Genomic DNA, 72,089 nt, shown 5'->3' with positions numbered 1-72,089 from the left:
TTTAGTTTCGAAGCTCTGATGAGCAAGGACTTTTCTCATAAGGTCTCATTGTTTATTTTTATTATGTCAACAAAAATACATACAGCTGCACAACACTAACATTGAATAAGGGAACTCTGGTATTGCATTACTGCTATAGGAATATTTGAAATGAGATACTTAGCTTATGTATTGACAAATGCATGTGAGCCCAATAACCAATGACAAGGTGATCTCTTATATACTAAGACCCTAACTTGAAATGCCTCTATCTGGGTTAAAAATCTACATGTCTGGGCAGAAAGGATCCAGCTATAAAGGAAGGTGGACACAGCCTAGTTATAGGGTGGAGTGTCATGTTAGAAAAAAACGCACTACAAATATATCAAATAGACTGACCCGCACATCCAACAGGTGTGAACAGGTACTAGCTGAAAACACAAAATAGCTACAAAAATACATACAGCTGCACTCTAGAATGCTAACAATGAATAAGGGAACTCTGGTATTGCATTATTGCTATAGGAATATTTCAAAAAAGAGATGCTTAGCTTACCTTAATTATAAAGCGTTGCAGAATTTGATGGTGCAATATAAAGATTAAATTTATTATTAATTGCTTTGGATGCAGAGGCTGCAGTTTACTTACAATGAGTCAATTACAGTAATATGTGGTATATCTAAATGTTAATTGTCCGTCACACTACCCGTGTCAAGCACTGCATCATGTCTGGTCCAGTGTGTGGTACTGCTCTGATGAAAGCTCACTGCTGGGCTGCCTCCTAAGTATACAGCTAGTTACTGTTCCTCACAGAAAGTCACTATTCCAATTCTGCTTCTTCAGCTCTGCCACATCCAAGACTCCACTATTCTGGTTCCGCTGATCAGATCTGCTATTTCCAAATCCCAGTCTTCTTGTTACACTGCTCATGTCTGCTGCCATGTTTTTTCAAAAATAAGACAGTGTCTTACATTTTTTTTGCCCCAAAAAAAAAGCGCTAGGGCTTACTCTCGGTTAGGGGTAAGTTTACCCCTCCAAAAAAGCAGACCTACTTCCTAAGAGAATAATACCGTCTGCATGGCTCCCAGGTCATCCTGCAATCTTTGGCGGGCACTCCCAGGAGGTATTCTCCATGTTCTCTCCTCTGCTTCTGGCCGACAAAGATCGCACACACACACACACACACACTCATACTCATATACACATCAGATCGCACACACAATCACACATCAGATCACATAGAACACATACAACATCTGGCGATACTGATTGCTTCCGGCCGGCAGGGAAAGATGGAATACAGTACTGTGGCGCACGAGGACCTGAATGGAACACATAGAGGACCTGCAGTGAAAGGCATTGATGCATTCCACTGCAGGCACCACAGGTCCTCACGCTCCTACTGCATCTCAGGTTTCTCTGCTGGCCAGAAGCAATCAGTATCGCTGGAAATGGTGAGGGGGTGTGTGCAATTTGTTGTGTGATTGTGTGTGCGATATGATGTGTAATTGTGTGTGATCTGATGTGTGTATGTGATCTGATGTGTGTGAGTTTGCAATCTAATTGTGTGCGCAATCCGATGTGGGTGAGTGTGTGTTCCAATGCAGGTCCACCCGCTCGGTGTCTGTTGAATATGATTTGGGAGTCTTTTGTCTTCTTCCTTCTCTCTTTTGGGGGGTATCTGCATTCTATAATGAAGTGTCCTGCAGTATTCTCTAACTTTTTTAGCTGCACAGACACTTCATTATTGAACTGCAACTAAGGCTTATTTACAGGCACATTTCTGGTGCACAAGAAGACACCCTTAGACTAAGGGTATCTTTGTGTACCAGAAATGTGTCAGATGTTATCATGCTGCAGTTTTTTCAGTGTTTTGAACATGCTTTTAATAAAAGTTTTTTTTATTTTACTTATCGCTCCTTGGAAGATGCCATTTCTTCACTTCTTCATTTCTAGATCTATTATGTAGTCACTTTTTCCATTTAGCCTTCCGCAAGTTGAGTTATGAGTCAAAGTGGATTCATTCTATATCCAATGATCTCTTTCACTTGAGATAAGGCTGACAGATGGATTTGAAATGGTCTTGGCAATTCAAAACTGGCCCCAACTTGTTGTCCTCAAAAGGTTTGTCCAGGCAAAAGCTGCTTGTTACTTGGGGGGTTGGATTACATACAAATAACAAAATAATTATACTCACCTGTTGTCAACTTCCTGAGTCCAGCAAAGCTACTCAAGTTTAGGCCACTATGTGGTCTCTACCTGCACCAGAAATTATCACATCACCATTCAGTGGTTACAGAACCAGTACAGTTTGTGATAGGCTGCAGTGGTCAGGCGACTTTGACTGCATGCCATTAGATGTTTTTCTGATGAAGTTGAGTCACTTGACTTCTGCTGCCTATCAAAAGCCAAATCGGTCTTGGGGCTGTTTGAATGGTGCATTCTATGCCAGCGCAGACAGATTGATGACCTGTGCAAGATCTAGGAGGGTGACTTCAGGTGAGTATGTTTTATTTTGTTGTTTTTAGAGACTCCAACCCCAAGGTAATGAGCACATTTTGACTAGACAGTCCCTTAAATGCCAGAGATTTTCTGCATTTAACATTATTACCAGCAGTTCATGAAAAATAACTATCAAATAGTGTCTCCTATGATAGATCTTATTCAAAAAGGGTTTAATTCACAGAACTGGTTGGATTCTGCAGTACAAGCCTATAGTCCATTAATCAAAGTTCTGCATCATCCTGAGGTTGAGAAGTCATTCATTGCAGAGATGCATGCTTTCTCTGACGAAATTAAAAACCATCTTTGCTGCTTCTTTAAAAAAAAAAAAAAAAATTACTCCAAAATAGAACTATACCATCATTGACTTTGGACTTAGGCTATTAAATTAACCCTGTCAGCATCTCCTAAAGATAGTTTCAGGGAATTTACCTATTTAAGTTGACCACAAAATACTTGATTATTTGAATCTGGAAGAATATTGAATCCTCACCAAATATGTGGGGCTCTCATCTTCTCCCTTTTCAGTTTTAGTACCTTTAGTTCTGCTGGAAAAAGAATAGAGCTGAAGCACTTTCCAGATTTATTGATCCGTTAGACACCTCCAACAAAACACCCAATACTAATATTTTTCTAAAGAAATGATCCTTTGTTTCCATAAAATAGTACTCCATTCTCACTTTTACTGGTGGCCCAGGTGGAGTCAAGACAAGAAAGAGTTTGTTGCCTTCTGTACTTAATGCACCAAGTTGAAAAACTGTTGACATGATTCTGTCCGAGTTATCCATAGACTTCATCAAGGATCTTCCAGCTGCTCAAAGATTCCCCACTATCTGGGTACAGGTGGACTGATTCTCCAACATGGCGCACTTTGTTTATTGTTTGATCTGCATTCCGACCCACAGTGGGTTCACGTCTTTTCAAGGAGATTTATTGATTCAATGTTTTTCCTGCATAAATGGTCTTTATTAAGTATCACAATCTGTCTCCATATTCTGGAGAGTATTGTGCAAAGTACTGAAAATTTCCCTGGACTTCACTTCCATTTACCAACTTCAGAGTAATGGTCAGACTACTCTATCACGACAACTGGCCTAACCTTCTTTATTGGATTGAAGTTCACCATAACAACTTGGTTGTGGGTGCCACTGGTAAATCTTTTTTCTACACTCTATTTGGAAGAGAACTTCATCTTTCATTGTCCATCCTCCCTCAAAGCCGGCTTCCTTATGAGGAAAGGGTTTAGCTAGACATTTGTGACATCTGTACTGAAGTCCAAGCCACTCTGTCTGCTTTAGCAGCAAAATTAAAAAAATATGGACATAAATATAGCTGTCCCAGACCAAATATGTCCTTGGGGATGAGGTGTGGCTTTTTAATAGAAACATCTGCCTCAAAACCTTTTTCCAAAATGCCTTCACATAAATGTATTGGCCAATGTAAGTTAATTAATAATATGCAGTCACCTATTGTTTCAAATTGCCTCTTCCTCTTAAAAGAGATGGACATTTTTTCATTAGTGCATCTCACAAACTGACTAGCTCTTTTGTCTATAAAATGACTGCTTATGGAAGAACACATGACTCGATCAATCCATCATTGGAAAGCTACTATACTTTTGGAGCAAGAAGATGGATTAGCCCGGTTACATGTTTTGCCATTAGCATCTTAATCATGGACCGAAGTGCTGGTCAGTTTGTTACGAAAGCTGCACTAATCAGAGAAAGTCGCGAACCCTTTTAAGATTCCTATCTCACAAACCCTTTTAAGATCACTATGTGATCGGTACGATCCCCGATCTTTACAGTTTTGGATTGCCCATCCCTAATTTGAAGGAGATGGGACAAGAAGTGTGATATTCTACAATCAAATGGTTGAATCTATATCTATTTCATAAGAATGCACTTTTTTGTGAGGTTACGTAAACTGCAAAGATATTTTAACATGCAGGACACATTTAGGACATTTGGCAAAATCTGTTTTCTGGCAAATTATACTCTATCATGGCTTTCCCCTCTCTGTAACCATAAAACAAACAAGTGCACAATACACTGTTGTTCAAAAAGCCAGCGCTTATGTAAATTCTGTAAGTTGAGACAAGTTCACACATATGCCAATAAGTGAGATCACTATAAGTATGTTTATAATATTACCATAACACTGATTGTAAACAGAGACGTCACAATGAAAAAAAATCTAAATAAATCCATAAAGCTATTGCATAGATTTTATATCATTGAAACTATTTTACTATACAATTACTTTATACTGTATAATTTCAAAACATACAAAAAGTACTGGACTACAAGGCCATATAACATTTCACCCTGGATTGTTATATGTCACTTATAAGTATTACACAAAGTCCATAGGGCCTGATACATCAAAGCTTTTATGACAGTATTCGGATTTAAAATGCTTTGAAAAGATACATAACTTGAGACTGCACTATAATTTTGCGACTTTCAGTATTCTCACACACACTGTTATTTTCAAACTCCAACAAACTGGGACGAGCTAGGATGAAAGGCGGACGTTGCAACCACCTCTAGTCAAATTCATGATTCGCAGCAGTGTATTCTATGCCAAAAATCTTACTCCAGCAGGGGCTAGAGTAGGATTTGTGGCAAGGTGCTCACAAGGGTGTTAGCCACTCATTTGACTTCTGGTGCTTCTGCACTTCAGTTTTTTACAGACTGATGCACTCACAAAGGAGACTGAAAGGGTATGGGATTTCCCACTATAACATACGTTTGTCAGCAGTTGTTACCTGGCTCCATGATCAAAATGACATAAATAAGGGTGGCTTTACAGACTACGTGATCGCTAAAGCGATCTCGTTGGGGTCACGGAATTTGTGACGCACATCCAGCCGCTTTAGCGATGTTGTGTGTGTCACCTATGAGCGATTTTGAATCGTCGAAAAAACGTTCAAAATCACTAATCGGTGACATCCCCCCTTATTCCCAATTATCGTTGCTGTTGCAGGTACGATGTTGGTTTTCATTCCTGCGGCAGCACACATCGCTATGTGTGACACTGCTGGAACGACAAACATCTCCTTACCTGCGTCCACCGGAAAAGGAGGAAGGCAGGAGGTGGGCGGCATGTTCCGGCCGCTCATCTCCTCCCTTCCTTTTCTATTGGGCGGTGGTTCAGTGACGCTGCTGTGACGTCGCTGTGACGCTGAGCGAATCGCCCCCTTAGAAAGGAGGCGGTTCGGCGGTCACAGCGACGTCGCTGCACAGGTATCTGCGTGTGACGCTGCCGTAGCGATAATGTTTGCTACGGCAGCGATCACCACATATCGTGCCACTGTCAGTGGCGGGTGCTATCGCACGCGACATCGCTAGCCGATGCTAGCGATGTCGCAGAGTGTAAAGCACCCCTAAGTCCATTTTTTATATTTCCACAGAAGGTGAAGAAATGAGAGGGTGCCAAACCAAAAGTGGGCAGGATTTTCTTGTTTTATATGAATTTACTTAATCTGCCCCCAAAAAAAGTTCAAATGGGGGTCCCAAGAACCCAGCACATTTTATAAGAACAATTTTTGTCTCAATATACTTTCTAGTTTTATAGAATACTTAATATTTCCTCCAAGTTACAAAAGATTAAAGAGGACCTTTCGCCAGTTTTAGCATGTTAAACTGAACACAACATCATGGGGTTGCTACTAAGCTATCAAAAGCATAGCTTTTAAAAAAAAAAAAAATTCTCCTCTCCATTGTAGAAATATTTGCTTGCAAAGTTTAGATTATAATTTATAAGCCCATCTGGGCATTACCAGAAATTTTTCACTAGTGGCGTGTACATTTTCCCTTTCATGACATTGATCAATCATAAGCACACAGAAACTCAGGGTTTAGAAAAGGGAAGTAAAGCAGAGCTGAGCTTTTTCTCATTATAAAAAGCTTTGCAGCTGCAGCTCTAATCTCCCAAAGAGGTCAGCTCTGCTGTTTTCCTCTCTCCCTATACTGACTGCTATGACATGAAAGCCGAAAGGTCTCTGTAACTACAGTCATCTCTGCTCACTCCAAACATTTTGCAATCACGCAGAGCTCTGCAGCGAGATCTGATTGTCTGTCATTACATGCGTCAGGCAGGAGAAAACCTACTCTACTGTGGTGGTGTGTTCTTTTTTCCCCTGACTGTTGCTGCCTGCTTTTACTTGGTCAGTGTCATGAAGGGAAAGAACATGTCCTCAGACAAGGATTCCTGGTAATGCCCGTTGGGTTTATCATAAATTATAATCTAAACTTTACAAGTTATGGTAACATCTCCGCAATACAGAGGATAAATTAAAAAATTAAATCTAACTTTTATTTCAACTCTGCAGCCACTATTCTATGATGTGACCAGTTTAAAGGGTTTGTCCACTACTTGGGCAACCCCTTCTCATTCCCCTTGTTTGCCCCCATAAAAATAAATAAATTCCCACCTCTCCTGCGGCTGCAATTTCAACAATGTCTGAAGCTGCATTCTCGGGGACTATGTGATATTGTTATGACACGCGAACCTTGTGACCAATCAGCGGTAGCTTCCTTCTCCCCACCTTAGGACATTTGAGCAGTAAGTCAGGGCAGTGCTCACATCCAGCTCAAATGTCCGAAGGCAGGGAGACAGAAGCCAATCACTGGTTGGTCGCAGGGCTCATCATTACAATGTGGTGAATATCGGCTTATTTCTTTTAATGGGGGTGAACAAGGGGAATGAGTAAGGGTTGTCCATGTAGTGGACATCTCCTTTAACATACCTAAAATGGTGAAATGACCTCTTTAAAGCCTTGTTCAGATGAGTGTAAATTCGGTCAGTTTACTGTCTGTATGCAAATCTGTTAGCATACTGATAGTACACTTACCGTACCCATGCAAATAAATGGTTTTATACATGGACAGAGGGTGTGTGTGTAAAAATCAAAGCATGCACTACTTTAATTTGTATTCTGGGCAAGACTCACCCATTATAACTCAATTGGTCCAAACAAAAAGGTTTCATATGGGTTATTAACCATATGCCATGTTTTTTTTTTTTTACGGAACCATAACAATTAATATTTATAGTTCATGTAAACGTTAGATGCCATACTAATGTACAAAACTGTCATATGTATTGTAAAAAACCAAACACATAGATGCATACTGATTGCAAATGGATGACAGCATGGATGAAACCGTCCTTTTTTTCTGGATTGAATCCAGATGATTTTGCATACACTAATCTGAACTCAGCCTTTAAGGGAGAATACTTGCATGTAAACGGTATACAAAAGGAGCTTGCCATTTTTCCTGTATCTGTCATAAAGAGACATAGGGAGGCCCCATGCACTCAAAGAAATCCCTATTAAAGGTTCTTTCAAATTTCTTCAGCCAAGAGGCTTTTCCTGTACATAAATAATTTCATACATGCTATTAATGAAAAATCTAAAAAAAAATGAGGGAAAAAACAGAGTTACTCACTCTTCACTGCTCCAGGGCTAGCTCTAGGCCAGGTGTCTCAAACATGTGGCCCGTGGGCCGCATGAGGGCCCCCAGGCTGCTTCTTGCAGCCCGCAGGCCCGTGGACACAGTAATGATTGCGGCCAATGCAGGGGCTGCAGCCGTCAGTGCTTTATTTCAGATGAACCTTTTTCCGGCGCTGCACAACTATTACAATAGCAGCCACCAGCCAATCAGCTGACGTGTATGACGTCACTTGCTTGCCTCTGATTGGCCAGTGGCTGCCCTTTGAATAGTTCTCCAGAGAGAGTTTGACTGTGCAGCGCCGGCAAAACAATCATCTGAATTTCAAAAGATGCGCCGACAGATGTGGCCCCTACACTGTCAGTGATCGTTACCTGGTCCACGTGCCTGAGGCCCACAAGAAGCAGGCCAAAGGATGCCAAGGGAACGGACGACAGGTGAGATGTTGTTGTGTTTTTTTTCCGTGTTCGTGTGTTTATGTATGTATGTGAAGAATGGCAAAATAGGGACCAGGATGGGACATTACTACAAGAAGAGGATCAGCAGGGGCACATTAGTAAAAGGGGACAATGATGGGCACATTACTATAGTATGAGCACATGACTACAAGATGGAGACAAAGATTGGCACATTACTACAAGGGGACAAAGATATTACTGCAGGATGGGGAGAAGGATGGGCACATTACTACAGGATGGGGAGAAGGATGGGGCACATTACTACAGGATTGAGACAAGGTTGGGCACAGCACTACAAGGAGACAAAAATGGGCACATTACTTCAGAATGGGGAGCAAGATGGGCACATTACTACAGAATGGGAACCATGATGGTGCACATTACTATAAGAAGGGGAACAGGATAGGGGAAATTCTAAAAGAGGAGGACTAGCATGGGAACATTACTACAAGATGTTGCCTAAAATTACTATATGGTGCTAATTGTAAAACTGTATTACTTACTAAAAGGGGATAAAATATAAAAAAAATCAAAATAAAGCATGACATTTAAATGTTAAAAAACAGTGACCCAAAGGTGTATAGAAAAAAAATAGGGTACCAATAAAAATATCACTTTGTCCTGAAAAGAATGTGGCCCTCAAAATTATTTTTTTTTTTCTATGTGCGGCCCTTAAACCCAGCCGAGTTTGAAAACCCCTGCTCTAGGCTGCTGCTCTCATTTATTGTTTACAGGCTGCAGTGGTGACATCACACATCACAGTGACAGATCACATGACTGCTGCAGCCAATAACTGAGTTCAAAAACAGCTGACAACGTCATCCTCAGATGCTAATCTCAGTGATTGGATGGACACCAAATGTAGAGGGGATGTTTTGTTTGCTTTGTTTTCATGCAAGACAAACTGATACCAGAGGTGTCTTGAGATAGCATCTTGCCCTTACACATCTGGAAAAACATGCCCACTAGGCTATGTCTATATGTTCATATTGACTCCAAATGGACTGCTATGATGTACTGTATGGCCATATTTAGGATGTCTAAAAATATACAGATATTTTAACCATTTCTATAAAATCAGATAAATATACCGTATCAATGTTTGATTGAAATCCCCCTCATCACGAATCATGTAACTAAGTAGGGAAGTAAGTAGCTAGAATCCCCCCAAAATGGCCGATATGGCTTCTCCTCTCATGTAATGTATATATATATATATATATATATATATATATATATATATATATGCCTCGAGCATCCCCTGTGGTGTACAGATCCCAGCATTTCCTATGTGATGTACAGTACAGACCAAAAGTTTGGACACACCTTCTCATCTCTAGAACAACTATTAAGAGGAGACTTTGTGCAGCAGGCCTTCATGGTAAAATAGCTTCTAGGAAACCATTGCTAAGGACAGACAACAATCAGGAGATACTTGTTTGGGCTAAAGAACACAAGGAATGGACATTAGACCAGTGGAAATCTGTGCTTTGATCTGATGAGTCCAAATTTGAGATCTTTGGATCCAACCACCGTGTCTTTGTAGAAAAGGTGAACGGATGGACATTACATGGCTGGTTCCCACCGTGAAGCATGGAGGAGGAGGTGTGAGGGTGTGGGGGTGCTTTGCTGGTGACACTGTTGGGGATTTATTCAAAATTGAAGGCATACAGAACCAGCATGCCTATCACAGCATCTTGCAGCAGTGTGCTATTCTATCCGGTTTGCGTTTAGTTGGACCATCATTTATTTTTCAACAAAACATTGAGCCCAAACACACCTCCAGGCTGTGTAAGGGCTATTTGACTAAGAAGGAGAGTGATGGAGTGCTACGCCAGATGACCTGGTTTCCACAGTCACCAGACCTGAACCCAATTGAGATGGGTTGGAGTGAGCTGGACCGCAGAGTGAAGGCAAAAGGTCCAACAAGTGCTAAGCATCTCTGGGACCTCCTTCAAGACTGTTGGAAAACCATTTACGGTGACTACCTCTTGAAGCTCATCAAGAGAATGCCAAGAGTGTGCAAAGTAGTAATGACGGTTTGACGGTTTTTGCAACTGCACTTGGGGACACTTTCAAAGTTTTCCCAATTTTTCGGACTGACTGACCTTCATTTCTTAAAGTAATGATGGCCAGTTGTTTTTCTTTACTTAGTTGCTTTTTTCTTGCCAAGAGTGTGCAAAGCAGTAATCAATGCAAAAGCTGGCTACTTTGAAGAACCTAGAATGTAAGACATATTTTCAGTTGTTTCACACTTTAAGTATTTCATTCCACATGTTTTAATTCATAGTTTTGATGCCTTCAATGTGAATCTACAATTTTTAGAGTCATGAAAAGAAAGAAAACTCTTTGAATGAGGAGGTGTGTCCAAACTTTTGGTCTGTACTGTATATGCTGTAGCCCCAGTGTGTCCTATGTGATGTATGTACAGGAGCCTGTGTATCCTATTTGATAGATACAATATATAATATTAATACCCTTATATAGCACTATTAATTTCATAACATTTTACATAGATAGATCAGTAATAGTGTTCCCATTGGGGCTCACAATCTAAAGTCCCTATCAACATGTCTTGAGAGGAAACTAGAGAACCTGGAGGAAACCCACACAAACAAGGAGAGAACATTCTTTCTTCTTTGCAGATGCTGTCCTTGGTGGGATTTGACCACTGAGCCACAGTGCCACCCAATATAGTCTCAATGTATCCTGTGTGATGTATATACAGCAGTCTCTATGCCTCCTTTGTGTTGTATATACAGCAGTCTTGGTGTCTCCTATGTCATGTATATACAGCAGTTTTTGTGTCTACTATGTCATGTATATAGAGCAGTCTCATTCTCTAGTACGCATTGTAAACAGCAGTTTCTACGTCTCCTTTGTTATGTATATTGTCACAAAGGTCTTTAATCCTTGGGAGACATGTGACAAGTTTGGGATCTTAAGGTGGTGTCACACATAGCGATGACGACAATGACGTCACTGCTAAGTCACCATTTTCTGTGACGTAGCAGCGACGTCCCGTCGCTGTCGTTGTGTGTGACATCCAGCAACGACCTGGCCCCTGCTGTGAGGTCGCCGGTCGTTGCTGAATGTCCTGCTTCATTTGTTGGACGTTGCTCTCACTCTGTGAAGCACACATCACTGTGTGTGACAGCGAGACAGCGACAAACTGAAGCGAGCAGGGAGCAGGGGTCTGTCAGCCTGCGGTAAGCTGTAACCACGGCAAACATTGGGTAACCAAGGGAAGCCCTTTCCTTGGTTACCCGATATTTACATTAGGTACTAGCACCGCCGCTCTCAGGCTGCCAGTGCCGGCTCCCTGCACACCTAGCTGGAGTACACATCGGGTAATTAACCCGATGTGTACTCTGGCTAGGAGTGCAGGGAACAGGGAGCCAGCACTGGCAGCATGAGAGCAGCGGACGCTAGTAACTAAGGTAAATATCGGGTAACCAAGAGAAGTGCTTTCCTTGGTTACCCGATATTTACCTTACTTACGCTTCCACGCGTCGCTGCTGGCTGGGGGCTGGTCACTGGTCGCTGGTGAGATCTGCCTGTTTGACAGCTCACCAGCGACCATGTAACGACGCAGCAGCGATCCTGATAAGGTCAGATCGCTGGTCGTGATCGCTGCTGCATCGCTATGTGTGACACCACCTTTAGTCTCACATTGACTCTGGATATTATTATTTGTGCTTTCTTATAATGCAGTAATGGTTAAGGACTCTTTCCTTGCTGGTAGTTGCTTGTTAGTTCATCTCAGGTGCAGCTGGTTTGTGACTACTTCCCTTCCCTTTAAATAGTCAAATGTTCAATCACCTGATGCTAGTTAGAGAAAGCATTCTGAAGGAAACCATTAAAGGAGAAAGTCTGAGAAAGCTGTTCCACCTGCAGCCCTGGTTCTTGGCTTCAGCAGTTAAGTTGCTGACCTCTAGCCTCTTGCAGCTGCACACTTGTGTCCAGAGGGTGTCAGGTAATGCCGGGTGATGCAATGCGAGAATCATGAGAGTCACAAGGCTCGTGTGAGCGCACTCTGCAGCAGGAGCATACTTGCGACGGACTCGCACAAGACTCACATCGTATCATCTGGCACAGCCTGATGCTCTTTGAACACGAGCGTGCAGCTGCATAGAAATACATGCACCCGACCCGCTCCTTTCAGGAGAGTGTGCGACCCTGCCGGGTGATGCAATATGAGACTCCTGTGAGTCCCTCGCAAGTGTGACTCCAGCCTAAGAGGAACCGCATGCAGCTTTTCTTTTTTTTTTAATTATTTAACTGAATAATTAAAAAAATGATGTGCGGTCCCCCCAATTTTAATACCCTGCGAAGATAAAGCCCGACAGCTAGGGCTGGCATTTTCAGGCTGGGCAGGTCCAGCCTCTAGCCGTCCGGAATTGTCGCATCCATTAGATGCGACAAGCCCGGCTCTTTACCTCCCTCTTCCTGATTGCCCTGGTGCAGTGGCAATTGGGGTAATAAGGAGTTAATGGAAGACTATAGCAGCAACTAAGTCCTGGATTAGTGATGGCAGCATCTGTGACACCCCATAATTAATCTGTAAATACACATAGACACCAAAAAAAATCCTTTATTTCGAATAAAATACAAAAAAGCATCCTCTTTCACCATTTAATTAACCCCAACACACCCCTGCGGGTCCGACATAATCCTCACGAGGTCCCACGATGATTCCAGATCTGCTACATCTCAGTCACAGCGAGCAGCCATAGAACATGACTGCTCGTTGTGACTGCAGAGAATGAATGAGCCGCGATAAGCGATAACTGATTGCAGTGAGACATGGTCCCACAGGCTGGGGGCTCGTCTGACTGCAACCCACCACAGAGGCTAGGCCGGCCGGTGGGCGGGAAAAGCAGGGAAAACAGTACATATGTATGAGCAATGATGAGCGGCTCGGAGGCTGCAGGAGCAGTGTACAGCTATGACGGAGCCTTGGTAAGTATGAAGCGCTCACTTCATTCTTATTTTATTTTTCCTTTATATTTGTTTTAATTTTTCGAATGCCAGATCCAGATCAAACAGCCAGAATCCTGGGCCCGGCACCCGGGCAATTTTGAAACAGCGTGGATCTGGAATTTTACTGTCCGGGTCAGCCCATCTCTACTCCTGACACTAACCTGTGTCTGAATCCTAAGTTCCTCCAACATCCCTAGTCCTTCTCCTCATAGTCATCACGTGCCTAGTCCATATCTGTTCCTCCACTCATCCTGGCTAGTGCGAAGGCCAGTGAGTCCACCAGATTACACCTAAACTGTAATAAAACACTGGGAAAGGAAGACAGACAGAGGGACATAGACAAAAGGATATGCACCAACTATTGCAGCCAAACACCAGTGCTGTATAAATATACATGCTGCCGACCCGCTCCCATCAGGAGAGTGTGCGCCTGTGTCGAGTGATGCGATCGGATACTTGTGCAAGTTATATAGCTTGTGTGAGCACACCCTTATCTTGATACACAGCCAAGATACAGCCTGACAGCTGGCAGTTGCAGCTGTGGGCTTTGTGTTGGTATCGGAATACGAGGGCCCCTACATGTTTTATTTATTCATTTATTTTTATACCACGATACTGACCCGCAGACATTTGCACTGCTTTTCCTGCTCACCGGCCATCTCAGCGCCTGTGATTGGTTTTAGTCAGCTGACATACTGCCACTCAGGGTGGGGACGCATCTAACTTCAACCAATTACATGCAACGGTGGGCAGGGAAAGAAGTGAATATTCAATGAGGGTTAATTGTCGAGAATGCGTGACCTGGAAGCAGCTTGCAGCCATGACGGATCTTTGGTGAGTACACCACGTGTGCTCCTAACCCCATATCCCTTCTACTAACATTTTTCAACTCCGGATTCTGGTTCCCATAGACTCATATGGGTTCCAGATTCTGGATCGGATCCAGGATTTTCAAAAAATTTAGCAGTAACTCGCCGGTCCCGGTTATCTGGGAGTCCGCCTAGCTCTAGTCAGGAGGTGTCCCAACCCTGCTCCATATTGTAGGGTCCTTCCTCTCCCTTCCAATCGCCATTGAAACCGCTGTGTTGCGCCTTGCACTGGATATTCCCTTGTTCAAGTGTAACATAAATACAGAAGCCTTAGTGTGTCCTATATGATGTATACACAGAAATCTCCGTTTCTCCTGTGTGATGTTTTTGAAGCAAAATCTCAGTGTCTCTCATTTGATGTGCATACAGCATTCTGGGTGTCTCATACCTGATGTAAACAGCAGTCTAGATGTCGTCTTTGTGCTGTATATACAGTAGTCTCATTATTTTCTATATAGCAGTCTCACTGTTTCTTATATGATGTATATTCAGTAGTCTCTGTGCCCCCTATGTGAGCTGTATATACAGCAGAACTTCAGTGTCCCCCATGTGATGGATATAATGCTGCCTCGGTGTCTCCTTTCCGATGTATATACAGCAGTCTCAGTGTCTCCTATGTGATGTGTATACAGCAGAATATCAGTGTTTCCTATATACACTGTGTGCAGAATTATTAGGCAAATGAGTATTTTGATCACATGATCATTTTTATACATGTTGTCCTACTCTAAGCTGTATAGGCTTGAGAGCCAACTACCAATTAAGTAAACCAGGTGATGTGCATCTCTGTAATGAGGAGGGGTGTGGTGTAATGACATCAACACCCTATATAAGGTGTGCTTAATTATTAGGCAATTTCCTTTCCTTTGGCAAAATCGGTCAGAAGAGAGATTTTACGGGCTCTGAAAAGTCCAAAATTGTGAGATGTCTTGCAGAGGGATGCTGCAGTCTTAAAATTGCCAAACTTTTGAAGCGTGATCACCGAACAATTAAGCGTTTCATGGCAAATAGCCAACAGGGTTGCAAGAAGCGTGTTATTCAAAAAAGGTGCAAAATAACTGCCCATGAATTGAGGAAAATCAAGCGTGAAGCTGCCAAGATGCCATTTGCCACCAGTTTGGCCATATTTCAGAGCTGCAACGTTACTGGAGTATCAAAAAGCACAAGGTGCGCCATACTCAGGGACTTGGCCAAGGTAAGGAAGGCTGAAAAACGACCACCTTTGAACAAGAAACATAAGATAAAATGTCAAGACTGGGCCAAGAAATATCTTAAGACTGATTTTTCAAAGGTTTTAAGGATTGATGAAATGAGTGACTCTTGATGGGCCACATGGATGGGCCAGAGGCTGGATCAGTAAAGAGCAGAAAGCTCCACTCCGACACTAGCAAGGTGTAGGTGGGGTACTAGTATGGGCTCATATCTTCAAAGATGTACTTGTGGGACCTTTTCGAGTTGAGGATGGAGTGAAGCTCAACTCCCAGACCTACTGCCAGTTTCTTGAAGACAACTTCTTCAAGCAGTGGTACAGGAAGAAGTCAGTATCGTTCAAGAAAAACATGATTATCATGCAGGACAATGCTGCATCACATGCATCCAACTACTCCACAGCATGGCTGGCCAGTAAAGGTCTAAAAGATGAAAAAATAATGACATGGCCCCCTTGTTCACCTGATCTGAGCTCCATAGAGAACCTGTGGTCCCTCATAAAATGTAAGATCTACAGGGAGGGAAAACAGTACACCTCTCCGAACAGTGTCTGGGAGGCTGTGGTGGCTGCTGTACGCAATGTTGATCGTAAACAGATCAAGGAACTGACAGAATCTATGGATGGTAGGCTGTTGAGTGTCATCATAAAGAAAGGTGGCTATATTGGTCACGAATTTTGGGGGGTTTTGTTTTTGCATGTCAGAAATGTTTATTTCTAAATTTTGTGCAGTTATATTGGTTTACCTGGTGAAAATAAACAAGTGAGATGGGAATATATTTGGTTTTTATTAAGTTGCCTAATAATTCTGCACAGTAATAGTTACCTGCACAAACAGATATCCTCCTAAGATAGCTAAATCTAAATAAAAAAACACTCCAACTTCCAAAAATATTAACCTTTGATATCTATGAGTCTTTTGGGTTGAATGAGAACATAGTTGTTGATCAATAATAAAAAAAATCCTCTAAAATGCAACTTGCCTAATAATTCTGCACACGGTGTACATCAGTCTCGGTGTCCTCTATGTGATCTGTACAGTGCTGGCCAAAAGTATTGGCACCCTTGCAATTCTGTCAGATAATACTCAGTTTCTTCTTGAAAATGATTGCAATCACAAATTCTTTGGTATTATTATCTTCATTTATTTTGCTTGCAATGAAAAAACACAAAAAAGAATGAAACAAAAATCAAATCATTGATCATTTCACACAAAACTCCAAAAATGGGCCAGACAAAAGTATTGACACCATTAGCCTAAAGCGTGCTTTACACGTTGTGACATCGCTAGCGATTGCTAGCGATGTCGCGTGCGATAGCACCCACCCCCGTCGGTGGCACGATATTATTATTTATTATAGCGCCATTTATTCCATGGCGCTTTACAAGTGAGAGAGGGTATACGTACAAGTCATTAACAGTACAAGACACACTGGTATAGGAGGAGAGAGGACCCTGCCCGCGAGGGCTCACAGTCTACAGGGAATGGGTGATGGTACAATAGGTGAGGACAGAGCTGGTTGCGCAGTGGTCTACTGGACTGAGGGCTATTGTAGGTTGTAGGCTTGTTGATATGTGGTGATCGCTGCCATAGCGAACATTATCGCTACGGCAGCATCACACGCACATACTTGTGCAGCGACGTCGCTGTGACGGCCAAACAATCCCTCCCTCAAGGGGGAGGTGCGTTCGGCGTCACAGCGACGTCTCCGCGATGTCACTAAGCGTCCGGCCAATAGAAGCGGAGGGGCAGAGATGAGCGGGACATAACATCCCGCCCACCTCCTTCCTTCCGCATTGCCGGTGGAGGCAGGTAAGGAGATGTTCGTCGTTCTTGCGGTGTCACACACAGCGATGTGTGGTGCCGCAGGAGCGACGAACAACATCGTACCTGCTGCAGCAACGATATTAAGGAAATGAGTGACGTGTCAACGAGCAACGATTTTTCACGTTTTTGTGCTTGTTGATCGTCGCTCATTTGTGTTACCCGCTGCGATGTCGGTAACGGCGCCTGATGTGCGTCACTACCGATGTGACCCCGACGATATATCGTTACCAATATTGCAGCGTGTAAAGCCCCCTTTATACTTGGTTGCACAACCTTTAGCCAAAATAACTGCGAACAACCGCTTCCGGTAACCATCAATGAGTTTCTTACAATGCTCTGCTGGAATTTTAGACCATTCTTCTTTGGCAAACTGCTCCAGGTCCCCGAGATTTGAAGGGTGCCTTCTCCAAACTGCCATTTTGAGATCTCTCCACAGGTGTTCTATGGGATTCAGGTCTGGACTCATTGCTGGCCACTTTAGTAGTCCAGTGCTTTCTATCAAACCATTTTCTAATGCTTTTTGAAGAGTGTTTTGGGTCATTGTTCTGCTGGAAGATCCATGACCTCGGAGGAAGACCCAGCTTTCTCACACTGGGTCCTACATTATGCTGCAAAATTTGTTGGTAGTCTTCAGACTTCATAATGCCATGCACACGATCAAGCAGTCCAGTGCCAGAGGCAGCAAAGCAACCCCAAAACATCAGGGAACCTCCGCCATGTTTGACTGTAGGGACCGTGTTCTTTTCTTTGAATGCCTCTTTTTTTTCTGTAAACTCCATGTTGATGACTTTTCCCAAAAAGCTCTACTTTTGTATCATCTGACCAGAGAACATTCTTCCAAAATGTTTTAGGCTTTCTCAGGTAAGTTTTGGCAAACTCCAGCCTGGCTTTTTTATGTCTCGGAGTAAGAAGTGGGGCTTTCCTGGGTATCCTACCATACAGTCCCTTTTCATTCAGATACCGATGGATAGTACTGGTTGACACTGTTGTACTCTTGGACTGCAGGGCAGCTTGAACTTGTTTGGATGTTAGTCGAGGTTCTTTATCCACCATCCGCACAATCGTGCGTTGAAATCTCTCGTCAATTTTTCTTTTCCTTCCACATCTAGGGAGGTTAGCCACCGTGTCATGGGCTTTAAACGTGTTGATGACACTGCGCACCGTAGACCCAGGAACTTTCAGGTCTTTGGAGATGGACTTGTAGCCTTGAGATTGCTCATGCTTCCTCATAATTTGGATTCTCAAGTCCTCAGGCAGTTCTTTGGTCTTCTTTCTTTTCTCCATGCTCAATGTGGTACACACAAGGACACAGGACAGAGGTTGAGTCAACTTTAATCCATGTCGACTGGCTGCAAGTGTGATTTAGTTATTGCCAACACCTGTTAGGTGTCACAGGTAAGTTACAGGTGCTGTTAATTACACAAATTAGAGAAGCATCACGATTTTTCAAACAGTGCCAATACTTTTGTCCACCCCCTTTTTTATGTTTGGTGTGGAATTATATCCAATTTGGCTTTATGACAATTTTTTTTTTTTTTCATTGAAGACAAATTAAATGAAGATAATAATACCAAAGAATTTGTGATTGCAATCATTTTCAAGAAGAAACTGAGTATTATCTGACAAAATTGCAGGGGTGCCAATACTTTTGGCCAGCACTGTAAATACAGCAGAATCTCAAGTGTCTCTCATGCGATGTATATACAGCTGTCTTGGTGTAACCTATGTGATATGCATACATCGGTCCCAGTATATCTTATGTGATGTATATGTACCAGCCCCAGTGTCTTCTATTTGATGTATGTTCACCTGCCACAGCATGTCCTATGTGATGTATACAGCAGTCTCAGTGTCTCCTACGTGATGTATACTTCAGACCTCCCACTGCTTGAGTTCTATAAACATCACGTGACAAGTGATGAATTTCTTACTGTAAGGAATCATGTAGTGTAATATACATCCGTGTTCGCTACAACTCACTGCTGCAAGTTATTTTCAAAATTCATCGCAAAGTGTCGACTATGCTCCAGGCTGATGCAAATCTAGAAAAGCAGTATTATCAATACCATCTAACATCACTCAGTGGTTAGCACTGCAGTCTTGCAGTGCTGGGGTCCTGGGTTCAAATCCCACCAAGGACACTATCTGCAAGGAGTCTGTATGTTCTCCCCGTGTTTGCGTGGGTTTCCTCCGGTGTACTACAGTTTCCTCCCATACTCCAAAGACATACAGATAGGGACTCTAGATTGTGAGCCCCAATGGGGACAGTGTTGCCATTGTATGTAAAGCGCTGTGGAATTAATAGCGCTATATAAATGAATAAAATTATTTTCATTATTATTATTATTAAGTGACACCAAAGAGAAGGCAGCTTGAGCCATCACATTAGGGGTAATTTAATTAAAGGGAACCTGTCATCAGTTTTTTTTTAGCTAAAAACTAAAACAAAGACCTTAAGGAGCGCCTGTACTGCATTTTATAAAGGTGCACTTTATCCCCTGATTCCCCCTGTACACCCTACAAATACCTTTTGAAAACCTCCAGTGCTGTATGGTTATCCTTGCGTCTGATGGCTGTCCTTGGTTGCAGCTCCTGTTCCTGTTTTCCACGCTGATTGCCCTCCTCTGCTGCGTCATCCACATACCTAGGATAAATCTTGCACCTGTACAGAGACAGTGCCAGGTCGTGCAGGCACACTTCACTCTGCCCTACTGCAAACAGTGCTGAATACATAGGTGTGCATATGTGAAAATGCGAAGATTTAGCCTAGGCATGTGGATGACGCAGGAGATGTTATCCACACCGCAGGGCAAAATCTCGAGCCTATGCAGAGACTTCACTAGTTCGTGCATGCTCACCTATGTGTTCGGTTCTGCCCACAGTAGGAAACAAGTGAAGTGCGCTTGCGCAAGGCGGCAACAGATCTGTGCAGGCGCAAAACCTAGCCCGGGTAAGCAGATGACGCAGGAGACGTTATCTACATCAATCATCAGCAAAGGACGACGATCAACGCAGAAAGAAAGAACAGGAGCCACAACCTAGGATGCTCATCGGACTGGACCCAAGACTTACGATACAGCGTGGGAGATTTTCAAAAGGTATTTGTGGGGTATACAGGGGGAGTCAGGGGATAATATGAACCTTTATAGAATGCAGCACAGGCGCTGCTTAAGGTGCTAGTTTTAGTGTATATCTCAAAAAACTGGATGAATTTCAAGTTGATAATTTTGTACAACCCCCGAATGATAATACAAATATTCAAATGCACCCTGGCAGAAAAAAGCTTCCCCACCCGTTTTATATCTTCACTTTATGATAAATGAGCATTGTGTATTGAGTTGATTAGGTCTCATTCAGATGTTCATGAATTTTCTCATACGTAAAAACATTATCAGTCTTTTGGATTTAATTTCCATCAGCATTTGGTCAATTTGTAAGTATTTACTATGATGTAGTGCTAGAACCACAACCAGTACGAATGCAGCACCAGAACCACTGTCAGTACATAAATGCATAGTCAGAACCACCGTCAGTACATGAATGCAGCTCAAGAACCACTGTCAGTACAAGAATGCAATTCCAGAACCAACGTCAATGCATGAATGCAGCGCCAGAACCAGTCATTACATGAATACAGCACCAGAAACACCATTAGTACGTTAATGCAGTGCCAGAAAAACCATCAGCACATGAATGCAGCACCAGAACAACTGACAATATATCAATACAGTGCCAGAACCACCATCAGTACATGTATACAGCACCAAGCATAGTGCAGTGATCAAATGTAATGTCAGGTTTACTCTATATATAATTGTATTGCTTAAACCTACAATTTCCAGTATGTCCTTAACAATAAGCAGACACTGGGAGTTGTTGTTAAGAGCCATCACCAGACTAAAAATCATACAGGTACCACAGTACTGATGAGACGTAGTCAGTATCACAAATAAATACAACCAGGTACTGTATAAACGACAGGTTCTCTGTAGTCATACCCAACCCTTTTATTTCTACATGGTACAGACACGATGAGATTTCATGCCCACAGCTCATCTCAGCAAACAACCCTCTTCTCCATCTTCAGCAATACTTCCCGACATGGTGCTCTAAAAAATAAAAGTATAATTTTACTGCCCCATAAATTTACATATCTCCTATGCTGTGTCCCCTGAAAAAATAATTACCCCTCAATGTGCTTCCTGCACAAAATATCCTCCCACATTGCCCCTCTCCATAATATCCATCACACACTGAACCTCTCTTTAACCCCTTTAGGACGAAGCCAGTTTTGTACTTAATGCCCAGGCCATTTTTTGCAATTCTGACCAGTGTCACTTTATGAGGTCATAACTCTGGAACGCTTCAACGGATCCCAATGATTCTGACATTGTTTTTTCGTGACATATTGTACTTCATGATAGTTATAAATTTAGAACGATATTTTTTGCTTTTATTTGTGAAAAAATCGGAAATTTGATGAAAATTTTGAAAATTTTGCAATTTTCAAACTTTTAATTTTTATGCCCTTAACCCAGAGAGTTATGTCACACAAAACAGTTAATAAATAACATTTCCCACATGTCTACTTTACATTAGCGCAATTTCTGAAACAAAATGTTTTGGGGTTAGGAAGTTAGAAGGGGTCAAAGTTCATCTGCAATTTCCCATTTTTTCAACAAAATTCACAAAACCATTTTTTTAGGGACCACATCACATTTGAAGTGACTTTGAGAGGCCTAAGTGACAGAAAATACCTAAAAGTGACACCATTCTCAAAACAGCACCCCTCAAAGTACTCAAAACCACATCCAAGAAGTTTATTAACCCTTCAGGTGCTTCACAGGAACTAAAGCAAAGTGGAATGAAAAAAAGCAAAAAATAAAATTTTACCTAAAATGTTGCTCTACCCCAAATTTATTCACTTTTAGAAGAAATAACACAACAAAATGAACCCCAAAACTTGTTACCCACTTTCTTATGAACGTGCCAATACCCCACATGTGGTCAGAAACCTTTGTTTGGACAAATGGGAGGGCTCGGAACAGAAGGAGCAATATTTGAATTTTGGAAAGCAAATTTGGCTGAAATAGATTGCGGGCACCATGTTGCAATTACAGGTCCGCTAAGGTACCTAAACAGCAGAAACCCCTTACAAGTGACACCATTTTGGAAACTAGACCCCTTAAGGCTTCTATCTAGGGGTATAGTGAGCATTTTGGATCCACAGGTACTTCACAGATTTTGATAACGTTACGTTGTCACATTGAAAATTTTCATTTTTTTCTCAAAAATGTTGCTTTAGCATCAATTTTTTCACTTTTTCAAGAGGTAATTCCAAAAATTTGACCCCAATGTTTGTTACCCACTTTTGTATGAGCGCGGTGATACCTCACTTGTGGTCTGAAACCTTTGTTTGGAGAAATGGGAGGGCTTGGAACGGAAGGAGCAATATTTGAATTTTGGAAAGGAAATTTGGCTGAAAAAGATTGCGGGCACCATGTCGCATTTGGAGGACCCCTAAGGTACGTAAACAGCAAAAAAACACCACAAGTGACCCCATATTGGAAACTAGGCCCCTCAAGGAATTTATCTTGATGTTTGGTGAGTACTCTGAACCCCCAGGTGCTTTACAGAAGTTTATAACGTTGAGCCATGAAAATAAAAAAATAAAATTTTACCACAAAATTGTTACTTCAACCAGGTAGCTTTTTTTTTCACAAGGGTAACAGGAAAAAAATCACCATGAAATTTATTGCGCAATTTCTCCTGAGTTTGTTGATATCTTGTATGTGGTGGAAATCAACTGTTTGGGCGCATGACAGGGCTCGGAAGGGAAGGAGTGTAATTTGACTGCAAAATTGGCTGGAATCAATAGCGGACGCCATGTTGCATTAGGAGAACCCCTGAGGTGCCTAAGCAGTGGAGGTCCCCCACAAGTGACCCCATTCTGGAAATAAGACCCCTCAAGGCTTTAATCTAGGTGTATATTGAGCATTTTGAATCCACGAATACTTCACAGAATTTGATAAGCTTAGGTTGCCATATTGAAATTTTCATTTTTTTCACAAAAATGTTGATTTAGCGACACATTTTTCACTTTTTCAAGAGGCAACAACAAAACGTGTACCCCACAGGTTGTTATCTAATTTCTTGTGAGCGCAGGGATACCCCACATGTGGCCAAAAACCTTTGTTTGGATAAATGGGAGGGCTTGGAATGGAAGGAGCACCATTTGAATTTTGGAAAAGTTGAAGTAAATTGCGCGCACCATGTCACATTAGCAGGGCCCCTTGGGCACCTATACATCAGAAACCCCCCACAAGTGACCTCATTTTGGAAACTGGACCCCTCAAGGATTTTATTCAGGAGTATAGTAAACATTTTGAATCCACAGGTACTTCACAAAACTGTTGCTGTAGCAACAAATTTCTCACTGTTAAGGGGGCTTTACACGCTGCGACATCGCTAATGCGGAGTCGTTAGGGTCACGGAATTGGTGACGCACATCCGGCCGCATTAGCGATGTTGCTGCGTGTGACACCGATGAGCGATTTTGCATCGTTGCAAAAACGTGCAAAATCGCTCATCGGTGACATGGGGGTCCATTCTCGATTATCGTTACAGCAGCAGTAACAATGTAGTTCGTCGCTCCTGCGGCAGCACACATCGCTATGTGTGACGCCGCAGGAACGAGGAACCTCTCCTTACCTGCCTCCCGGCCGCTATGAGGAAGGAAGGAGGTGGGCGGGATGTTCCGGCCACTCATCTCCGCCCCTCCGCTTCTATTGGGCGGCCGCTCAGTGACGTCACTGTGACGCCACACGGACCGCCCCCTTAGCAAGGAGGCGGTTCGCCGGTCACAGCGATGTCGCCGGGCAGGTAAGTATGTGTGACGCATCTGCGCGATGTTGTGCGGCACGGGCAGCGATTTGCCCATGTCGCACAACAGATGGGGGCGGGTACCCACGCTAGCGATATCGGGACCGATATCGCAGTGTGCAAAGCGGCCTTTAGGCTATGTGGCCATGATCCAGCGACACGGCGTCTAGTACACAGTGTCAGCCTCCTGCAGAAATGTGAGTGTTGTCCACGGGAGAACGCAGCTGCCCATGCCCACGATTTGGGTTCAGGCTGCTGTGGACTTTAGTTCTATTCTACCTGCAGAAAGCACTCATCTCCGCAGCATAAATTGACATCCTGAGGCTCGGGAAGCTGCGCCACAGGTCGATTTATGCTGCGGAGAAAAGAAACACAGTGGGCACGGGATTTCTAAAAATCCTGCCACTGTGCTTCTAATGCACAACGCAGCGTTATGGACGCAGGGAAAACACTCTGCGTCCAAAATGTTGCAAACCCTGATTGTGGGCACACAGCGTAAAATGCTACAATGGATGAATGGATAGATGTCAAACATATATAACGTCCCACCCCCCTGCATATTCTAAGCTGGCGCCCTTTAGTGCCTTTCATGTGACACTAAAGGATGCCTAGCCTTGTATTTAGCCCAAAAAAAAAAAAAAAGAATTAAAATAAATGACGTGGGGTCCCCCCTATTTTTGATAGCCAGCTAGGGTAAAGCAGACAGCTGTAGCCTGCAAACCACAGCTGACAGCTTCATCTTGTCTGGTGATCAATTTGGAGGGCTCCCCAAGCTGTTTTTTTTTTTTAATTATTTATAAATAAATAATTAAAAAAAAAAAAAAAACGTGGGGTCCCCCCAAATTAGATCACCAGCCAAGGTGAAGCTGACAGCTGGGGTCTGGTATTTTCAGGTTGGGAAGAGCCACGGTTATTGGACTCTTCCCAGCCTAAAAATAGCAGGCCGCAGCCGCCCCAGAAGTGGCGCATCCATTAGATGCGCCAATTCTGGCGCTTCGCCCCAGCTCATCCCGCGCCCTGGTGCGTTGGCTAACGGGGTAATGAATGGGGTTGATACCAGGTGTGTAATGTCACCTGGCATCAAGCCCAGCAATTAGTTATGTCACGGCGTCTATCAGATACCCGACATAACTAATTGACAGTAATAAAAAAAAATTGACAACAAAAAAAAATTTATTTGAAAAAACACTCCCCCAAACATTCCCTGATTGACCAATTTATTGAAAAGAAAAAAAAAAAATCCACAATAATCCATTTGGATGTCCCACGTCGCCTCTGGACCTTCTAGAATATGGGGGGCACGTTCAGGGAACGTATCCCCCATTTTCTAGGAGGGCAGACCCTCCATTTGAGGAGAGTGGGTGCAAAGAATCTGCACCCACCCTCCCCGGGTCACAGCTGCAGAGTGCGAGCAGCCAGCGTCCTGAACACAGGAAGCTGTCATCTGCTCGGCACATGTGACCGGAGTCTGCAGAGAAGGAGCCGGAGGAGGGGGCCGCGGGGGATCAGAGCTGCGACAGATATGTATGACACCGGGGAACACCGGGGGGGTAGGGGGGGGACCCGGCAGGGCCTAGGGAGCAGGTTTCTGTCGTATGTGTTATGGCACATACGACAGAAACCATAGGAACAGTGGAAATGCGGCCGGCGCGCTGCTGTGATCGCCGGTGCGCGCGGCCATCTTGGATTTTCGGGAGGGGGTTGGGGGTCGGGGGGGGCACTTTGGGGACACCGGGGGACCGGAGGGAACCGGGAAAAAGATTTATCTCCCATCTGGCATGTTTGATCATGCCAGATGGGAGATAAATCATTTTTTACCGGCGCGGTCATTTACTATAACTTGATCATCGGTGTACGGTGTATACCAGTCATCACGTGACTGGGGACCGGAAAAACCGGCCCGAATCATGATCTCCAGGGTCTCAGCTACCCCCGGCAGCTGAGACCCCGGAAATTTTCTGACTCTGGGGGGCGCTAGACCCTTTTTTCCGACCGCCGTTAAAAAGCGGCGGATCGGAAAAAGTACCCTTATTTACCGCCGTTAAAAGGCGTATCGGCGGTCGTAAAGGGGTTAATATAACCCTCTCTATAATTTCCCCCAACACAGTCATTTTTCATAATACTCCCTCCCACACTGCCCCTCACCATACAGCCCCCACACACATTGCGCCTCTCCATACTGTACCCCCACACTAAGACACATAATTCCGCCACACAGGAACTGAGCATCTCCATAATATACCCACCTCCCACAGCTACCCTCTTCATAATGTCCCCCACACACAGCGCCTCTCCATAATATACCACCCCACACTTTATCCAAAATATTGCCCCAAACTGCTCCTGTCCATAATATTCCACCCACACTCCTCCTCTGCATAAAATTCCCCCACCCTAACGCCCCTCACTATTCTGAGCCCCATTTCAAAATCCTCCCCATAATTAGCCTTGTTAGTAACCCAAATTATCCCCTCATGTAAAATAATTAATAATAATTTTATTCATTTATATAGCGGTATTAATTCCACAGCGCTTTACATACATTGGCAATACTGTCCCCATTGGGGCTCACAATCTAGGGTCCCTATCTATATGTCTTTGGAGTGTGGGAGGAAACCCACACAAACACGGGGAGAACATACAAACTCCTTGCAGATAGTGTCCTTGGTGGGATTTGAACCCAGGATCCTAGCGCTGCAAGACTGCAGTGCTAACCCCTGAGCCACCGTGCCGCCCACAAAATGATTACACATTTCATCTCCTCCATGCAGAACTTACCTGGGCTCATTATCTCCAAAGCCTCTGCAGTGCCTACACCAGTGTGATGATGTCAGCAGTGTCACGGTTGTGGATGACAAGTGCTCCTCTACTCTGCACTCCTGTGCTCCAGTCCCAGCTCCCAAGAGTACAAATGTATTTGTGTCTGAAACACGCAAATATACTTAAACATATTAAGAAGAGAGCAGGACGGGTCTGCTGGCAGTATGTTGTGCACGGCTGCCTTATGCTATGCATGTCCTCTCCTGCTGGGTACATTGCCTTTTACCTGTTTTGTCCATTCCTTGGACCTGTACATATTTTAATAATACAGTTTTTTATTTTCTCTATTTTATTTTCTCATTTCCTGTGGCCCCTGAAAAAATAATTGCCCCTCACTGTGCTTCTTGCACAAAATATCCTCCACACTGCCCCTCTCCATAATATACCCCCACACTGAACCTCTCCTTAATATAACTCTCTCCATAATGTCCCCCCATAGCCCTTCTCCATAATATTCCCCGCACACTTCCCTCTCCATACAGCCCCAGCACACTCTGCTCATCTACGTAATGTACCCCTCACATTAAGGCTCTCTATAATTCCCCCACATACACTGAGCATCTCCATAATGCACCCTCCTTCCACTGTGCCCCTATCCATAATATATGATTTCCCTGGACAGTGCCCCACTCCATAATGCGACCCCCCACTACACGTACACAAACAGCCCCTCTCAATTTATAAGGCTGAATACTATTCCTTTCTACTTTGGATATGCTTTTCGTTTCTGGTTTGCCTCACCTTACTATATAATCTCCCGAGCAGTCATATTTTACTGCACAGACACACCTCTGTGTGTTGTCAAGGAGTCTATATCAGTGAGCTTTTTATTTAATTCATGGTTTTATTTATGAATTGTAACAAGTAGATTTTTAACAAAAATATAGGAGGTTTCTACCTGTTACCATAATTGTAGCATGTCACAAGTATTTCAGAAATTTCAATATAATAGGATGGTGTGTTTAAACAGGTAAATGCAGAATCAGAAACCTGCATGTTTTCTGTTCAACATCTATTCCATCAGACTTACAGATGCATTACAATATTTGTATGTGCAAACAAGTGAAACAGACTTATTTTCTAGATATTGAAATTGAATTAACTGAGTAAAAGCAGCCTAAAGGGTTATTCCACAGGAAATTACATAAATATTTGATAGATGTGGGTCACACATCTGGGAAATGCAGTGTAGACAACCGGGGTCATCTGATCCAAGTAGGACAGCCATACATCCAGATGAAGAATGAATGGAGAGATGACTGCATAGTTCTCTCCATTCTTTCCATTCACTTCTATAGGAGTTGTGGTAGCAGCTGAGCAAGTTTAAAAAATGCTAGTTACGTACATATACTGTATATTAAGCCTCAGTAAATGGACGTATGGCAAGCTTTCTAGTTTGTACAAGGTACATGTATTTCTACTAATCACATTTGGCATAAAAAAGCTTTTAATCAATGAGAATATACTGCTAGAATAAGATCACATAACAATGTGAGCTATGTAAATGATGAGTGTCCCTGGGTAACGCTGTTCGGCTAAGCTTCAAACACACATTTTTGGCAGCCAGCAGACACCACTGCCTCTTGTGGTTAATGCCCGAGTTGCTGTGGATTTTAATGTGGCCTTACAAGTTTAAGAAAAGCAAATATATTCCTGGCCTCTTGTACCACAAGACCACATTATCATTTTTTTACAGCAATGCACTCCTACAAGGACAGTTCACTGTAATGCTGTTTTAGGTGGGCATATAACAGAGGAACAATCTTTCCAAGTAACCCTCATTCCTGATTATTAGGCTTTCTAAACAAGTGGGCAATTACCCTGCTAAAACAGCAAAATGCTCATTCATCCGATACAGTGATATTTTAATGGTATTCTTTACATACTGCTCAGACAGGATTACAGCTTACAAATGATCAAGTGAAAAGACAGTTACATAGTGCTAATGTGACGTCCTGGCCTATCAGGTCGTCACAGGGTATTGTGCAATCTGCCCTTCTGTGCAATATCCACCTCCACCTTGGTTACGGGTCCCTGACAAGTAGTGTTGCCAAAACCAGCTAATAAAAATCCTAGGAACACTCTGCACCACACCCACCAGTGGACAGCCTGAGTGGAATAGGGTCGCCCACTTGGGGGGTTGGTTAAGGGGAGATCAGGAGCGTCATTCAAGTTGGAGTCAGAGAGAGGGAGAGTAGAGTGTTGGAGGTGAACGTGAGAGGAGGTCAGGAACTGGGCTCCGTGAAGTACTAGGTAGCAGACGTTGGTCTGGGCCTGGTAGGAGGTGAACCCCCGGTCACAGGGGATCGTGACAATGGGCACGGCATTGTCGTGGAGGACAGCCGGCGGCCTTGTACCATCACTGGGCTGGGACCAGGCCCGACGGGGTACGTGGACCCTAGGTGAGGGAGTAGCTTCAAGCAACCTGATAATTCATCCTACGAGAATGTAACCTTCAAGATCCGCTCTCCACTCGCTCCAAAATCGGGGTATTAGCGCAATGAGAGGGATAGGACTTTCCACAAATACGGTCCAAGAAATCCCAAGCATGAACCCTGAGAGCAAGCTCCCTCAGTTAGCCATACTGGGGAGCGAGACCTGACTAGTTTTATGATACAGGGACCAACCAGAAAGAAATAAGGTGCCACGGCAAAAGGTCACAGATCAACAGGCAACACCAACAGAAACGGGACCCAAACATGCTCCCCCTCAGCGGCAGCGGTGTCCAGAACTTTGGTTTACTAAAGTTGTCGGTGTCAGCGTTATTGGACTGAGTGAGTACACAAGTGACCCTTACCTCCCCAACGGCACCTCCCTGTCACCATCACCGAGTCCCGGGGCATCCCCCCTACCCGTGGAGGGGTTAAACACCTGGCTGCCCACTCTATTGCCACCGGGTACTACCAGCTGCAGCGGTGGTACTCCATCTTACCACACACCACGGGTGGCGTCACAAACTCTCAATATTCCATACCCTCTGTAAATACCCCCCTTCATTCGAGTGGCCGCGAGACCCCCGGGTCTGGACGCCCCTCGAGCCACCGCGGATCCGAGCAGCTCGACTGCTGACATGGGGCGGCACACCTCCAATGGTAGGCTCTCTTGCTTATCTACAGAAAGAGTTGGCATAATAAAAGTTAGATTTTTAGTAGCCAGTGTTGTGGCAATGGACTGATGAGTGGCTGTTAAAATGTGCTAATGGCTATTACAACCGATGTGATCAATAAGGGAATAATGGTTTCTGATGGGACACGTATAAATCTTGCTTTGCAGCTAAGGATCCGGCGGTCGAAGGTCATTTAAAGTAATGTATACACTAATGAAAGTAAACGATGCACACTAAAGCTGGTGTCACACTAAGCGACAGCGACAACGACGTCGCTGTTACGTCACCATTTTCGGTGACGTAACAGCGACCTTGTAAGTCGCTGTTATGATCGCTGCTTAGCTGTCAAACACAGCAGAAGCAGCGATCATAACGTCGCTGTGCTACATGTGCAGAGAGCAGGGAGCCGCGCTTAGCGCTGGCTCCTTGCTCTCCTAGGTACAGTACACATCGGGTTAATTAACCCGATGTGTGCTGCAGCTACATGTCACAGTGCAGAGAGCAAGGAGCCGCGCGCACTGCTTAGAAGCTTAGAAGAGAACAACCGGGTCCCTCTTGTAGTCACCTACAATCCACATCTGGAGGTGTTTAGAGGAGCTGCACGGAAACTACAACCATTACTGCAAAAAGATGCCCGGTTAAAATCTATTTTTCCAGACCCCCCACTTCTGTGTTTTAGACAGCCCCCAAATCTAAGAAGCATCATTGTCAGAAGCTCCCTGTCCTCTCCAACATGAACAGGAACATTTCCCTGCAACCAGAAAAAATGCAAGACCTGTCCATTAATATTGACAACGGACAAGATAAAGATTCCCAGATCACATCAGGACTACAAGATCCCAGGTACCTTCAGCTGCACCACAACCAATGTGGTGTACTTAATTATATGTACCAAATGTCCAACTGGGGGTCTGTATGTAGGGGAGACCGGACAACAGCTCAGGACAAGGATGAATTCTCACCGCCACACAATTAGAGAAAAAAGGATGGATCTACCTGTGGCCAAACATTTTTGTAACCCAGACCACAGCATCATGGACATGAAATTGCTGGTATTGAAAGGAAACTTCAAGTCCCAGAGAGATAGGAGACTATGGGAGTACAAACTTATGATGACCTTTGACACATTCAGAGAAGGAATGAATGTGTCTCATGGATTCATGTCTTTTTACATCAGTTAAAAGATGTGCTCCTCTGACCATCCGAGCGTGTCCCAGCCCTGGACCAGACCCTTATCAAAGGACAATAAAACTTTCACACTGAACTGCAGCAGTATTTATGGCCCCACAACAGTTTGCCCCCTGCCATAGAGATAGTTCTGTTTCATATAACTTGTTCTTTTTTTTTTTTTTTTTTTTTACTGCACTATTCTAAGTCCTGTTGTGTATAAATATGTGACTCTTCAGATTTTGTGTTATACCATGCCTGATGAAGAGACCTGAGTAGTCTCGAAAGCTTGCAATTATTACCATCTTTTCAGTTAGCCATTAAAAGGTATCAACCACTGAGGACTCTCTGTTCTTTTAAACAATTTTTTTTACAAAACAATCCTTAATTTGCACGTGACTTGTCCAGGCTGCTCCAGTCCCAGATTAGGCAGCATTGCTGTCATAGAGAATCATGACAGTCCACCATGCCCCTGTCATCTATTGTAAATTGTAAATCAGAGTGTCCTTATAACACAGTGAGTGACTGATTTGTGCTAGAGTATATGCAAAACTATCCATTATTCTTCTAGAAAGAACAATTTGTCACCCGTATTGTCATCCATATGGCATATGGTACTTACATGAACATATTGATAAATAATAAAGGGTCAAAATGAAAAAAAAAAAGCTTGTCCTATACATTGCAATCTTAATCACAGACAGCACATGGATGCTGTTTGTGATTTTCACAGACCCATAAACTTGTATGAGTAATTTTCATCCATGACTCCAATCAAAAACAGCCACTTGTCCATGATTTTTTTGAAGACACATGGACATGTCAATAGTACCTTAGACCATAATGGGTACTTGTTCTAGCTGTGGAAAACCACAGATAGAAGATGTACATAAAAAATGGATGTCTGAATGAGGGTCTAGGGAGGAAACTAGTATGTTATATCACACATTCATAAGGGCTGCTTCAGACGTGTATGCAAATTGGTCTGAGCACAGAGCGCAATGCAGACTGGTAACAGGTTTACTGACCCGAGCATGACAGCTTCATATATGTTTATGAGTTTAATACTCGAGTGAGCCAGTATGTGCATTGTGGTCCATGCTTGGACGGATTTGCACGGATGTCTGAAGCAGCCCTTAGGGAACCAGATAATCATAGCTAAATTGCTGTTCAGCAATTTGACTTGTCTGTACTGAATGCAGACGATGGATCCACTATGACAAGACACTTATTTTTTTTGAATATGGAGTCTGGATGGCTGCCTTCCTCATGCTTGAACTACAATAGCTGTTCATCGCATACAGAAAAAATGTAGTCAGTACATTTGAGTGGAGATATACTGCCTCAGGCATTTAGCCTTGCCCTACAAGAATCCAAACTTTCACTTCAATTCACTGAGCTTTTCTTCATGTATTAAAGCTATACAAGTTGGGGGGGGGTAACAGTTATTAAATATTAGCATTTTGTTGATTCAATCTTCAAAATACTTCTATATTAGATTTACAAAAATGAAATTTCTGCACTACAAAATTTTATTGAAGTTACTTAGGCCATGTTCCTACGTATCATAGTGGTGTTTTTTTCTTCTGACAATTATTTGCAGAGAATTTGCTGGCTTTTACATTTCCGCAAAGTGCATCTCATTTAAAACTCTTGCCCAATGAGCATTTAAAGATGGTAAGGAACTGTGCATTTTTGGTGTTTTTTTCTGCATAGACTTCTTTGAGGAGCCTCAAAACAAAGCATGTAAAATAACAATTGCAGTAAAAAAGGCTGTGTCAAATCCGCCCCAAAAACACATAAAAAAGCGCAACACAAAACACAATAATAAGACCAAATTGCTATTATGTGTTTTAGTTTGAACACCTGCAAAAACACTCAAAAAAACATAGCGGAAAAAAACACAGCAGAAGAAAAACAATGTTTCCACATTTGGGAGCATGTCCTTAATGTTCCATCCAAGCCAAAAACAACAAGCTCTTATTTTTTCTTGCAGCTTGGATGGAACTGCTGACTTACTACAGAAGTCACATAAAGTTGCCAACTGGAAGATGACTGTCAGGGGACTAAGGCTGCGATGTAGAGGAATGGTGAGTGTCCAATATACGAGTATATTTTTTCATATTAAGTCCATCATTTGGCCAATTGTACAGTACAATATCATAGATGACGATCCCTTTAATGAAATATTCACAAGCATATTTTTTTCAGGAATTTCTGCAGTTGCTTCCACAAATCTTACACAGAATCTTTCTGCAGGATTTCACACCCCAAACTGTATAAATACATTTATGTGGCCAGTCCATTCCTCCATTACAGAGAAACAAGTGATTATAGTACATTAATATGCAAATAAGGCTGTAGATCTGAAGCCTCCGTCACTCCAGCTCTGTTCTCCGCCCAGCTCTACCTTATCCAGCTTGACTGACGGCTCCTTTGCCTGAAGTTATATAACATGGATGCTGTAAATCAAGCAGGAAGAGACGGTGCTGAGAGCATAATAGAGCTGGAGTGACAGAGGCTTCAGATCTTCATCCTCATTTACATAGCAATCCAAACACTGATTTCACAGTAACAAATGAACAGACTGCTTTTCCATACAATATATAATTTAAAGGAGGGTATACATATTACTAAGAACAAAAGTGAACTTATCAATAAGACTATGTTCAGACGGAGTTTTCTACGGTAGGAAATATGTTACGTTTTACAAGCAGAAACGCACCTTTATAAAGTATGTGCACACAACGAGTCCGATTAATCAAAACTTTAACATGTAAAAAACATTCACAACGCCAAATTCAGGAGCAACTGGAGGCCGTGCTAAAAAAAATTAGCGTTTCTCATGCCAATTTTACCCAGCTCCAATAAGTTGAGCGGAACTGGTGCAAGACAAAAGTGCGGCAACCAACGCTGGTCAAATTTATGACAATCAGAGGTGTCCCTAACACCACAAATTTTACTCAAGTTTCTGGTGTATGATTTGTGGCAAGGCACACACAAAGGCGCACTCCACTTTTCAGATGGGCCAAATTCAGTTGTTTGAGCTTTACCATTGTTTTGTATTGAAAAGTATACAGCATCTTCGGAGCAGAAAATGCCTGAATAAGGGCACGTTGTGTAATTGCATGCAGTTACGCTGCGTTCTGCACTGCAGTGTAAATGCATGCGTCCTGCGTCCCCTGCACAATCTATGAAGATTGTGCATGATACATGCGCACGATGCTTTTATGAACACGATTTGGGTGCTAAAATTTTGACCCAAATCCGTGCGTTCATAAAATGAGCATGTCAATTAATTTGTGCGCTATGGATGCAGCTCCCACTCTGTCTATGGGAGCCATAGCACATGAATCGGCTTTTTTTGTACAGAAAAACTTACTTCTTATAACTTTTTAACTACTTGGCCTTTTTAGAAACCAAAAGTGATTAAAGGACGTTCAAAAGACTGAACATATGGAAAAGTAAGTTGTTTTCACATACAGTGCGTTGTAAAAGTATTCAACCCCTTGACATTTTTCGTGTTTGCTACCTTGCAACCTGGAGTCAAACAACAAATAGGTCAAAGTAAAAGCTGCTTTACACGTAGCGACATCGCTAGCAATGTCGCTCGTGTAAGCACCCGTCCCCGTCGTTTCTGCGTCATGGGCAAATCGCTGCCCGTGGCGCACAATATCGCTAGGACGCGTCACACTACTTACCTTACACACGTTGCTGTGACCGCCGAACAACCTCTTTTTTAAGGGGGCGGTTCGTTCGGCGTCACAGCGATGTCACCATGCAGGACAATAGCAGCGGAGGGGCGGAGAGGAGGCGCTGGATCGTCACTCCCATCTCGTTGGCGGAGGACACAGGAATGTTGTTGTTCGTCGTTCCTTGGGTGTCACATGTAGCGATGTGTGCTGCCTCAGGAACGACGAACAACCTGGGTCCTGAACAAGCAACGATATTATGGAAATGAACGACATGTCAATGATATGGTGAGTATTTTTGATCGTTAACGGTCACTCGTAAGTGTCACACGCAACGACGTCGCTAACGAGGCTGGATGTGCGTCACGAATTTTGTGACCTCAACGATATCTTGTTAGCGATGTCGTTGTGTGTAAAGCGGCCTTAACTGAAAACTTCAGTGTGCATAACTATTCACCCCCTAAAGTCAGTACTTTGTGGAGCCTCCTTTTGCTGCAATTACAGCAGCAAGTCGCTTTGGATAAGTCTCTATGAGCTTTCCACATCTAGCCACTCGGATTTTTGCCCATTCCTTGAAGCAAAACTACTCCGGTTCCTTCAAGTTAGATGGTTTCCTTTGGTGAATAGCAATCTCTATTTCTGAACACAGATTCTCAATTGGATTACGATCTGGGCTTTGATTAGGCCACTCCAATACATTAAGGCCTTGTGCACATGCTGCATTTTTTGCCGCGTTTTTGTGCGTTTTTTGGGAGCAGTTTTGATCCCAAAACTACATGCATTTCCTTCCTCAGCAAAGTCTACAAGATTTCATTTTTGCTGTCCACACGTTGCAGATTTTTTTTGGTGACCACAAAGATGCAAAATGTCAATTCTTTCTGCATTTTTGTCAGCGTTTTTGAGCCCTTCCAGTCAAGAGATTTGACTAAAAAAATGCACTGGGCAAAAACGCTGTAAAAAAACGCAGTAAAACAAGGCAAGAAATGCCTGCCAAGGGAGCTTTTTTTGGGACCAAAAACGTGCATCTTTGTGGTCACCACAAACATACAGCGTGCGCACATAGCCTTAAACATTTCCCTTTAAACCACTCAAATGTTGCTTTAGCAGTATGCTTTGGGTCATTATCTTTTTGGAAGGTGAACCTCCGCCCCAGTTTCAAATCAGTGTCAGACTAAAACAGGTTTTTATGAAGATTATGTCACGCAGTGTCGTCCGCCAGCCCTTTAAATCACAATGTGTGATGTGAGGACGCGCACACAGTGTTCACTGTGTATGCATACCATTAGGTCCTCAGCACGCGGGCCTGTGCCAGAGTGCTGAGGACATACTTTGTGGGTGCGGTAAGCACGAGGTGCGCTCCTGTCCCACAGAAGAGGAACAGCAAGTTTACCGGCCTCCCTGCTGTACATGCCTCCCGTCGCTGTGACTCCTGCCTCCTGGTGCTGTATAACTCCTCCTTCCCCAGTGCTGTGAGCCCTCCACCCAGTGCTGTTAGCCCTCCACCCTGTGCTGTGAGCCCTCCACTCTGTGCTGTGAGCCCTCCACCCTGTGCAGTGAGCCCTCCACCCAGTGATGTGAGCCCTCCACCCAGTGCAGTCCGTGCCCCCTTGGTAATGTCTGTGCTCCCCCAGTCCTGTCCGTGGCCTTCTAGTATTGCCCGTGACACCCGGTGCTGTCCGTACCCAGCAGTTATGTCTGTGCCCCATCCCCTCCTGTGATGTATATACCTCCAACGTCTCCTGTACTTTATGTGCCCCAGCCCCTCCAGTGATGCATAGATACCTCAGCTCCTCTTGTGATTTATATGCCCCAGCCCCTCCTGTGATGTATGCGCCCCCTAATGTCTCCTGTAATGTATATGAACCAGCCTCTCTTGTGATGTATATGCCCCCATGTATCTTGTAATGTATATACCTCCAGCCCCTCCTGTGATGCATATATGCCTTCAGTACCTCCTGTGATATATATGGCCCTAGGGTCTCCTGTAAGTTATGCGCCCAAGCCCCTCCTGTGATGTATATGTCCTCAGCCCCTCCTGTGATGTATATATTCTCAGAGCCCCTCCTGTGATGTATATATGCCCTTAGTCTCTTCTGTGATGTATATGCCCTCAACATCTCATGTAATTTATGCACCCCAATGTCTCCTGTGATTTGTATGCTCCAGCATCTCCTGTGATGTGTATACCCAGTCTCTCTAGTGATGTGTCTCCACCCTCTCTAGTGATGTATATGTCCTCAACCTCTCATATGATGTATATGTCCCCAGCCCCTTCTGTGATGTATATATGCCCCATCCCCTCCTGTGATGTATATGATGTATATATGCCCCCAGCCCCTCCTTTGATGTATATACTCCCCGCGTCTCCTATGTCATGTATATGATTTACCAATCTGTTGACTTCGCTGCAGACGAGACAAACCTGGAAAAGCAGTTGTGAGAAGCAACATTATCAATCTCACCGAACATCACAGCCGCACCCAAGAGAAGCAGTTCTAGCCACCACAGTAGGGGTGAGTTAATATATTGTTTGACCAAAGATATTAGGGCAATTTTCAAGCTGATAATTATTTGTGGCCCTCAAAACTTGGTAGAAATTTCCAAATGGCTTCCCGCGGAATAAAGGTTCCCCACCCCTGATATAACTCAAGGAAAGGGAGACAGATGGGGAAAATAAACAAAAGGAAAACACTCAAAGCTCCTCCAATGCAGCTAAACACCACAGCTGCAACTGTCAAGACTCTTAAGCTTCTTCCAGAGATTAGCTCACTCCAAAGTGGTCAGCATAAGAATGAAGATTCAATAACTGGGGTCAGATGGTAAGACACGTGACTTTTTATAGTGAAGGGGAGCAATCACAAAAGAGCTGCACCTGGGATTAAGACTATAAAGGACACCCAGCTAGGAAAGAGAAAGCAAGTAGATTTAACTCAAATACAAGTATTGGATCTGTGAGCAATAAGGCATTGTGACCTTCTGATCCAAGATTTGCCAGAGGTCTCCCCAGAGTGGGACATACACGACAGAATATTCCTGCATTTCACACCATCCATCTTCCCTTTGACTTGGACCATTTTCCCTGCACCTGCTGACGAAAAACATCCCACAGCATGATGCAGCCACCACTATGTTTCACTGTTGGTGATCTTGGGGTGATGAGCTGTGTTGGTTTGGTGCCAGACATAGCCTTTACCTTAATGGCCAAAAAATTCAATTTTGGTCTTATCTAACGACAGCACTTTCATCTGTACATTTGAGAAGTCTCCTACATGTCTTTTGGCAACATCAAAACAAATCTTCCAATTTTAGGCTGCAAGTCAAGGTTTTTTTTCTGGCCACTCTTCCATAAAGGCCAGCTCTATGGAGTATACGGCTTATTATGGTCATATGAACAGATATTCGTCTCTACTTGGGAACTCTGCAGCTACTTCTGTGCTGCCTCTTTGTTTGATGGCTTCCTTGTCCGGGCTAAGAGTTTTGATGGGCGCTGCGCTCTTAGCAGGTTTGTTGTGGTACCTTGTTCTATCAATTCTCCATCTCTCTTGTCGGTCCCTGGTGATTTGCAATCTGCTGGCAGCTCCAGTGTTTCATGGAGCATGCCAGAGGTCATAACTTCCATACAAGTCTATGAGAGCCTCCTTCTGGGTCTCATAGACTTGTATTGAGTGCTTGTGATGTAACATCTGACTTCTGGACAGTCAGAAGTTACAGTCACAAGATGATGCCACAGGATTGGAGCGGTGCGGGAAAAGCATGAAAACGCTGGAAGTATATGACCGGGGCCAGGGGGACTTAGAGTTATAGTGCTGCTCCTGTGGTTAAAAAAAAAAAAAAACGCCCGAGTGATGCTTTAAGACATTTGTCAGGCGCTTTCCACAAGAAAAGATGCTTCATATTTATAATATAAGTGAATGTGAAAGCTAAAAAAATGCTGGTTGTGATTTTGCTTGTTTTTTTTTTTGCTTTTTCTGGGTTTATGTGAGCGTGTTATTCACTGCTTAATGGACTTCAAAAATGGCAATAAAAAGACGCCCAAAAAACGCTAAGCAAAAAAGGAAGAAAACTTTAAGGAAGCGCTTCTGGGAACTACGAAATAACGCAGGAAAGACGCGATTCCTGAGGTGTATTCACTGAAAAGCGTGCGGTTCTGACTGAGGTAGAAAGGAGCAGTGAAGCTCTCCTGAGGAGGATGGAGGCTGCAGGAATGGCAGCACTTTCTGTCATCCCCTCATATCCCCCACCCTGACTCCCTCCATCACCATCCCCCTACACCACATCTCACGCACAAAAAAAAAAAGTTCAACAACAAGCGGCAGGGCCAATGGCAGGAGGGAGACCCGGGAAAGGGGCCGAGCAAAGGGCGAGGAGATGAGGAGAAAAGCAGACGAGCCTGGCTGAGAGGAAAAGCCGCTGCACCGGGCATGGCTGTGCAGTAGGATGAGGGCACCGTGCGCACACACAGCCTGGCAGACATTTCCCGCACTTTACAGGAGCGGCCCCCTCCCCTGAGGCAGCACTGAATGGGACCACACTGCCCGGAGCGGGAGGACCGCGCAGCCCAGTGATGCCCTCCGGGCACCGGACGGTGTGAGGGGAGCCCGCTAGGACTGGACGCTGCTCGGCATGGCCGCTGGGTGCGCGCTGCCCTACGCGCTGCTGCTGCTGGCCTCCCTGCTGGCTCCGTGCTGGGGCCGGATGATCTGCTGGCAGGCATTGTTAACGTGCAACATAGAGACGGAGTGTAACTTCGCCTACCGCCAGTACACTCAGGCGTGCGCCTCGGTGTTCGCCAGGGACGACGTGAACGAGCCCAGCCAGCGCCGCTGCCCCAGCCACTGCATCAATGCCCTGATCCAGCTGAACCGCACCAAGGCCGGCCCGGCGCTGGAGGACTGCGACTGCGGCACTGATGGCGAGTGCCGGGCCACCAAGCAGACCATCGAGCCGTGCGTGCCCCGCACCAACCCGGGGGGAGCCAGGCGCGTGATCGGCTGCACGGCCGCACGGAAACTGTGCGAGAAGGACCGCAACTGCTCGCAATCCATGGCCAGCTACCTGCGCCACTGCGGACCGCTCTTCAATGGCCTGAGCTGCCCGGTCAGCTGCATGACCGTCATCATGGATATGATGAAGATCCCCCGAGCCGTGCAGCTCAGTGACTGCGTGTGTGACGGCATGGAGCGGCCGATCTGCGAGTCTCTGAAGGACAGCATGGGCCGGCTGTGCTTCGGGGCCGATGGCTACGGGGGGCCCGGCAGCAGCGGGGAGTCGGACGATGACCCTGACGAGGAGTACGATTACTCTGTGGGGCCCACCAGAGCTGCGGAGAATGGAGCCCCCCGAGCTGCCCCTACCCTCACCCTGTGGGCATGTGTTCTGTGGCTGCTGGTAAAGGGATACGAGTGACTGCTGCCCTTAGCCACCTGATGATGTCCCCACTGAGCGGTGACCCCACTAGCCCACTCCGCCGCTACACGGGGCACTAGCCTGCTCCGCCGCTACACGGGGCACTAGCCTGCTCCGCCGCTACATAGGACCCTAGCCCGCTCTGCCGCTACACGGGGCACTAGCCTGCTCCGCCGCTACAGGGACCCTAGCCCGCTCTGCCGCTACACAGGGCGCTAGCCTGCTCCGCCGCTACATGGGGCACTACACCGCCTTGCCTCTACACGGGGCACTACACCGCCTTGCCTCTACACGGGACCCTAGCCCGCTCTGCCGCTACATGGGCACTAGCCTGCTCCTCCGCTACATGGGGCACTAGACTGCCTTGCCTCTACACGGGACCCTAGCCCGCTCTGCCGCTACATGGGCACTAGCCTGCTCCTCCGCTACATGGGGCACTAGACTGCCTTGCCTCTACACGGGGCCCTAGCCCGCTCTGCCGCTACACAGGGCAATAGCCCGCTCCGCCGCTACACGGGGCACTACACCGCCTTGCCTCTACACGGGGCCCTAGCCCGCTCTGCCGCTACACAGGGCAATAGCCCACTCTGCCGCTACATGGGCACTAGCTCGCTCTGCCGCTACATGGGCACTAGCTCGCTCTGCTGTTACATGAGTCTACGTTTCCTAAAGTACGCCTTAGCCAATGGTCTTCACTAGAGCTGGGCATAGATGTAATTGTTGGCTGATTGGCATGGATGAGTTATTATTTATGGTCATTGTGACTAGTCAGCATTGATGGTTGCCTGTGAGATGCATAGGTAGGAAGATGGGCTACTAGATATTGGTTCCTTGTCAGTCTGACATCCATGGATTGAGTACAGACCGCCATGTCCGGGCCGGACCCAACTTGGGCACATCAGACTCAAGTTCGGGGCTGGAGAGTTGTGGCCGGTCCGGTCATCTCGGCCCGTCCTCGGACCATGAGTGTTGGCCTTATCTAATGGCATTTTCACACTGCGTTTCTGTGATTCGCTCTCACCTGGATGGGGTTTGCAGATTTGACATGACACATCCCCATCCGGATGGGACAGATTGTTACCACACTATCGGGTGCCTGTGGATGAGAATAGTCCTAGATACTATGCAGCAATGGTCCCTTAGGACTAGCTATGCAACGTGCATCTAACCAGCAGATCAGTGCCACCTCTCACCAGCCTTAGGGGTGCCAATGATAGATAGTAGTAAAGAAAAGGGATAGCCAACCCAACTTTGCAATCCCAGTGCATCTGACACAAAAGTGGAGCGTCTTTTCATTTAGTCTTGCTTTTAGACGTCCTGCCATTCAGTGTGTGTAGCTTTCATACAGAAGTGAGCCTGTATGGTCTAGTCCTGCGCCATACTGTCATCTCTGGAGTATTGGCAATGAGGCAGAAGAGAGTGTCGCTGCAGAATCCCTCTCCACGGGGTTTGTTTATGGTGTGTTGCCATAGAAACATTACAGTTGAGTTGGATATTGGTAATGAAGACTTTGAAAATTGCTCAACTTTTGTTTTATTTGGATACATTTGAGGAATAAAAACACGTTTGTAAAATTAGACATAATTTTAAAGGAGCTTTCCAGGAGTTGGGAGCTCTTATTTTCTGCACAGTATTGACGGTGCCCACTCTGCGTATTTATAGCCCCTGTAGAGTCTCTGGATGTAGTAGGCCCATACATTCTCTATATAAATTGATTATTTTCTCTCCAAGGTTCTGAAATGTGGTTGCTATGGGCAACGCCATGTTTGTGTTCTACCCTTCCAAATCCGGGTGGGGGGTGATTTATAGCAGGTTGTACACACTGTGCTCACTGTCCATGCAGTAACTGATAGCTACGGCTGACACCTCCTGGAGAACCCCTTTAAGAAACAACTGCCAATAATTGTCTACTGTCTGTATGGTAGAGTAACGTCCAGAAATGCCTTCAGCTACCACAAATGCCTTTTCCTTGGATAATGGCCATGTGACACAATGGTGACAGTGTTGTCATCAGGTACTGCCGCAGTGTCTGCCTTTATAGTGTTAAAGCACAATGTGCACCCTCAGATATTGATGTCTATGCTGCCTTATCAGTTATCACACACAAGGCAGATTTGCTATGGTTTATGTTACATGAAGACCGGCATCACTATTATTGTACACTATATTCTACCATATGGTCCATGTAACATACCATCCTGATGCTGCTGTGCCATTGTGGAAAGTATGGGCACCTGGGCACTGTACATTGAAAGCCCACAGAGGTGCCACCTGTTCATAGCTCTGCACTGCCGTCATAGACCTGTAAATAACCCATTCAGAATAGCGTTACTGGAAATACTGCAAAGAACTATAAATAGTGTATTTAAATGGGAAGAATGTGTCAGTGGCTTTATATCTGTACAGAATTTTATATGAATTGTATTCCAGGAATAATTTATTTAGCACTGTAGTCTCTAACCTGTGACTTTCCAGCACTTGCAGAACTACCACCCCCAGCATAATGAGAGTCGTAGTTCCGGGATCGGCTGTGGAGCCCCAGGGGGGAGACCACTGGCGTAGGATATAGAGATGAAATCTATATGTTGGCAAACAATGTGTTTATCGCTCTGTCCTTCAAATGTACAGTTTATTTTATAGATTTTACTGCTATGAAAAGAGAATTTTATCAACTTTGTACAAAATATGTAAAAATTACTTCTTTTTTTTTTTTTGTTCCATGACTGCCTTACACTTTTGTATTTTTATAAATGAAATAACAGGAATATTTGAAAACACACAAGACTGTTGGTGTCATTTGTTCTAAAGAAAGGTACATTGTTACATTTACATGAATAATTGTGAAACTCGCCTAAATATATATTTATTTTACTCCCTGTTATAGACGTTATCTGTTGTGGTATTGCATTCTACTACATTAATAACATGGATCAAAAATTAAGGCTCGGCCCTCGATATCTCTAACTTTATTAGGGATGTATATTGTTTAGCACTTCATATTAATTTCTATTTTACAATATTTGTACTCGGTATTTTATGAAAAACTTCAATCCATAATCCCTTTTTTTCATTACTGGCTTATATGAATGTGATTTTATGAATTTAACCTTTTTATACTTCAGTATTAATCACTAACATTATAAAATACGATTAAGACAGGTTATTATTATTATAGCGCCATTTATTCCATCGCACTTTACAAGTGAAAGAGGGTATGCGTACAACAATCATTAACAGTACAAAACAGACTGGTATAGGAGGAGAGAGGACCCTGCCCGCGAGGGCTCACAGTCTACAGGGAATGGGTGATGGTACAATAGGTGAGGACAGAGCTGGTTGCGCATTGGTCTACTGGACCAGGTTTCACACATCTAACATTATCATTCTAAATGCAGACTCTGCCGGGCATCTTCTGACCCTAACATAACAGCCTTCTTCTGTATGTCTATAAAGCTGTTGAGATTGGGTCAGGAGTCCCCAAGTGTGTTGGTACTTGGACCGTGAAACCAGCTGGCTAAGTTCACACAGGGCATCTTTTGATGCATCTTTGGTGTGTTTTTTACATCACAAAGGTGCTCCTAAATGCATGCATTTCCTTCCTCCAGCAAAGTCTATGAGATTTCTATGTTGCTGTCCGCACTGGGCATCATTTGTTGGCCTCATCTTGGCTGCGTTTTTGAAGATGCACCCAAGATGCAGCATGTCAATTATTTCTGTGTTTTTGCAGCCTTTTGGAGCCCTTCCAGTCAATAGATTTGACTTAAAAAAGCATTGGGCAATATGTGGTAAAAACGCAGTGTGTTTTTGCCGCGGTGCATTTTTGATGCACCCAATGTGCACTCAAGATGCATTGGCAAAAAGATGCCACGTGTGAACATAGCCTTAGTTTATTCATATTTTGGTTCATTGCCTCATTTTGCGTATAAATATATTCACTATTGATGAGCGGGCACTACCATGCTCGGGTGCTCGGTACTGGTAACGAACAGTTGGATGCGCAGATGGACACGACTCGAGTATTGAGTATAATGGAAGTCAATGGGAAATTCAAGTATTTTTGTAAAAATGCTTGAGTTCCCCATTGACTTGCATTATACTCGATACTTGAGTCGCACCCATCCGCACGTCCGACTGCTCGTTACCAGTACCGAGCACCCAAGCATGGTAGTGCCCGCTCATCACTAATTGTCACTTATCCCATCAGCTCTAATAATCTTTTATATCTTCTGGGGGATCGTGAACATTTTCTATAATCAGATCCAATCTGTCAGGCAAATGTGGCAGTATCAGTGTCGTGTAATCCATAAACCCGGTAAACAGATGATCAGACAATTAGAAGTTGTCATATTGTTTGCCGGGAGTCGTTGGTTCGCTGCCAGTACTACTGATTTCCTCACAAACGCCCTTAGATAAATAATTACGCTCCTAAGCTGTGTGGAGTGCTGCTCATACACTTGACCTTGTAAATAGCAATGTTTGCTGGAGGAATAAACTGGGCCATTCGAGAAGCGTTCAAACATTTGACACAAAAGAAAGTGGGAGACCAAGTCTCGTGGGGATTTCAGCTTTACCAGCGCCAAGTTAGGCACAGAGGACGTTTATTTATCCTCTCCAGCGAATGTTTTTCTAACCCTACTTGAGAAAGCAGACAGATCTACCAAGCCACCATGCCAGCTTTTCTAATAACTATTGCCCTCTTTGTAGGAATAGTGGCATCAAGAGTTAAATGTAACCTTTTGTTTCAAAGCGACTTTTGATATGTCCCTCCTACTTGAGAAGTTAAAAAGACATTAGCAGCAGAAAGGGGAACATGCTGGCAGCTGGACTGATAATTAACTCCTACAATAAACCCAACACTTGATTCTACAGGCTCCCGTCAAAAGCATCTGCCCAGTATAAATCAACAGAGCTGCACTGGTGGGGGGAGGGGGGCGCAGGGTGAATGCCTTCACTAAGAAATCTATACCAAGTGGTTATGAGAGCTGGAAGGGATGGTTAAAGCATGTTTTTGTTAACTAATGCTGCGTGTAATCTTGTTTAAGTGACTTGTATTTCAGTATCACTTTTCACCAAGGTGCCCAGGCCATGGGCAATTACTGGGTATCGATGTAAATGTAAATATTTTTAGGTGGAATCTCACATGAATATTTATTGGCTGCTTAGGTTTCTCCCATGGATATGTTGTGGGCCTTGCTGATTCTCATTCAGGTTGAAAAGTCATGGGGTCTGTTTAACTTAATGTAAAATTATCTAATGTGTCTTTTTTCCGCGCTCTTGCATTCTGCGTGACAGTTTATTTGTCTTGAGAAGCACTTCAGTGACAAATGTTTAAGCGAGTGGAGGACAATAGTGGAGAACAAGGAGGCAGTTCATTGAACTGACAGTGACCATACAGTAAATAGAATGAGATTCAGGCTTCACTGGGCACCCAACCGCACAGAAAAGCCTTTGTACACAAACACAATAGACATACATAGGGGGCTCTGTTTTTATGGAACAATATATTGAAAACAGGCATCCATAACGTGGCTAAGAGGGACAAACCTCAAACACATTTATATTTAGCAGTACTCATGAACTAGGCAAACAGAATATCCACCTTCCACTTGCAAAATATTAGTGTCTATGTCATCGTAAGTGACCAAGAAAGGTTTATATCTTCAGTCATAAAGGAACTAAGGGCTGGTTTCATGTCCAACTGCTGTAGGTTAATATTTATGGTTTTATTGTCTAAAATATGATTGAATCCCATTATGTTGCGATTTAAAGCAGAAGCTTAATTTACATTTTTTTCCCCATAAATCAAGTCAGTCATGGAAGTAATAGATTAGTCTTGGAAGTAATAAATCAGTCTTGGAATTGTTTCTTCCAGGACCGATCCATTCATATCTGACATGGAGGAGCTGGAGGCAGAAACGGACATTCTTCTGAAAGTTCACTTTATATATTGTAATTCTTAAGAGACACACTGACGATCACAGAGAAAGCTGCTGGTAGAGCTAAAGGCCTGTCACAGAAGAGCTAATATAAAATCTGTGCAAACAACTGCACTATCAGATCAGATCACAATATCTGATGATTGGAGTAGCACCTAGCGATAGAAATAACTGCTTGGTATTTCCAATGAATAAACTGATAATAAATAAATTAATAATCAATAAAAAGTAACCCAGTACACCATAAGTGATACCAAATTGCAGTACTAAAAGTATCATAGGAGTAGTAGGAAACGCAATGGTAATGCTTAGTGGTGAATATTCACTAAAACATATAAATTGATCAGTTGATGATAGACATTAAACAGTGTAGAGCACAATCAGCCCAATATCAAATGTCCAAAGGACCTTTTCAGCGAGGGGTGTACTGACATCTTTGTCAGGGTAACGCCTTGTACCATTTTGGTTATGCATATGACCCCGTGTATGGTCATTTGGTGACAATGGGTTTATTGTGCTCCACGCTGTTTAATATTTATTATCAGCTGATCAATTGATGTGTTTTTAGTGAATATTCATGAGACCCTTTACCACTAAGCACTACTATTATAATTACTGCTACTCCTACCATAGGCAAAAATTATGTACAAAGCGAGTCTCAATAAAAACATACCTTTATTGATACAGACTAAAAGTCCGTAGTAGCAATTATGTTCATTAACATGTTTCTGGCGCCATGCGCCCTTAGTAAATAACACCCACCGACTAAGGGCACATGGCGCCAGAAACATGTTGAGATGAGCAGAATTGCTCACTTAATGTGATGTGCACCTGGTCGGCATGATAAATGTTCACGGTAAGGCTTTTTTCTATTTTTTATTTTTTTTTTAGTGGTTGTGCTATCATACTTTTAGTACTGCAATTTGGTATTTATGGTGTACTGAGTTACCTTTTATTAAATTTTAATTTATTATCAGTTTATTCATTGGAAATACCAAGCACTTATGTATATTGCTAGGTACTTCTCCAGCCATCAAATATTTAGATCAAATTTGATAGTGTGTTAGTTTTCACAGATTTTATTCTATTCATTATTGGTAATGAGTAAGCACTACAATGCTTCGGGTGCTCGGTAGTCGTAATGAGCATTTGGACACTTGGACAGGTGCGACTCAAGTATAATGAAAGTCAATGAGGTGCTTGAGCATTTTTCTAGATTTCCCAGAAAAATGCTCGCGTTCCCAATTGACTTCCATTAAGTTGAGTCGTGCATATCTGAACATCCAACTGCTCGTTTCGAGTACCGAGCTTGCTCACTACTATTCATGACATATATTGCCTACTTTATATTACCACTTTTATTGTTATATAATGCTTTCAAACATGTCTAGATGAGATTACATAGTATATCACACCAGTTGTAGCTCCTGGGCATTGGGAATACCAAGATGGTAGAGCTGGGGTTTTATGACCATTAATAAAATGAGACAGGAGGTGCCATATGGCTTAAAAGTAAAGAAGGTTGGGTGAAGTGACAATGCTATAATCTGTAATATAAAGGTAGTGCATCGGTATGATAGTGCTTTATTTGCCACTAATCTAACAGAACACAACATGTCTTTCATAAGCAGAGACAAATGAAAGATATGGATATGCTGAAGCACGGGCAATGCACATTTACCGGAAGGGCTCAGTCTATCATTCCTTCATACTTGTGTTCACAGATCTAAGAGCAAGGGTAACATAAGAAGGACCTCTTAACTTAGAGCATTCTAATTGTAAGTAAAACAATGGAAACAGCAAGGAGCCGAGGATCACAGCACAAAGAAGCCGCACTGCATAAAGGCCATATACGCTTCACTTGTCCCCGCTGACCTCTGCGAGAGCACTGCTTGCTTTGCTTCAGTCCACCAGCCTTGAATTCTGTTAGGTCAGTTGTGGCTCTTGAAGATAAACTGTTTACACTCTCTTAGGTACCTAAGTACACATTTACACTGGTGCGTGCTTTCTCTTCAACCAACATAGGGATATTTGCTTACATCCTCCTTAGAAGTACTGCTAAATAAATACTGTTCACAACTAACCATTTGGCAGTAAGCAAGTCTTAAAATATCACCTTTCGAAAGTGGCTTGTATGTATATGATTCCAGTGCCCCACACGCCTGCAAGGACAGTAATGTTACGTCTTATTACGATGCTTTCACACAGCATTTACATACTCGCTCCTGTCAATGTAAGTCCTGGACGTGGTGAAATATGCCACCTAGCCGATCTCCAGGAGGTACACTGCATGGTTAAGAATAGTAACGTTCTTTGTGTAAATACTTCCCAGGACACTATTAAGACAGTGTCTTTCTCCTAAAAAATGATCTAGTACAAAATAGTGAACTGTATACACTATATATTGGCACAAAGATGGCCATTCTCCTAGTAGTAACCAGGGGCTCTAAATAAATGATTTCAACAATGTTTTATTAAAAGGAGAACAAGAACCCTCAAGCTGCATTAATCGGTGAGAAGTCGAGTGGCACTTTTGTCATGGAAATGTTAAGTATATAATAGTGGAGGCAAACAATGCGTGGGCCACTTCATTCTTTCAGCTGTGCTGACACCTCTTAGTGAGGAGCTGCAGGGAAGGATGTGGGAAAAGGCTGCTCTCTGGAGAAGCGCTTAGCTTATATATTAGAGTCCTTTTCATAAAATGTGCTTCTGCAGAGAAGTGAAAGATATCAATTGTTTCACTGGCGGCTCCAGTATGAAATCTATTCTCATATTTACTGATGTGATTTCTCCAATTTTAGATTTGGACAACATAGTTGCATAGTTTTAAGAATGAAAGTAGACATAAGGCCATGCATTTCAACCTATAGCCTAACATGTTGATCCAAAGGAAGGCAAAAATCCCATGAGTCAGATGCTAATTGCCTAATATTAGGGGAAAAATTCCACCCTGTCTCCACATACAGCAATGAGACCACTTCCCTTGATCAACGCCCATCACAGAATCTTAACACCCATAATCTGTAATAGGACAACAATAAGGAGTTTGTATGTTCTCCCCGTGTTTGCATGAGTTTCCTCTGCGTTCTCCGGTTTCCTCCCACACTCCAAAAGGCATACTGATAGGGAATTTAGATTGTGAGCCCCAATGGGGACTGTGATGATCATATCTGTAAAGCGCTGTGGAAGTAATAAGCGCTATATAAGTGAGTAAAAGAAATAAATATTGTATTTTTCATAAAAGGCATCCAGAGCCTCCTTGTACTATTTTAGTGAATCAACCATTACATCATGTGGTAGAGCTCTCATGGCTCTTCCAGTAAAGAATTGTCATCTCTGATCATGAATGTCTATGCTGATTTCTTTTCAATATTATACATTTAATAAAAAATGAGTATAGAATTTCAGTAATGTTCAGTATATGTTTAAAAAGCTCCCAGAGCTTTATGTAACTAAAGCTGTATTCACCCTTCACGACCGTGGCCATTAAACAGCCGTCAATCTGCCATATAGAAGCCAATGGTCCCTTCCACTGTGTACAGAACGATCGGTAATACAAATGTTCTGTGCGCATAGACTGATTTTTCTAAGCTACGCAATGTCCTGTTTATACACAAGAACGGTGAATATTAAACCAGCTTAAAAATTAATTTAACAGACAAACAATTTTACTTGTTTGTTGGGTGATTGCTAACCTGTTTACACTGACCATTTATTGGGAGTGAGCATTAGCAGGAATTCTCATTCCCTGTAATCAGCCAGTGAAAAGGTTCATTTACCAGCATTAAAGATTATGTTTGTAACAAACTTTTACTCTCTAAATTTGTACGGTGAAATCCATCCCTGGGTAAGCAGCTGCACTTGGGCACCAGATTTATATGCACTGGTGTTGATATTGGCCAACAGTCTTTATGGACCGTGTGTAACAATAATTATAATATTTATTCACTTATATAACGCTATTAATTCCACAGTCCTTTACATACATCACAAACACTGTCCCCATTGAGGCTCACAATCTACATCCCCTATCACTATGTCTTTGGAGTGTGGGAAGAAACCGGAGAACCCGGAGGAAACCAACATAAACACCGGGAACATACAAACTCCTTACAAATGTTGTCCTTGGTGATATGCTGACTTAAGGGTGCTTTACACACTGCGATATCGCTAATGATATATCGTCAGGGTCACGGTGTTTGTGACACATATCCGGCGTTGTTAGCGACATCGCAGCGTGTGACACCTCTGAGCGACCTGAAACGATCGCAAAAGTGGTGAAAATCGTTGGTATTGGAGCGTTCGCTCCAACACCAAAAATCGTTGACAGGTGAGTAACGAGGTTGTTTGTCGTTCCTGCAGCAGCACACATCGCTATGTGTGACACCGCAGGAACTAAGAAACTCACCGTACCTGCGTCCTGCCGGCAATGAGGAAGGAAGTAGGTGGGCGGGATGTTTGGCCCGCTCACCTCTGCCCCTCCTCTGCTATTAGGCGGCCACTTAGTGAAGTCGCTATGACGCCGAATGAACCGTCCCCCCCCCCTTAGAAAATGAGGCGGTTCGCCGGTCACAGCGACATCGCTAGGCAGGTAAGTAATGTGACGGGTGTAATCAATGTGCGCCACGGGCAGCGATTTGCCCCTGTCGTACAACCGACGGGGGCGGGTACGCTCGCTAGCGATATCGGTACTGATATCGCAACATGTAAAGTACCTTTTAGGCTATGATCTCATGTCATGTAACCATCCATTAGATTGGATCCGTTAAAAAACTGATTTCTGCCTGATCCGTTTTTTAACATGAGAGCCTATGGACAAAAGCTCCGTTAACTGATTGCTATTTAACCATCCGTTGAACTTGCATTTGTGATGGATCCATTGTTTTCTTAACGGATCTGTTACAAATGTATTATAAATAGCATTTTGTTAACGGATCCGTTATCCATATACTCCATATGTTAAAAACGGATCTGTTATTTAACAACGGACAAGAAAGTTTTGTTTGCACAATTTTTTTGCAAATGGATCCGTGACGACGGATGACTACAGGACTTGTGAACCCAGTCTTACACCGTTGTATGTATACATCCTACAAGAAATAACAACATCCACTACCATAAAAAATTAGTTTTATTATGCAAATTTACTAACAATTACATATGTGGAACAGGATCACTCCAAGCAAGAGCATCTTAAAGGGAAAGTGGTCCATTTTACAATTTTACGTTTTCATATTCACAAAACAATCACAGCATATAAGTGGTCGAAAGGTTAATTGATTTAGTTATATTGAATTACAAGGTTTGTAAAAAACATGAACTTTATACTGAAAATAGCAAATGCATTTGTACAAAGAATAGTTGATACATAAAGTATGATGTGCCCCTATTGAATATAAAGAACCATTAGGCCTCAAGTGCATAATTCATTACATCTTCATCATAGTTTCAAATTTTGATATGTACATATATGTTTACATGATCAGGAGAGATTATATGTATCCAACACATGAGAAGGACAGATTTTATATGTCCACTACATAATGAGGATAGATATCGTGTTCCCCCGAAAATAAGCCCTACCACGAAAATAAGCCCTAGCAGGAATTTTTAGTAATTTCGGCGTAAGGCTTAAATATAATACTTCATTATAGAAAGCAGACACCCCCAAAAGAGAGAAGAGAGAAGACCCCGCAATCGTACTCACCAGACGCTGAACAGGAGGACCTGCTGTGGAATGCACACCCACACACATCAGATCACATACCCAAATACATCAGATTGCACACCCACACACATCAGATTTTGTACACATCAGATCGCACACCCACACACACCCACTTCAGATCACACACCCACAGATCGCACACACTTCCACATCAGATCACACACAATCACACATCAGATCGTACATACAGACTCACCTCATCTGGCGATACCGATTGCTTCTGGCCAGCAGACAATCCTGGTATGCAGTGCAGTGGAGCGCGAGGACCTGCGGTGGAACGAATGGAGGACCTGCGGTGAAATGATGGGTTCCACCGCCAGGTCCTCCATTTGTTCCATTGCACTGTGTCCCAGGATTCTCTGCCAGCTGGAAGCAATAGGTATCGACGGATGTGGTGAGTGTGTTTCTACAATCTGATGTGTGATTGTATGTGCTATCTGATGTATGAGTGTGTGTGGGATCTGATGTGTGTGTGTATGAGTGTGTGCAATCTGATGTGTGAGTGTTGGCCAGAAGCATGGGAGGACCGTGTGGAGCATACCTGCTGGGAGCGCCTGCCGAAGGTTACAGGAGGACCTGGGAGCAACGTAGTCTGTTAAGTAGGATTCTCATGGAAAGGTGGTGTGCATTTTTGGGGGCTAATCTTTCCCCAATCATGTTTCTCCGAAAATAAGCCCTACCTCAAAAATAAGCCCTAGCAGGAATTTTCATTATTTTCGGCATAACGCTTAAATATAAGCCCTACACCAAAAATAAGCCCTAGTCGCAGTTTAATAATAAAGTGTCCATGCAATGGAATGCACACCCACACACATCAGACTGTGCACACCCACACACATCAGATTGCGCACACATCAGATCCCCACACCCACACACATCAGATCGCACACCCACACATATCAGATCGCACACCCACACATATCAGATCACACCCCCCCACACGTCAGATCGCACACCCACGCACATCAGATTGCACACCCACACACATCAGATTGGACGCCTACACACATCAGATTGCACACCCACACACATTAGATCGCACTTCCCCACAGATCAGATTGCGCACACATCAGATCGCACACCCATCAGATCGCACACCCACACACATCAGATCGCACACCCACACAAATTAAATTGCATATGTGTATCCCTGCATTACCTTCAGGTGCAGTTCGCCGCAGTGTCTCCACGGGCTTGGAAATCTTCTGGTCACAGGTAGGTTAACTTCAATGGGAGATTCGTGACACCACTCTCGGTATTTGTGGTCAGCGGGGTGACCGCTACTGCAGTTTAGGGGACGCCTGGGGCTGATGTTCGATGCAGTCAGATGTTGTAGCCTCCCAAGAGTGAGGCTGGCCCCAGGGCCCAGTGTAAGTGTGTAGTACCACAGGTCGCAGAAGAACTCACACACAAAACAGCAATGTCTTTCAGGGTTTATACTCACTTTCAGGTGCCAGGGGCGAGTTAACCCGGGCGATGCTGTGGTGGACCAGAAAGAACCAGGTATCCCTTCGGCTGTTGTAGGGGTGACTGCTGACTCGCCTTCCTAGCCCTTCTTGATTTGGGGTGACCCTGACTTGAAGTCCTGCTGGGATCACTCAGGGAAGTCGCATACGCCGTTCTCCCCTTTCTGGCCCGTTTGTGGGCAGCGTGGACCAAGTAATTGTGGCTGCTTGCCGTCAGTCACTTATGGGCCCCTCGTTGCTGCCGTAGCTCCGGACTCTGTAAGTTTGGTGAGGCGCATAACATGCCCTCACCGGTTGGTTGAGCAGGCCAACTGAATGGGCCCCTGCTTTGGGGACCTGTACCCCGTGCGGGCAAGGTCTACTGGCAGTCCCCGTACTCAGCCACCTCTCTGCACCAGGTGGTTTTTGGGTGGCACTACCAAGTAGCCCTTTCTCCCCCGCCAACAGCCATGAACGGTGCAGAGTCTGGAAGGGCCCTGCTCCACTGCTCTGCCCTCCTGACGCGACTCCTCCACTTCCTTCTCCTTCGGCTGCCTCTGCACAATGCCCTGTTCCCAGTGACACCACCCACCACTAGCTGGTAAGTGAGGGCTACGCCCCCTCCCTGAGTCTGCTCAGGGGTCCCCTCTAGCTGTGCGTGTGCTCTGGTTACTAGTGTTCCATGTGTCCACACCCTAGTCAGCCTCTGGGATTACCTGTGTTGTACAGACCCAGCATGGGTGCAGTACTCAGTGGTGCCTGACCAGGTCAGGGGCGCCACATTTCCCCTTAGTTACCAACAGCACGTCCTCGGGCTGTAAAGACAAACATTTAAAATGCAAAACATGTAAAAACATTAAAACATGTAAAAGCATTGTAAAAACACTGTAAAACCACACCAGGTACCATACATTACCTCCCTCCACCCACAAGTCCGTTACCCACCCAAAACCCTCTCAGGAGGCAGGTCACCGGTCCTTTTAGCAACCAGTTCTGGGCCATCTGTTTCCCCAGACCTTTTCTCCAATCTTCCTCTCCTGGGCTGGTGGTTGAAAGCAAGCCCCTCTCCCGTTGAGCTGCGTCTTCTAGTGATGGGCAGTCCGGCTCTTTTTGGTGATCTGGTTCCCATGGCTCTGCTCACCAAAAAGAGCCGGATCTTTCAGCTCGTTCTCGGCTCCTTATTAAATATGTGTTCACTGCAGGTGAACACATATTTAAGATTATAGTAATGCCGAAAAAGCCACGCCCACCTGTGGCTAAGCCCCGCCCACTTACAAGTGCCCACTTAGATTGCTGAGTAGGCGGAGTTTAGCCGCGGGTGGGCGGGGTTTTGACGGCGAAAAGAGCCGTTTAGATATTTTAGCGGCTCACACTGGTGATCCGGCTCCTGTCGTTCACAGCAGGGAGCCGGATCTTTGTGTTGGATCATTCGCGACCGACACATCACTAGCGTCTTCGGCCTCTTCTGGCAGGATGTAGAGGCGGCTTTCTTGGCCAGGTTGTTAAATGGTAAGCCTCCCTTGTGGAGCCGCGCCTTCAGCCTCTTCTGGCAGGAATGTAGAGGCGGCATCCACAGTCAGTCCAGGCAAGGTACCCTCTTTGTGGTGGAGAGCCAAGCCCCATAAACAGGCATGCTCTCTGGTCACAGACGAGCCAGGCCCCATAAACGGGTGTGTTCTGGTGGTAGTACCTCTGGGGTAACTATCAACACTGCGAGAGTTTGTGGCTATAGCCAGTTCATAGCCTAATGGTCCTTGGAAATGCACAAACCAGGTGCAAAATTTTTGTAAGCAGGGTACTCACATTAGTTCATGTGGGCACATTTCTTGAACATTTCTTTAAACGTTGCAAACTTCAAAACTGGTCACCTTTCTTTACTTGACTTACATGGACTCTCTTCTTTCATTACCAGGGCTTTGGCCTGTAGGGCTCTGACTCCTGGAGGTTTCTGTGTCTTTGTCTTCATCTGTAGTTTTGTGTAGTTCTTGCTCTTTCTCTTTATCTTGTTCTCTTTCTTTGTCTTCTTCTTTTTCTTTATATGTTTCTGTTCCTTTGTCTTGTTGTGTTGACTTTGGGGGTTAGGTAGAAACAGTAGGGTTGCAGTAAGGATTCCTTCCACATGGTGTTACATCTAGTGCGTACCAACCGTATTCACCTTGGTAAACTCTACCAGGTCTCCCATATGCAAATCCTGGCCAGGGTGCCCTCGGGGCAGGTGGGAACGGACATCTCTCCTGCTGACAAAAATGCCTTCTTTGACGCCGGGCACTACAATAAAACAGTAACCAGATTTGAGGCTGAACTCCTCCACTACTCCACGGTAGAGAGGACCTCTAACCTGGTGGCGGGCTTTCCTGAGCGTTTGCTTCTCCTCCAAGTCTCGGGCTGTCACGTCTTCCTTCTGCCGGTCTGGGGAATGCTGCACAGGGGGTGGTTTCATTCTGGTGTGGCGCTGTGCTCTGCTGGCTGGATTCTGCTTTACTGCCACCTCGCTGCCTGCGGGCTCCCAGGTGATGTACATGCTGGGTATCATGATGGCCAGTGCTTCTTCCTCAGCAGGGAATGTCGGGCTTTCTTCATCCCAGCGAGAGTAAGGCAACATCTCGGCCTCCGGACCTCCCTCAACTCTGCAGGGTGCTGCATCCTCCTCTGGCTGTTCAAAAGTCTGCTCTTCAGCCTCCAGGCCTCTCCTCCCCCTTAGTGCTCTTGAGCACTCCTCCGGCAGCAGCGCTGGGGACAGGCTTTCTTCAGCAGGCCAGGGTGGAGGGCTCTTCTTAGACATGGCGGCTGCTGCAGCCTGGTCTTCGCGGGTCAGGCGTGGCGTCGCTGTTGCGGCCTGGTCTGGTCTGGCTGGACGTGGCGTGGCTGCACTAGGCGTCTCAGAAGGAACCGCGGGCTTCGCAGCATGGATCGTGGTGGGCATTGCCTCCAGGATCGCAGCAGGGATCTTCGCAGGTGTCACCTCCGGGGTCGCAGCAGGGATCTTCGCGGGCGTCGCAACATGGCGCACCGCAGACATCGCAGCGGCCTCCGGTTGTAGCAGCGCCGGTGGGGTCGGTGCACTCGAGCGGGCAAGGGCAACACGGGACTCATCCATAGGCATCAGCATCGGGGTCTGGGTGGTCGCCGCCTGGTGTGGCACTTGTCGCGTGGTCCACCTCTCGTAGGCCCAAACCGCTGTAGCCATCTCCTGGAGCTCGGTGTGTCCCTCTCTTATCTGCTGCACGACCCAGGCTTCCAGCCGGTTGCAGAACTGGGCAAGCTCTCAGTCCCACCAGGCAGCGGAGCCTGGCTCTGGGTCACTGCGTGCAGACGCCATGCTTCCTGCGTCTTCTCTCCAACCTTCCATCTTCACTTCCTGCAGCAGACTCGTGACCTGTCCTTCCTCTTCCACCAGCCTTGAACATCTCCGCCGGGTAAGGTCAGATCCACTCCCAATGCTCACGAGGTCAGAATGCTGCAGGAGTTCTCTGGGTAGCCACACCTCTTCGTGGGCGGTTACTTCTTCTAGCGCGGGCTGCTGTTGTTTCTTGGCGCGCTTTTCATGGTGGCAATATGGCGGTGCTTCAAATTTTTCAAACGGACCGCCAAGGCACATGGTCACCTGTCTTAACAGGTCTAGTCCTTATTCTGTTCGTGATGCCAGAGATGTGTAGCCCCGCATTACCTTGAGGGGGAAGGTCGCCGCAGGGTCTCCACGGGCTTTGAAATCTTCTGGTAACAGGTAGGTTAACTTCAATGGGGGATTCGTGATGCCACTCTCGGTATTTAGGTTAGGGGGGTGACCGCCACTGCAGTTTAGGGGATGCCTGGGGCTGATGTTCGATGCAGTCAGATGTTGTAGCCTCCCGAGAGTGAGGCTGGCTCTAGGGCCCAGTGTAAGTGTGTAGTATCACAGGTCGCAGAAGAACTCACACACAAAACAGCAATTTCTTTCAGGGTTTTTACTCACTTTCAGGTGGCAGGGGCGAGTTAACCTGGGCGATGCTGTGGTGGACCAGGAAGAACCAGGTATCCCTTTGGCTGTTGTAGGGGTGACTGCTGACTTGACTTCCTAACCCTTCTTGTTTTGGGGTGACCCCAACTTGAAGTCCTGCTGGGATCACCCAGGGAAGTCGCATACACCGTTCTCCCCTTTCTGGCCTGTTTGCGGGCAGCGTGGACCAAGTAATTCTGGCTGCTTGCCGTCAGTCACTTATGGGCCCCTCGTTGCTGCTCTAGCTGCGGACTCTGTGTAAGTTTGTTGAGGCGCATAAAGTGCCCTCACCGGCAGGTTGAGCATTGAGCAGGCCAACTGAATGGGACCCTGCTCTGGGGACCTGTACCCCGTGCGGGCAGGGTCTACTGGCAGTCCCTGTACTCAGCCACCTCTCTGCACCAGCTGGTTTTCGGGCGGCACTACCAAGTAGCCCTTTCTCCCCCGCCAACAGCCACGAACGGTGCAGTGTCTGGAAGGGCCCTGCTCCACTGCTCTGCCCTCCAGACGCGACTCCTCCACTTCCTTCTCCTTCGGCTGCCTCTGCACAACTCCTTGTTCCCAGTGACACCACCCACCACTAGCTGGGAGCGAGGGCCATGCCCCCTCCCTGAGTCTGCTCAGGGGTCCCCTCTAGCTGTGCGTGTGCTCTGGTTACTAGTGTTCCATGTGTCCACACCCTATTCAGCCTCTGGGATTACCTGTGTTGTACTGTCCCAGCATGGGTGCAGTACTCAGTGGTGCCTGACCAGGTCAGGGGCGCCACACATACACTCCCACATCAGATCGCACACACACTCACCCATTCTGGCGATACCGATTGCTTCTGCCTCGCAGACGACCCTGGCATGCAGTGCAGTGGAGTGTGAGGACCTGCGGTGGAATGCATGGAGGACCTGCGGTGGAACACATCAATAATGACAACCACCACTTTTAATGCCCCTTTTACAGCATTGTAGCTACCTGTAAGTTCCCAACCACCTGTGCATATGCCAAAAAATACCTTTTATAATCCCCTCATACATGGTCTGGTCCAATAGGCGCCTCTGGTATTGCACGGCTCTTCCTCACTCCCTGCCATCGCTGTTCGCCTGCTCTGCTTCATATGGGTGACGCATCTTACGTCATCCCCACAATGACCCTAATCTTGCTCCTGCACAGGTGTACCAATTAAAACCGATACTTATAAATTATTAGATATGCTTTAAAAATAGCTCAATAGCAAACCAATTTATTATTTAAAACAGCCCCCTATTTTGTATTTGATACAGCAATAACCACATATCAGCTATCCTGTGCATATACCCAACTTTCCCTGGCCTCCTCATCAATCTGATATGGGAGGGGAAACACATCGGGGCCAAACTGTGACTACTTAAAGAGAAGTTATTTCCTTTTCATTTCCTTTTTTGCTCCTGGTTTCATAGATCAGTCATTGGACACTAAATCTAATATACAAAGCTCAGTATATGTATGTGTGTATGTATGTGTGTATGTCCGCTAAAGGAATTTGCACCGTCACATTTACAATCACGAAATTTTGCACAGATGCCTCATGTGACTCAGGAAACGTCATGGACTATGTTTTGCCGGGAAAATTTAACCCCGCACCTTAAAGTTACTCTCCAAAATCCTGCCTCCATTAAACTGAATGGATGTGGGCGCTACAGGCTATTAATAGCAACTGTCAGTGGTTGCTATAGCAACAAAATAAACTGTTAGTATAAGAAGCTTATGTGTGAGGTAATATGATGTCGGTGGGGAGACGGATAAAGAGAGACAGAGAGAGACACAGACAGAGACAGACGGGCAAAGAGACAGACGGGCAAAGAGACAGACGGGCAAAGAGACAGACCTGGAAAGAGACAGACCTGGAAAGAGACAGACGGGGAAATAGACAGCCCTGGAAAGAGACAGACGGGGAAAGAGACAGACCTGGAAAGAGACAGACCTGGAAAGAGACAGACCTGGAAAGAGACAGACGGGCAAAGAGACAGCCCTGGAGAGAGACAGCCCTGGAAAGAGACAGCCCTGGAAAGAGACAGACGGGCAAAGAGACAGACGAGCAAAGAGACAGACGGGAAAAAAGACAGATGGGCAAAGAGGCAGACGGGCAAAGAGACAGACAGGGAAAGAGACAAATGGGGAAAGAGAAAGACAGGGAAAGAGACAGACGGGCAAAGAGACAGACCTGGAAAGAGACAGACGGGCAAAGAGACAGCCCTGGAAAGAGACAGCCCTGGAAAGAGACAGACCGGGAAAGAGACAGATGGGGAAAGAGACAGACAGGGAAATAGACAGACCTGGAAAGAGACAGACCTGGAAAGAGACAGCCTTGGAAAGAGACAGACAAGGAAAGAGACAGACGGGGAAAAATACAGATGCGGACAGAGACAGACAAAGACAGACGGGGAAAGAGAGAGACAGACAGACACACATATAGAGACAGAGATAGAGACAGACAGACACAGAGATGGAGACAGATAGACTGATACAAATACAGACAGAGAGAAATAGACAGAGACAGAGACACAGACAGACAGATACAGAGACACAGACAGAGAGACAGACAGACAGCGACACACAGAGACTGGGAGAAAGACAGAGACAGATACTATCCCGGGCAACGCCCGGGTACTACAGCTAGTGATTTAATAAAATCACTCACATTTATCCTCAAACAAGGATAAACTGTGCCTTATTTAGGTCATTAATCATTTTTGGGAGTTGGATGCCTTGTTACTCTGACGGTATCAGATGCATTGTATTTAGTTATTGTCCTTTGGTATTTCACACAGGATTTAAGTTGCCCTTTATTGAGTGTCATAGAGACACTTAGGGACTTTGCATAGATAGACGACGAGGAGCAGGGTCGCCATATTGCGTATGTCTCATAGGGTGCCAACATCTAAGGACAAGTAGTGGAAGTTATCATGGTGATATTAAGGTCATTGGTAGGTTATTAATGATCTTGTAGCTGAAGCCATTCCAAATTGCCTATATAATCCTCTTCACCCACCTAACAAAGTACATACCGATGTACTGTCCCATGCCCTGCTTGTTATTAATCCATTTCTCTGATTGATAGCAATTGCACATGGGAGTACTATTTTTTGTTTGTCTTTTTACTATTGAGCTATTTGTAAAGCATATCTAATAAAGAATAGTTTTTAATTGGGATATCATTTATTGTTAAACTGTTTATTGGATCCCTATTTTCATCAAAGTAAGTAACTTATCCTATGTAGGTGTGGTTCACTCTGCCCTGCTCAGGGCAGAGCAAAGTATTGCAATGGGCATGCGCCAGCTTTACTTCTGGGTCATCGGTGCTCTTTGTCCTGTCCTGGTTCATGCATATTACAGTACATTTCTCTGACCTCAGCATAGCAGGGCAAACTATGTCTGTCCAGGAGCGATTTTGGGGCATTTAGTGGATGATGTAGGACGCTTCGTCCACATGAAGCAGGAAGGTGATTGTAGAGATAGAGGAGGAGCCGCGTGAAACCAGCAACGTTCATCGAACATATTGGATGATTACAAAAGGTATTTTCCGGATTTTTTTCTCAGCAACTATTGTTACAGAATCATTTGCAGGACCATTTACACTGTCCTATGCTACAGAATAGTAATGTATTCATAAAAAACGGAAGGCATACGGATTGGTGCATTTTTTATGGTACCCATTGACGTGCATTGGCGAGTCTTGGCCATTTTATGCAACCATACACAGCATGATGCGATTTTTTTCCAGATTTATTGTTTAGCATTGTTGTATAATCTGATTTTTACTGGATGGCACTCGGCATATTTATACACAGATGTGAACGAACCTTTGATCACGTGGCTCTGTCATGTGCATGAACCTTAACACTTATTATAATGCAGAAATGATTCTTCCAAGGATGGAGATATGCATTTTCAATAAAATAACATGTGGTGCTTCTATTGAAATAAAGCACTTATTGGCCTTTGAGATTTTTCTCCTTCCTTCTATGTCTTATCCCTCTCTTTTTCATACAGTGCACTCTAAGGTCATGGATATTTGTTCAAATTCTTTTCTAATATATAACTAAGTAGCTAACTCAGTGAAATATTTGCCTGGCAGTTTTTTTCTTTCTTTCACTGTCTTCTGGTGACTATAAAAGTGTAATTATTTTTCCAGATTCTCTGACATTTTTCCATCGTTCTCAGCAGCAGCAATGGATATGCATGCATCCATTTCACAGCTTATGTTATAGAGTATAAATATCACACCGCAGTTATTCTGACATGTTGGACTCCTTAGTGAAGCTGCTAAGGTTCAAAGCTCAAGTCCTAAAAACAAAATAATATTTGGCAGGAAATGAAATATTAGTATTAAGTAAGTAGTACTGAGTAATTCAAAGTATTGCCCTATACATTTTGTGTGTTAAAGTATATGTGTAGAAAAACAAAATGGCAGCACAAGAGCATAAAATAAGTGGTAATAAATAATCATTTTTATTTATATAGCGCCAACATATTCCGCAGCACTTTACAATTCAGAGGGAACATGTATAGACAATGGGACATTACAGAGTAGCATAGTTCAATATATACCAAAAGGAGTGAGCGTCCTGCTCGCAAGCTTAAGGTACCGTCACACTAAGCAACTTACCAGCGATCCCAACAACGATAGGGATCGCTGGTAAGTTGCTAGGAGGTTGCTGGTGAGATGTCACACTGCAACGCTCCAGCGATCCCACCAGCAACCTGACCTGGCAGGGATCGCTGGAGCGTCGCTACACAAGTTGCTGGTGAGCTCACCAGCAACCAGTGACCAGCCCCCAGCGCCGTGTGGAAGATGCTGCGCTTGGTAACTAAGGTAAATATCGGGTAACCAACCCGATATTTACCTTGGTTACCACCGCACGTGCAGAGAGCAGGGAGCAGCGCACACTGAGCGCTGGCTCCCTGCTCTCCTAGTTACAGCACACATCGGGTTAATTACCCGATGTGTGCTGCAGCTAAATGTGCACAGAGCAGGGAGCAGCGCACAATGCTTAGCGCTGGCTCCTTGCTCTCCTAGTTACAGCACACATCGGGTTAATTACCCGATGTGTGCAGCAGCTACATGTGCACAGAGCAGGGAGCAGCGCACACTGCTTAGCGCTGGCTCCTTGCTCTCCTAGTTACAGCACACATCGGGTTAATTACCCGATATGTGCAGCAGCTACATGTGCACAGAGCAGGAACCGGCAGCACAGGCAGTGAGAGCGGCGGAGGCTGGTAACAAAGGTAAATATCAGGGAAGAAAAATTTCCAGCGCGATCCAAGTTCTCATATAAAAAGTCATCTTTATTGATCAATCCATAAAATAGGAGTTTACAGGCGTCAGCAGGATATTGCATAGATATTATTCAGACCCCACAAAGCTACGCGTTTCGACGTGAGTCTTAATCATGCTCTTCGTCGAAACGCGTAGCTTTGTGGGGTCTGAATAATATCTATGCAATATCCTGCTGACCGCCTGTAAACCCCTATTTTATGGATTGATCAATAAAGATGACTTTTTATATGAGAACTTGGACCGCGCTGGAAATTTTTCTTCCCTGATTCCTCTATGGCACCCTAGCCTTCCGTGCGCAGCCCTGGATATACAGCGGATCACAGCAACTCGGTGAGCTGATTTTTTTCTTCTGTTCAAAGGTAAATATCGGGTAACCAAGGACAGGGCTTCTTGGTTACCCGATGTTTACATTGGTTACCAGCCTCCGCAGAAGCCAGCTCCTGCTGCCTGCACATTTAGTTGTTGCTGTCTCGCTGTCACACACAGCGATCTGTGCTTCACAGCGGGACAGCAACAACTAAAAAATGGCCCAGGACATTCAGCAACAACCAACAACCTCACAGCAAGGGCCAGGTTGTTGCTGGATGTCACACACAGCAACATCGCTAGCAAGGTCACAAAAGTTGTTCGTTAGCAGCGATGTTGCTAGCGATGTTGCTTAGTGTGACGGGGCCTTTAGAGTCTATGGAGAAATAGGAGAGGCACAAAAGGTATATGGTAAAAAGTGCTTGTATTGTATGGTCCAGCCATCAATATAATAAATAGGGATTCACATAAGGCCGGGGCCACATGGGGACTAATGCGATCCTCGCATGACACTCGGTTCGCGCTGGCAGCACAGCAGGAGCCATGTCATGCGAGTGTTATTGCAACTGAGGTCCAATCATGCGATCAAACCTCAGCTGCGAGGGACAGGCCGGCTCTGAGGAGGGGCGGGCCAGCTCTGAGGCGGGCCGGCACTGAGGAGGAGAGGGAGGGATTTTTCTCCCTCTCTCCTCCGTAGCCGACTATTGCAGTTCTCGCACTGCACTCGCAGTACACCGGTGTACCGCGAGTGCAGTGCGATCTTTCTCTCGCCCCATAGACTTGAATGGGTGCAAGAGAAAGAGTCTCGCATTGAATCGCAGCATGCTGCGATTGTTTTCTCGATCCGATTGGGGCCGAGAAAATAATCGCTCATGGGTGCTGACACACAGGCTAATATTGATCCGAGTGCAATGCGATGTTTTATCACACTCCACTCGGTCCAATTTTCATGCCGTGTGTCTTAGGCCTAACGCTGCATGAACCTATTGGGGGGTGCTACTGCTATGGACAATAAGAAACACGCTGCCACTTTAAGAGACAGAAACCTCCCCGTTTTGAGGGGTAATGGAATGTTCTGCTCCCCCTGCAGAAAGTGTGCTAATGGACAGCTCGAGTGTAAGAAGAGAAGTGAGTTTCTGTTTTGCTTTATGATGCATGTGAAGGAACACACAGCCGGTGTGTCTCGGAGGATTGGAGTTTTTCTTCTGAATCGAGAGAGAGACTTGCAGATAACAGGGAACAAGCGAGGAATCTGAAGCAAGAAGAAGATTTTGATCTCCTTAACCCGGCCCAGGAGAAGTGCGCACCTTCAGATGAGACTGTTGTTGGGGGCCCCCGGGACTGGATCCACGTCCCCAGCATCACTGTGAGTTGAATATTGTGCACATACTAGGGGCTAAAGTAGGCTTCAGTAGGTAGAACACGGCATCCGTGTGGCCCGTTTAGCAGAGGCCAGAGAGGTTACATGCAGAGTAGCATTGTACATGACTGTTTTTGTGTTTCTTGAACCTGTAATAGTTGGAGCACCGAGCTATTGAGCGGACCAGCTAGAGAATACAAAAGTGTTGTTAAATCACGTTTTGCCACTGTATACCCCGTGCCTGAACCTGCCTTCTCCACATCTTTCCCCGCCCGTTAATAAATACACCCTTGTTGTTCGCACCTCGTCTTGTGTACTGTAACCTACTCTGCACTGCGGTGGTCCTCTCGGCCATCGCTTCAAATGGCGCTGCGAGCAGGGTACGGTCACCAAGATGGAGGCAGCAGACAGCAACGGCGGGGATGCTAATGTTAATGGGGGTGCTGTGGGCAATGGTGGAACCCTTGCAAGGACACTTCCAATGGGCACCATATTTAGTGTGCTACCAAAATTCGATGGCAATAACATGGCACTGTGCGACTGGGTGTCCCGGCTGCAGAGCACCCTGAAAGTGTATAACATCGGCCCAGAGCTTGAGGTGGACATCGCTTTGGCTGCCCTAGAGGGAGAAGCCCGTAGAAAAGTCTGTCTACAACCAGAACCCACCCGTAGTACCCTGAAAGAGTTAGTTGAATTCTTGGAAGAGATCTATGGCGAGACTGCTAGCGCGGGACATCTTCGCGCCAATTTTTTTTCGCGCTGCAGCGGGAAGAAGAAGGGATCTCTCAGTATGCAACAGCACTACAAGAAGTGCTAGCGGAGGTCCAGAGAAAGGAGTCAGATGGACTCGGCGGCATAGGCTCTACCGACCGGATACTCCGGGAACAGTTTATTCTGGGATTGCATAGAGTATCCTTGCGGCAAGCCCTGGCAGAACGGGTCCGAGCGAATCCGGCTCTTACTTTTCGTCAAATCCTAGCAGAAGCAGTAGCCCGAAGTAAAGAAGAAAGTTACGCATCTGGAGTGGTGCGCGTCCAAACCGCCACCTCCAGAGTGAACCCAAACTGCCAGGTGGGACTGGTCCAGGTGGTGCAAGATTTACAGAAATCCGTTCTCAACGTACAGGAGAAGCTGACCCAGATGGAGCAAAGAATGAGGGACTTGTCTGGTGAACATCCCTACCCAGCTGCATCCTCCTCCTTCCAACCTGGCCCATCATACTCACGCAATAATTCCTCGGGTCTACCAATGGGGGACTGGAGGCTGCAGGCTTCCTCTCGTCAGCCACCAGAGGCACGAGGTATTTCCCAGCGAGGAGAAGACATCCACTGCTGGGGATGTGGAGGTCGGGGGCATATTGCCAGGGGGTGCCGGAATAACACTCAAAGCCAACGGAAGCCATCGTTAAACTACCAACCCCCGCAGTAGTGCGGCACTTTGGGAGGCGAGAAGGGAGGCCGCTCCATATCATAACGAACATTTGATCGCTGGTTGTCCCATCCTACGTGCTGAATTCGAGAGTGTCCCAGTGAATTGCTTGATAGATACTGGGTCACAAGTGACGACGATGCCAGAAGCATATTTCAATCAACATTTCCAGACACTGGCCAGGCCAGAGAAAGAGACCCTGATCCGGGTGATTGCTGCTGATCAACAACCGATCCCGGTCACAGGAGTTGTGTGGATGAATGTTCGAATCTGTGGGCAAGAAGTGGGGAAAAAAGGGATCCTACTAGTCCCCGAGCCCATCAACGAAGATGTACCTGTAATATTGGGGATGAATGTCCTACGTGAATTAGATCAAATTATGTTCACCAAACGGGGACCCGGATACTGGAAGCAAGCTACTACACATAAGCCTACACAGGAAGCACTTCAACGGCTGATCCGCGTCTGTGGGATGCAGAAGAGTGTGCCATCTCATCAGACGGTAGGGGTCATCAGGGCTCCTGGGAAGGAACCTATAATCCTGCCTCCCGGCCGAGAAAGTATATTACACCTCCCAGTGGGAACCTATCGCAATCTCGATGGGATAGAAGTGATTGTTCAGCCTGTAGCAACCGGAAGAGTGGACCAAGAAGTTATGATAGCTCGTACGGTAGCTGTGGTCTAACAAGGACGCGTCCCTATCAGAGCCTTGAATGTGGGCCCCGGAGAGGCCACCTTGCCTCGAGGGACGGATCTGGCCCTGGTGTATGTACATAAAGGCTAGGTAATGAGTCATAAAGAGATATCCTTATCGCCGATAGAAGGTGTGGGGTGGACCCTAGCAGTCTCTGCGAAGGCCAAAGAGATGCCATCCCCAGAGTGGAGTGGAAAGGCCATCCTCGATCAGATGGAAGTGGATGTGAATTCGCTGGGCCCTGAGCGTGTGCAAGCAGTAGAAGCTATGCTGTGGGAGAACCAGGCCGCATTCGCTCGCCACGCTGAAGATTTCGGCTGCACTGAAGCCATCATGCATGAGATACCGACCGGGGAAGCTCGCCCGATTCGAGAACGGTACCGACAGATCCCTCCCAAGATGTACCAAGAGGTAAAGACGTTACTGAAGCAGATGCTGGATTCAGGAATAGTGCAGGGCAGCCAGAGCCCTTGGGCGGCCCCGGTGGTACTCGGCAAGAAAAAGGATGGAACCATCCGGTTCTGTGTAGACTACAGAAAACTCAACGCTTGTACCGTTCGCGACTCGTACCTATTACCACGAATCGAAGAATCCTTGACGGCCTTGGGGAAGGTCAAGTACTTCTCCACCTTGGATTTAGCAAGCGGGTACTGGCAAGTACCTGTGGCGGAAAAAGACAAAGCCAAGACCGCATTCATCCTCCCGATGGGATTGTTTGAGTTTAACCGGATGCCCTTCGGACTCTCCAATGCTCCGGGCACGTTTCAACGGCTGATGGAAAAGTGCTTGGGAGACCTAAATTTTGAAGCGACCCTGATCTATCTGGATGACATCATCGTGTTCTCGGCCACGTTCAAAGAACACCTTGACCGGCTTGGACAGGTACTCGGGAGACTGCAGGCTCATAACCTGAAGGTGAAGCACAAAAAATGCCACCTCTTCAAGAGAGAGATCGAGTACCTGGGCCACACAGTGTCACAAGATGGAGTCCTACCCTCCGCAGAAAAGGTGGCGGCCATTCAGAAGTGTCCAGTCCCTCGAACGGTGAGGGAACTCAAGGCATTTCTTGGACTCGCCGGGTATTACCGCCGGTTTGTCAAAGACTTCGCAAAGGTGGCGGGTCCTTTGAACGAGCTGCTGAGGGGGACCGCCGGAGTGTCGAAGAACCAGGGCATCTCTTGGGCTCAAAGACAAGATGAGGCTTTTCAGGCTTTGAAGAATGCCCTTACTTCAGCCCCGATCCTGGCCTATGCGGACTTCGACCGACCATTCCTGCTGTACACAGATGGTAGCCTTCATGGACTCGGTGCCGTATTGTCTCAGATGCAAAATGGACATGAGAGAGTCATTGGCTACGCCAGTAGGTCCCTGCGGGACAGCGAAAGAAACCCCCACAATTACAGCTCCTTTCGACTAGAGCTCCTGGCCCTAGTGTGGGCCATGACAGAGAAATTTGCTGGCTTCCTGACAGGAACCAAGATCCAGGTCCGGACAGACAATAATCCTCTGGCCCACCTTGAGAATACCAAATTGGGAGCCTTGGAACAACGGTGGGTGGCTTGCCTTGCAAAGTTTGACTTTACCATCTGTTATCGCCCTGCTACCGAAAACGCAAATGCGGATGGGCTGTCAAGAGTGACGGTGGAGACCCCAGTGGGGGATCTCGATGAACGATTAGAGGAGGAAGAAACGCCAGACTTTAGCAAGTTTGGGCCCTCGGTGGTTGCGTCCCAGTTGAGTAGGCAGGCTTGCACACTGCCCCGGTCCCTGGGGAGAACCAATGAAGAATGGGGACGTGCTCAAGATGCAGACGAAGGGCTGCAACAGATGAAACACTGGGTAACTGAGAAGCAGAAGCCAGACAAACAAGAAAGGGCTAACCTGGACGCCGAGATGAAGAGTGTCTTACACCAGTGGGATAGACTGGAAGTTCGAGGATCAGTGTTATACCGTAAGAGACAACAGCCAAAAGATATAGAAGCAAGATGGCAGGTGGTCATCCCCGGAAAAATGGCTCAAGAGGTAGCTAAGGAAGCTCACGAGTTTGGTGCTCACTTTGGACCTGCAAAGACCTACCAATGGTTACAGCAGTACGTGTACTGCCCCAGGTTGGAGTCTGTGGTGGAAGAGGTTTGCCGGCAATGTCGAGTATGCAACCTCGTTAAAAGCACCGAACAAAGGGCACCCGTTCAGACCATACAGACCAAAGAACCGCTAGAACTGTTGATGATTGATTATTTCCTCGTGGGACACTCCACTCGGGGACTACAATACTGTTTGGTTATGACCGACCATTTCTCCAAGTTCGCTGTAGTCACCCCGACTAGAGATCAGACTGCTGAGTCGGCGGCACGGGCCATCTGCCAAGACTTCATCCGGGTGTATGGATGCCCGAAGCGGATCCACTCCGATCAAGGTGCATGTTTTCAAGGCAAGGTGATGGAGGAATTATGTCGTATGTATGACATCGAGCGATCTCGGACTACACCTTACCATCCCCAAGGCAATGGAGCATGTGAACGCTTCAACCGAACTCTACTTCAAATGCTGAGAACATTAGAGGAAGATAAGAAGGCATGTTGGCCGGATTACCTGGCAGAACTGGTCTGGGCCTACAATAACCGAGTTCACTCCACTACAGGTTACACCCCATATCTACTGCTGTTTGGAAGAGTTGGGCGAGAAATCATCGAGCTGAATTTGGAGCAGCCAGAGGATTTCATGGAACGAACTGTCACTTCGTGGGTGAAAGAACATCGACAACGATTACAGACGATACGTCGGTTGGCTTGTCAACAGCTACAGAAGAAAGAACATATGAGCCCTAAACCGATTCAAGAGATACCGCTTCAACCTGGAGATCGAGTGTTAGTCAGAGAGAAACGCCCCAAGGGTAAACTGAGTGAAAGATGGGAAGTTCAACCCTACAGAGTAATCGAACGGGTGTATGCTGACGGCCCAGTCTACAAGGTGCAAATTGAGAATGGAGCGTACGGCCCTAGAGTACTACACAGAAATATGTTGCGACCATGCCGGTCTGAAGCTCTTTCTACGCCAAGATCTCCTGCAGTCTCTGCCCCACTCCCTGAACATATGTCATCTGTGTGTGAAGTCGATGATGACTGGTGGACAGCCCCCGATGCAGGGGGAGATCCTCAGCCTTCCGGAAATGGAGATCTCATGGATGAGCCACTACCGCCACGGGAAGAAGAGACCAGCCAAGATTCCACTGCAGCTCCCACAGCAAGTATTCCGCCGGAAGCTAGTCAAGCCGGGCCTGATAGTCAAGATCTTAGAAGATCTCAGAGGTCTACTGCAGGGGTTCCACCAATCCGATATGTTGAACAATGTACTAGGTCTCCTGTACTGCCATTGTTGTCTCCTCTACAGGTTTGAACCTTCCTTCAAAACACAGTGGGCTCGAAGCTGTGATGGCCGAGGACGACCATCATTAAGTGGGGAGGCATATTGGGGGGTGCTACTGCTATGGACAATAAGAAACACGCTGCCACTTTAAGAGACAGAAACCTCCCCGTGTTGAGGGGTAATGGAATGTTCTGCTCCCCCTGCAGAAAGTGTGCTAATGGACAGCTCGAGTGTAAGAAGAGAAGTGAGTTTCTGTTTTGCTTTATGATGCATGTGAAGGAACACACAGCCGGTGTGTCTCGGAGGATTGGAGTTTTTCTTCTGAATCGAGAGAGAGACTTGCAGATAACAGGGAACAAGCGAGGAATCTGAAGCAAGAAGAAGATTTTGATCTCCTTAACCTGGCCCAGGAGAAGTGCGCACCTTCAGATGAGACTGTTGTTGGGGGCCCCCGGGACTGGATCCACGTCCCCAGCATCACTGTGAGTTGAATATTGTGCACATACTAGGGGCTAAAGTAGGCTTCAGTAGGTAGAACACGGCATCCGTGTGGCCCGTTTAGCAGAGGCCAGAGAGGTTACGTGCAGAGTAGCATTGTACATGACTGTTTTTGTGTTTCTTGAACCTGTAATAGTTGGAGCATCGTGCTATTGAGCGGACCAGCTAGAGAATACAAAAGTGTTGTTAAATCACGTTTTGCCACTGTATACCCCGTGCCTGAACCTGCCTTCTCCACATCTTTCCCCGCCTATTAATAAATACACCCTTGTTGTTCGCACCTCGTCTTGTGTACTGTAACCTACTCTGCACTGCGGTGGTCCTCTCGGCCATCGCTTCAAACCGGTCACTAGCCAGCATGTGTACAGGTACAGAGAGCTATTAAGTGCATAGAGAGTGTGTAAACACATGATAAAAAAGACCAGATTTGGCAGAAAATTTTGTAAAGTCAAAATGGGAATAATTAGACCATTGAGGTTAGGTGATAGGCCAGTCTAAAGAAATGCTTTTTTAGGGCACGCTAAAACTGTGGGTATTGTTAATTAAGTAAATTTTCCTGGGTAGTGCATTCCAGAGAATTGGCACAGGTCATGAGAATTCTTGGAGATGGGAGTGGGAGGTTCATAATATAGAGGATGTGAGTTTTAGGTCATTAGCTGTAGAGGTGAGCGAACCTGAGGTTCGAGGTTCGGATTTGGAAACCGTGCTCCAAAAAAAAACAAGGTTCAGATTCGAGGTTAGAGAAAATGTCGAGTACGAACCACTCAAGTGAGCATCACTGTGCTTCGGTATAAGTGATGCAAAGCCCTGTGCGAGCCACGTGTAGTGTTCGATCGGCTCACATTTGGGGTAAAATCAGCATGATCACAAATTCCCCCCCTCAAACAAAAAATGTATAAATCTCGCCCATCCTGCCCATCCTGGCAATATTGCCCATAAGCAAAACACTTCCAGGGCAGGGCAGGGTATATAATTTTTTGGGGGGTGTTTGCGTGTGCACATTACATCTGATCATGCTGATTTTACCGCAAATGGGAGCCAATCAAATACTGCACGCCGCTCGCACAGGGCTATGTATCTCTCATACCCAAGCACAGTAATGTTCGCTTGAGTGGTTCATACTCGTCACTCACTCAAACTTGAACCTTGTTTTTTTGGAGCTCGGTTTCCGAACCCAAACTTTGAACTTCAGGTTCGCTCATCTATAATTAGTGTTGCAGGCGGGGGCCGCTGCCACTTCTGGGGCCGCTTGGATCCGGGATCACTGCTGCGGCTCGAGTGGTGACCAGACCCGAGCTCGTACGGCTGTCCGTCCTCACAACCCTCAGAAGGGGATATTTACAGGGGAATTGATGTGTCGGTGACGTCACCTGTGGGTTGCGGTGAGGGATGGTGACACTGCCGCTGCCTGGTGATGGGGCGCCCAGGGCTGATGGAGCAGGGCAGCAATATGGGATCCCCTCCACAGGTAGGGGAGGCGTAGTCCCGGGGCCCTTGGTACACGGGAGTAATGGCTGCTGTAGGTGGTGTGCCGGGTTGGACCGGGGATCAATGGTGTACTGACAGTTCAAGAATCACACACAAGTCCAGTGGTAAACCAAGCTGCCAGTGACTCGTCGCCTTTGGCGGGTGTATTTGGGTCCCACACCCGAGTGTAGCAAACAGGGGTCCCTTCCTCCTGCACT

The 72,089-nt window shown here is 45.5% G+C and overlaps 1 protein-coding gene across 1 annotated transcript; it reads left to right on the top strand.

Annotated features, from left to right (window-relative positions):
• The first annotated feature begins 39,314 nt into the window (after positions 1 to 39,314).
• GAS1 (growth arrest specific 1) lies at positions 39,315 to 43,157 on the top strand. The gene has a single exon (XM_075318541.1). It carries the CDS (start codon positions 39,577 to 39,579, stop codon positions 40,357 to 40,359), a length of 783 nt encoding a protein of 260 aa, XP_075174656.1. The 5' UTR covers positions 39,315 to 39,576; the 3' UTR covers positions 40,360 to 43,157.
• Positions 43,158 to 72,089: the final 28,932 nt, after the last annotated feature.

This window comes from Anomaloglossus baeobatrachus, chromosome 1 (genome assembly GCF_048569485.1).
Source record: "Anomaloglossus baeobatrachus isolate aAnoBae1 chromosome 1, aAnoBae1.hap1, whole genome shotgun sequence".
NCBI classification, from domain to species: Eukaryota; Metazoa; Chordata; class Amphibia; order Anura; family Aromobatidae; genus Anomaloglossus; species Anomaloglossus baeobatrachus.
The sequence above is the reverse complement of the archived record's forward strand: the minus strand, read 5'-3'. Positions and strand labels throughout refer to the sequence as shown.

Excerpts from the sequence above, each read along its gene's own strand:
- GAS1 (XM_075318541.1), top strand. The coding sequence starts at position 39,577 with ATGGCCGCTGGGTGCGCGCTGCCCTACGCGCTGCTGCTGCTGGCCTCC.